Source organism: Cornus florida, unplaced genomic scaffold, assembly GCF_030987335.1.
Source record: "Cornus florida cultivar Cherokee Brave unplaced genomic scaffold, ASM3098733v1 CherokeeBrave_3.0.0_Hap2_Chr11, whole genome shotgun sequence".
Classification (NCBI taxonomy): Eukaryota; Viridiplantae; Streptophyta; class Magnoliopsida; order Cornales; family Cornaceae; genus Cornus; species Cornus florida.
In genome coordinates this window covers 8569135-8641223 of record NW_026775581.1, presented here as the reverse complement: position 1 = coordinate 8641223, position 72089 = coordinate 8569135, and the positions used below count along the sequence as shown (strand labels likewise).

General features: G+C 37.0%; 2 protein-coding genes across 5 annotated transcripts; both read right to left on the bottom strand.

Moving 5' to 3' along the window:
• Positions 1-34288: 34288 nt before the first annotated feature.
• On the bottom strand, positions 34289-59494 carry LOC132286819 (ruBisCO large subunit-binding protein subunit beta, chloroplastic). 4 transcript variants are annotated; one of them, XM_059789213.1, is made up of 15 exons: positions 59375-59494; positions 57528-57772; positions 57296-57421; positions 56682-56819; positions 56402-56497; positions 55934-56176; positions 55571-55805; positions 55299-55468; positions 55128-55205; positions 54959-55030; positions 54748-54852; positions 54539-54631; positions 54342-54434; positions 34825-34948; positions 34289-34697 (listed from the first exon to the last, which is right to left on the bottom strand). In XM_059789213.1, exons 2-15 carry the CDS (start codon positions 57756-57758, stop codon positions 34684-34686), a joined length of 1818 nt encoding a protein of 605 aa, XP_059645196.1. In that variant the 5' UTR covers positions 57759-57772; positions 59375-59494; the 3' UTR covers positions 34289-34683. The 4 variants fall into 4 exon arrangements, with proteins under 4 accessions (XP_059645196.1, XP_059645195.1, XP_059645194.1 ...); XM_059789212.1 differs by having other exon boundaries at positions 57528-57778; positions 59338-59491; XM_059789211.1 differs by having other exon boundaries at positions 57528-57778; positions 59375-59491.
• A 1282-nt stretch (positions 59495-60776) lies between these two features.
• On the bottom strand, positions 60777-62138 carry LOC132286280 (early nodulin-like protein 7). The gene is made up of 2 exons (XM_059788588.1): positions 61952-62138; positions 60777-61258 (listed from the first exon to the last, which is right to left on the bottom strand). Exons 1-2 carry the CDS (start codon positions 62136-62138, stop codon positions 60882-60884), a joined length of 564 nt encoding a protein of 187 aa, XP_059644571.1. The 3' UTR covers positions 60777-60881.
• Positions 62139-72089: the final 9951 nt, after the last annotated feature.

Here is a 72089-nt window from a genome sequence, read left to right as displayed (position 1 = left end):
CTATTTTGATTGGCAGATAGTGTTTTTTCCAAACAGTCTTGCTTTCTTTCATTCGCAGGTCAATTTTCTTCTAAATTCATTTGTTCTTTAGGATGATTAACATCTTTCTTACTCATCATGGCTGAAAATGAATTATTATTGTTAACCATGACTTTCGACTTCTTCTTAAATTCTTGTTGGAAGATAGTAGCCAATATTTTCTGATCAAGTACAACTTAATGGTCCGGCTAATGAACTTGTGGTTGTGGACTAAATTCAGACCAATTTGGTGGATTGGTCATTCCTTACTGCCGTAACAACACATAATGTGGCGTAGGGTTATATTAAGGATTTGGATCGTTCCATCTAACTTGATTGTCTCCCGGGTCAAGAGGTTTCTCCGAAAAAGGAACTTGTGGTACAGATTGAATGATTGGTTGTAGAAGATTTGGTTGTGATGAAGTCTGAATTACTTGCGAAAGAATTTGCTGCGGCGATGAAGGTTATGACATTTCTGGCTGAAAAGTGTCCTACTGGTGATTTTCTTCCCAAATCTATGATTAGTTTGGTAGAAAATTTGGTAAGAACCGATTATGTTGTTGTGCCTGATTTATCACTAACGGTTGATTTGCCACAGGTGGTTGATAATTTTTTGGCTAAGCTTGTGGAAGATTGGCTATCGACTGCCCCCTGAGTATCACAAATTGCGGCGCTTGGGCAAATAGTGGATTATTTTTTCGCCTAACTTGATTGCCCTCTGGGTCAGGAGGTTCCCTCCTAAAGACAGCTTCTGGAAATATACGTGGCCATAGTGGCTGCGCACATGGCTGATACATCAACTATAGAGGTGGCAGTTCCACCAACGGTTGCTGAAACGGTAGAATGGTAGATTGCGGTGGAACTTCAGGCCAAGTTATTGGCAAATTTTGTGAAAAACTTGCTACTGGAAGTGGTTGCAAAGTTACTGCCTGCGGAAGTTACTAGATCGGCTGAATAGTCACTTATAGAATAACCATTAGTGTCTGTACGGTTGATGATTGAACAACTTGCTGAAAAATCAGCTGAGAGACCGATTTTTAGGCTCTGGAAATGACTGTCTGTACCAGCTTACTTTGAACAGTAGAAAATAATTAAGATGCAAATTCTTCCATCCTATCCAAGCTAGCATTCATTCTGTCGATAATCTCCACTAGTAATGACACATGATCACCAGTGGTAGTTGGTCGAAATATCATTGGTTATGGCATTGCAATCTTATTGGAGGTCTAGCCAGGTATGCCAATTAATGTTTCCACAAAAATAGGACACTTGGAATATGCAGGAGTGCCAGAATCTCGGAAGATTCAGAGAGATTGAACAAAAAAGAAGATCCTTTTGGGATAATAAAGCGATTGTAAGGTTTCAAATTTTCCTTCAATGAAAGGACTTTTAGTTAAGACTATAATGCCATCTATTGAATTGAAATGCAATACTAAAAGTAAGTGCATTAATGTAAAGGAATTGAAAAGACTTGTATTGAAATTACTTGAATTGAAATACAAAGTATTGAATGTTGATTGATGTCATAGAGAGAGTTTGAAATATAGTCCTAGGTACACTATTTATAGGCATTACAAGCCTTACAAGAAGGACCCGTGTCCTTTTTAGCAACTTCCTATTTCTTCTTTTCAAGACACTTGTTCCATGTTCAGCTGCTGAATCCTAACTTCCAGACCCACGAACTGTATCCATCTTCCACTGCTGCCATGTGTCCCACATTCTTTAAATTACTCGTCTAAATTATATATATATATATATATATATATATATATAGATATATGCCATGTACTTCAATTGCCGCTGCTTCATTCTTTTTCTGAAATAGATTTTGTCCATTGCAACAAACCACGATCTCTTTATCCCTATTTTTTAGGAACAACTTTCCTTAACCACTCATTGGTTTTAAACCCCTTGAAAATAGAAACTTCTAAACTGAGTTGGGTAATTTATAAAAGTTCTTATGCGTGTCAAACTTGTTAGGCCAATCTCTTACTTGATTATAGGAAACAAACTATCCAAGAATTTCTATTACCAGCATCAAAAGTTCAACTTCAAGACCCATGAACTACAGTCTTCTTCCAGTGATGCCATGTGTCCCACGTCTTTGCCTACTTGTTTGATAATATATAAATACATATAAATAAATAAATAAATAAATAAATATATATATATATATATATATATTTATACCACGTTCTGCAACAACGGCATCATTCCCTTTAAAATAGGACTTCTCTTAGTGCTTATAGTTTACAAATTCTAATTTACTCCTTATTTTTAGGAACCAACTTCTTTAGCAAGTACTTGACCCACTTCCCTTATAAATAGGAACTCCAAATAAACTAAACTAGGTAGTTTGTAAGAGTTTTTCTATATGCAGACTTTATTGGGCCAATTTCCTCCTTAATTATAGGAACTACCTTATCTATTAAGGTATTCATATCCTAGTTTCATTCTGGGCTCAAATAAAGCTTTATTCGTGGTTGAACTAAGATGGCCAACTGTCCCTTTTTATCTGCCATGTGTAATATTTCAATTAGTACAAGTGTAGCTTCCTTTAATTTTGTTCATCATCTATCATTGCCATGTGTCGACCTAAAATTGAACCATGAGTTGGTCTAATTTTTCATTGGCCCATGTTAACGCTGAAGTGGTTGCCACCTAGGCTGCCATTTTTGTGTGTCAATAGTATGTATATGTATATGAATATATATCAAGCTTAATCACTAAGTAATGAATAATAACCTATATTTTCTCACACTAGTTATACTGGACACGTGTCATAAGAATGCTCAGCAATTTGTATTGACCAAATTGCCCTCGTAGTGACATTTGTCAATATACACCGTCTTCTGCAGCTGTGATTGTGAACACTTGCTCAAATTGAGAATAAGATCAAGTCAATACGATGTGCTATCATACACAAGTGTATTATGATATAATATATGTGTGAAAAGACTTAATTGCCCCTGAAATACTCTGTAACCAAATATCAACTTCTGTGCTAGGGCTTGTAACCCTAATTGGCTTGTAGAGAGCCTTCAACATAATGTACCTTACTTAGACCATTTGAATAGTCTTCTTAACACTGTGGAATGACCAACCTGCCATGAGGATCACTATATGCACTATGCATACCAGAATCACTTAAGACTCAATGTAGTGAACATGTGACAGTTGTTTTGATAATTAAAGGGCACACCCTAATTCAAAGGTGGGATCAACAATCTCCCCCTTTTGCCTTTGAATGTCAAAAACAAAAGTATGGTTGAATATCAAAAAGGCACTTAAACAATCAACAATATACCATTAGGACAGTAATGAAGGCATACCAAAGGATATACATATCCATGATTAAGGTCCATTTCTCCCTCTTTTTAACAGTAACTCACAGCTGATAATGAAGCAAGTGTTAGGAGAATACAGCGTAAAGGACAACAGGATGGAAGACTACCGTTCGGCTGTCGAGCGAGAAGTGAAAGGATTCGACCAAGTCAAATTCACACAAATACTAAGGGAAGAGAACCTTGAAGTCAATCGGCTCGCTTATAATGCATCCGGCTCAGGCAAAACATTAACTAGGGTAATATCGATTGATACGATGCACCAGCCATCCTCGTAGAGGTATCCAGCTCTGACCATATGCTGTGTGTAATATCATATGAGCCTAGCTGGATTGACCCGATCATGTCATATATAAGGGATGGCGTATTGCCCGAACAGAGAGATGAGGCAAAGAAAATAAGAACCAACGTAGCTAAATATGTAATCCTTCATCACCACCTTTATCGAAGATCTTTCTCTAGCCCATACTTAAAGTGTGACACCCCATCGAAGCCAGGCAAGTCCTACGCACAAACCATGAAGGGGTGTGCGGCCATCACACAGGGGGCAGATCCTTGGCGTACAAAGCCATGACCCAGGGCTATTTTTGGCCACACATATCTCTGGATACAAAAGAGTACTCTAGAAGATGTGACAAATGCCAAAAGTTTGAGCCACTAATACACCAACCACCTAAGAGCCTGCATGTAATGGCCAACCTATAGCCTTTTGCGCAGTGGGGGATGGATGTGGTGGGGCCACTACCAAAGGCAAGATTACAAAATAAGTATGTCTTACTCATGATGGATTAATGCACCAACTGGGTGGAGGTAGAACCCTAATTTAGCATAAAGCACACAAAGTGAGGCGCTTCATATGGAACAACATAATTTGCCAGTTTGGAATTCCTACGTCGATCGTCATAGACAATGGTACAAATTTGGATAACTGACATATGAGGAAGTTGCTCGACGAGTACGAGATCAATAAAAAATAGTTGCAGTAAGCCACCCACAAGGAAATGGATAGGCAAAGATCACAAATATGACAATTTTTTATTGTATAAAGAGAAAAGCTTGAGGACAAAAAAGGCAAACGGCTAGATGAACTCCCAAATGTCCTATGGGCATACCGAATGACCCCAAGAAGACCAACTAGAGAGAGTTCATTTGCCATGACCTATGGCATAAAAGCCGTAATACCGATTAAATAAGCAATACCAACTGCATGGAGTTTGACATGGAATAGAGAGGTGAACGATGGAATGCTAGAATTAAATCTTAATCTGGTAGAAGAAAAGAGGGATTCAGCAGCAATCAGGCTTGCTTCATACCAACAAACACTCATAAACAGTCATAACAAAAAGGTAAGGCACATAAACTTTGCCCTTGGGGAATTGATACTGAAGAGGGTAATGGGCATCATCCCAAAAATGAAATCCTCATGGAAAGGGTCTTATTGAATCACAAAAGTCGTGGGGAAGGGAGCATAAAGGTTAGAGACATTAGTCAGAAGGCAAATTGATAAACCATATAATGTAACCTATCTAAAGAGGTATTACTAGTAGAGTTGCATTATCTCTTAATTTTATTTACTTTTCCTTATGGTTAGATTTACATAAATGTACGACAATAAAAAGAAAAATTGTTGAAAACTATGAAAAAGAAACATTGTTGAATAAGAGAAGCTTACTGAACCATTTGTGTATAATATCAAAAAGTGAAGTGGCAATGGCAAGAGTTACCCAATCGCCAAACACTTAAGAAATTTTCTCAAAATAAAAGTGAAGTGGCATGTGGCAAGAATGGCCGATCACCAAACACTTTGAAAATTTTCTCAAAATAAAAGTGAAGTGGCAAATGGCAAATGGCAAGAGTGGCCGATCGCCAAACACTTAGAAAATTTTCTCAAAATAAAAGTGAAGTGGCAAGTGGCAAGAGTGGCTGATCGCCAAACACTTTGAAAAATTTCTCAATATAAAAGTGAAGTGGCAAGTGGCAAGAGTGGCCAATCACCAAAAATAAAAGTGAAATGGCAAATGGAAAGAATAGCCGATCACAGAACACTTAGAAAAATTTCTTAAAATAAAAGTGAAGTGGCAAGTGGCAATAGTGGTCGATGGCCAAACACTTAGAAAAATTTATCAAAATAAAAGTGAAGTGGCAAATGGCAAGAGTGGCTAATCGCCAAACACTTTGAAAATTTTTCTCATAATAAAATTGAAGTGGCAAATGGGAAAAGTGGTTGGTCGCCAAACAGTTAGAAAATTTTCTCAAAATTAAAATGAAGTGACCAATGGCAAGAATGGCTAATCACCAAACACTTGGAGATATTTAAAATAAGGAAAGCAAAGCAAGAAAGAAAAGGAATAAAGGTCAAAAAGGAAATTGACAAAAAGATCTAGCATTAATTGTTCAAAAGTATACAAGGCATTTTTCTTTTACATCATTAAAAAAAAAAAAAAAAAAGGAGAAGGTGAAGAAGAAAAAGAGTGAAAAATGGCAATAACCAACTATCTACGCATCATCTCCGACATTCTCCTTATGGGAGAGAGAGTCCAATTCAACTGCTACCTCAGGGCTAAAGCTAGGAGTAATAGGAGCTGGAGTAGACCCACCCTTGCCAGAGGAGGAAGGAGGTAGAGTTAGAGGGCCAGCTACAACCGCAACCACACTCTTGCACTCAGCAAAGACCCCTTCAACCTTATTAGGAGAGGGATCCTTGTAGACGCCAGGAGGATCGATCTTCAGGTCGCTATCACAATCCTCAAGACCATTATACACTCTGCTAGTTTTGGTCGGATTAGTATGATACATAAACCCATCCTTGTAGCTATTGGCATAACCGATGGCCCCAATTCTGGAAAATCTTTCACGTATAGCTTTTTTCTGATTTCCCACTCTGCCAATGAGCTCCAGAAGACAGGCCCTCTCACCAACCAACTCATCATTTTTGTGCTCCATAACGAGCCAAGCCCCTCTTTCAGCCTCTAATTGGCTAACCATCTCAACATGCTCACTTTCGACAGCAGCACACTTCTCTTCAGCTACCTTTGCTCAAGTCACAACGCTCTACAAATCTTCCTCAACATTTTTCACCTTGGAGCAGAGCCTGATAATCCTTATGTTTCCATACTCGATCGTCCTCTGCATGGCAGCTATCCCAAAGAGAGTCTTCAAGACCAACAGAGGCATCTAAGAAGTCAAGTGAATAAGTGATGGGCTAATTTTTTTAAAAAATAATACACGACTGGGAGAGAAGGAAAGAAAATAGAAAAATACCTCCACAGCACCCACTAGAATTCGGGAGAACATCTCTTCCCTACTCAGTCGTGCCTGAGCTTCCACATCCTTGGAAGTCCACATGTTTTTGTAATAGGCTAAGATAGTGGGCCTATTCTTGAACATAATGTCCTCCATAGACACAATAGTCTCGTTCCCTAAGAAACGGAGGCCTCTAAAGGGTAGGAGAGTAACAGAAGGTCCGGAGGCACTGGCATCTGGTGAAGGGTTAATCAGCTGAGGATCCCTTATCACAACCCCCTGATTCCTTCGGACAAGAGTCTCCTAAAACGTCAAAGCATGAGGCTCTTCATTTTCTTCATCCTCTCTATTCGCCGCCCTTTTTTCCCGGGATCTATCCTAGGAAGAGGGAGATGGAAAAGTAGTAAAAATAGGAGATGGGTCTGAACGAACCTGATCATCCCCAGCTCTTGAGCCGCTGCCTGAGCCATCCTCATTATCCTCCCAAAGGTAGGAATCTGAGTATCCTCTACCTCTAAAGATGCAGTGGCAATACTCCTTAAAGCTTCTTCAGTTGAGAAAGAAGGGGCGGAAGGGATATCGTTCCAAACAAATTCTTTTAAGACCCTAAGCCTTGCCCTGCACAACCCGAAGTCAAACTGATCTACAGAAAACCCCAAATGATGAGCAAGAAACCATAGAAAAGAGGAAGGCAAGTGAGACATGTACACTCATATTTGTGACGTTTGTAAAGGGAATAAACAGGTAAAGTACAAATCCCGAACTTCCTAGGGATGTTAAACTGAACAGACTGAGGGGACTTCCAATTATCCCCAACAACGATAAAAATATTTTTTTCAATTTTTGTCCAAGTCAGGATTGTCATTACAGATTTTTCGATCGATAATAGGTTATACCAAATGATGAGCACTGAAAAGTGCGCATTTAAACCCCTTAAGCTTAGGTATTCTAGGACCTCTATCTATCTTACTTTCCCGTTTTAGACTAATTTTGTATTATTGCCCTTTTTAGGTGCTTATTCCAAAAATAAGTCAATTCAGCCAAATAAGAGCATTAAAGAAGCTAACTCAAGCTGGATGGAAGAAAGAAGCAAAGTGGAAGCAGAATGAAGAAAAGTGTGAAAATCAGCAAGTTCGATCGATCTCAACATCACTTCGATCGATTGAAGCAACATCGATCTGGACACTTCAAGATGGATCCAAACCTTTGTTCTTATCTAAAAGATTCCACAATGTTCAATCGATCCAACCATTCTTCGATCGATCGAACATATTTGATCTTATCCACACCTACCACTTTTATCTCTTTCCCAAAATATCCCAAAATATCTCAGAGATCTGTCTTTATTTAAAAAGGCACCGCCAAGGACGATTGATCTCTACAGTATTCGATGGATCTCAGCACAGTTCGATAGATCGAACCTCCTCAAGTCCGAAAAAAAAATAGATTCCAGCTCATTAAAAGTTGGCTCATGGTGCAATCATTAGAGGGACCATAGTGCACGAATCTAAACCATTGGGTGTGACACTTGAGCCTCCTATATAAGGATTTTGAGCCTCTTTTACATGATATACCATCATAATCATAGGAGACAATATCATATCATATCTCATTCTTAGAAAGAAAGAAAAGAAAAAAGGAGAGGCTAGAGACTAGAGAGAGCTTTTACACATCTTTGGGAGTTCTTCCATTCTTCTAGGGTTTCCATCAAGAAGGAGGTCATTTCTACCATGGAGATAGCCCTTGAGGGTTGGATGACTACTTCAATGTGGCTAAACATTTTCTTGGGGCTAGAGTAAGCCCTAAGCATGCCTTATAGACTCTAATGCTTTGTATTTTGAGGGGATTTGTGCGGTAATCTTGTCTTGACATTTATTTTATATATGAATCTTGTTTATTCAATGATTTGTGTGGTTTAATACTTCCAATTGATCATTTCATTCTATCCATATGTCTATGTATGCTAGAATAGATGTTCATGTGTTTATCTCTAGTTTTTGTGTTATTGATGCATGTCTATATGTGTTGATGCTATAGATATGGAGATTGTCAAGGCATAGTGCTTAATAGAATACTATTGTGGTTTATTTTATGGTTCATACTCATGTCTTGATGGGTTGTGCCTCTCCCTTAGTTTCTTTAGTTTAATTTTCATGCCTTTAGCTTAATTGTAGTGTAGTTGCCTTAGTTGTTAGATGGGAGGACAATCCATACTTGTTGTTTGATGTTCCATGCTTATGAATGCAAGTAGTATTATTCTCTAACCATGTGATGTGTTTGAATTGTGAGCCTAAAGGAAGGATTAATAACTTAATTTGATGTATTGTGCTATTCACTAGATTGCTTAGACAATATATGCTTAATTGGTCATCCATACTTGTTGAAACAATTAATCATACACTCTCAAATTGCTACACATGTTCCCCCTCATTAATAATGGATTGAATGTCTAGAATGGTGATGTTCAGTGGGGATCTCTAGACCCCAAGACCTCACTCTCTTGGTTTCTCTAAATTTCATCTAAATTGTTTATGTTACATTGAACTTGTTTAGTTTAGCTTGTAGTTTAATCAACCAAACACACAATCTCTTGATCATTCGACCTACTAACCCTATACATTGTTTCCATAACTAGTGCACCCACAATCCCTTGGGACGATCCCGACTCACCCTAGCTATATTTTTTGTTAGAGGTAGTAATGGCATTTATAAATTTAAAACTTGGCTACATTGCACTCGCATACTCTTAGTGCACATCTTTTAGACGTTGGTGCGACGGCACACCAAGTTTTTGGCGCCTTTGCCTGGGATTGAATTGGCAACGCTGTGTTTTGGAAACAAATAGGAATTATTACTCTTTTGATCGTGTCTTTATTTTCTTTCTTGATACTTATTGTGTTTGTTCATATTTGATTAGGTGAATTGAGCAAAGGAAGTTGAGCAAAGGAGAATTCAAAGCAATGAGCTAAGCTAAGCTAAAAGGAGCTAAAATTTAAAATTTGCAAAGCATAGCAAGGCTTGAAACTTAAAAATGAATTGAAGTTTCTTAAGGACCCTTTGTGAGATCTTTCTAACTCAATCTCTAGTTAAATCGTCGGCCCGCGTGGTGGCAAGTTTTTCAATTCTTAGATAAATCGTGAGCCCGCGTGGAGGTAATTTACTTTTCTTTGCATGTTGTTCAAGCATGGGAGTATGGGATCATTGTATGTGGAGATTTGTTGATTGATTTGTTGCGGGGGCGAAGTGATTGTTTTGATTTTTGTGCGATCTTAACCCACCCTTCAATATCTCAATGGAAAATCTAAAAGGTCATCTTGGTTATTTAGACCCGAATTTCATAAAACACCCGCCTTGCAACCAATTTCCTCCCAGAGTTCAAGCTCCAATTCCTCCAATGGTCCTTCGTGATCATTATAATCTCCATGAATACCATGCACCAACTTGCATCATGCTTCCTAATTTTGGAGCCGATCAATATGAGATTAAGCCCGAGACTATTCAAATGTGTCCACTCTTTTATTGCTTAGATGAATTCCTTGAAATATGTTCTACCGTGAGGTACATAAATGTCCCGGAAGAAGTTCTTACGCTACTTCTGTAGTACCCCTAATTTTAAAAAGGACTTAATTGGAATTTGGTTATTGTATTTTATGTGCTTATGTGGTTATGTGTTTATGTTTATTGCTTAATTGTTTTATTTATGTGGATTGGTTGTTTAATTGACTAATTGTATTTAATAAAATTTTTATTTGTTTAATAGTTTCTTTAATTTCTTTAATTGCATTTTATTTCCTGTAGTTGAATTATTAGTTTTAATTGTTTAAATATTTTATTAGTTTTTTAAATGGAACTAATTAGATTAACGGAGTATTCCTAGTTGTAATGGAAAAATAGGGTTTTAGTCTTTTAATATCTCATGCCGACTAGACTGGGACTTAGCTAAGTTTTCCATCGTGGATTAGAATTAGGTTTAGGGTTTTATGGGTGCCTATATATATATTGTTATATGTCGTCAAAAGCGTTTAGAACCCTATACACGTACAGTATGATAGAGAGAAAACAGAGAGAGGGATTGTGAGGAAAACAGAGGGGTTTTCTGTTAAGGTTTTGGCCAATGGAGTAGGATGGACCAAGGAGGAGGGTTGAGGGTTGTTCGAGGGTCAGAACCAGAGCAGAGGAGTCCTTGACAGCAGTCATGATCGCTGAAAGAATTTAGGAAGACGGCGGCAAGGTTTTGATTCCAAAACCACACAGGTAAGTTCTATTTCTTGCTCTCTCTCTTTGACCTATGTTCTGTGCATGCCTACGTAATCTCCAGGAACTAAACGGATGTTAAATGGATTAACTATGCATGTTAAATCTATTTTTAAGACTGTAAAATACTTGTTGAATGATTAAATTTAATTATCTGAATAACTCGGTTAAATGATGTATTTAATTTTTATTAATGATACATACTGTGTTTTAAATATTTTCTGGCCAACCTGCATCCGAAAATCTGGGGGTATCTCAGTTGGTATCAGAGCACTCCAGGTTCTAGTGTCCTTAGGAGTGTCTTTCGTTATAAGACTTCCGTGTTGCGTCTCTTAAAACCTATAGCCATATTAGGATTCGTTGTACTCTCTTTACGGTTTCATTAGGAGGAGTTGATGTCAATTATATTCCATAGATCTGAAATGGTTGGCACTAGGAGGAGGATGGGGTCTAAAGCGAAAGCAATAAGGACCCAAAGGAGTAAAGGAGTACGTTATCGAGTTCTTTACCAGAAGTAGAACTTGGGATCGAATATTTAAATTCTAGGGTTGGCATTACTTAGAAAATATACGCCAAGGAAGGATTAGGGTGTAGGTGTTAGGTCACCGTATGTTGGGGCCAACACAACTTCAGTTCTTCTCAAATAAGAGACAAGCGAGGAGTAGGGTCTGAAGAGGATCCTATGGGAGGAGATTTTAGCGTATCCAAGAAAAAGGGATACTGAAGCTTGAAGATGAAGGATCGCACGAGGGTGCTCTCATTCACTAGCAGTATAGTGAATGATACTAGTAAAGTTGGTGTGGATGAATCTACAAATGCTTAAATTTTCGTATTATCTCTAATGGAGATAGAGAAAAAGGTACTCTTTAAGAGTTTGGGAATCGGATAGAGTTCTTATAAGAACGATGACATGATTTTATATCAAATTTCGGAGAGTATGGGGATTAGGTTATGACGTTTTAAGTTGCTTGGTAAAGCCGCGATAGATGGTTAACATTCCGCGTATAAGGAGGATAAGGGTTAAGCCTTTGGGTATTTGCTTAGGCAAACGATTGTGCAATTAAGCTATATTTAACAGATAGGTTTCAAGGTTGGATGAATAACCAATGAAACTATAAAATGAACTTTTGTGAAATAATTTGGCAACTTGAGTCAAAGGAGGTTTTCTTCTCTGGAATGGAGGATGTCTTAAGTAGAATTATATTTTAAATCATAATGTGTGTGTTTACGTGTTTTATTTTTGTTACTACGTGTTTCATTTTGTTATTGCGTGTTTTTTTTTTTTTTTTTTTTTTTTTTGTTAATTAGTCCGAACTAGGAATATGGATTGGTTGGGGACACAAGTATGTGATCAGCCAACTATGGTTTTATTAACATGGAGTAATAGCGCTATGTGCACTAGGGTTGTGGGCATAAGGTCATAGGAGTTGGTAGAAATACTTAATTCTAGCCACTCTATTGGACCTAGGCATGCATCAATATTATATGCTATTTAGGACGGGATAGTTAAACTATCACTACGAGTCAAATAATTTAAAATGATTAGTTTGATGTGTTCTATGCTAGGTAGGGATTCATTATTACAATGCTATAAGAATGGTGGTTGTTAATGTTTTGGGGATTCGTGAGGTTGTGGTCGGAAAAGATCACTGTAATACCACTATGGTTCGGACGGAGGATTTTGTGCTAGTACGTACTTATTAGAATGACACCGAGAGAGGATAGTGGGTTGATTAAATCTTCATCAGTCTATTCGTAATCAAGACATGATTTTACGAGGGTGTCACTTGAAGGAGTTGCTAGTATGCACTTGGGAGAGGAACTAAAGTTTCTACACCATATAAAATGTGAATATTTTTTTAAAAGGTTATCTTTCGCAACAATTAGTTGTTGCTCCAACGTTGATGACTATATGGAGGAGGGGAAAAGTTTCATATTCATGTGAAGCGAGACAAGGAGTCAAATTGACATTTACTTATATTAGAGAAGCAAGATGTGTCAAGGACAGGAAGGAGAGACCGAACATCTATATAAGGAAGCAGTGCATAGTGGGTGTGAAAAAGTCATAGTGAGTTGACTTTCCATGAATGGAATTACCGGTTGATTTTATTATCGGTAAGTTTATCACTAACTGGTGATGCATAGCTACAGTTGCAAAGTTAGCTTTTATAGATGCTCCAATTTAAACAATGGGTGCAGACGGAAGCTAGTGGTCCCAGACTAGTTGGTACTTTCAGTAGACAAATGGGAAGGAGGATGTAAGGACTGAGGTTCACAACTCTTGGTTCTTTATTCATCCTGGTGGAAACAAGCTGCTCTATGGTATGGAGCACACGTTTTGGAGGACAGGCAGGAGGAGGAACAAAATGATTTGGTCTTTAATTCTAAAATGTATTAAAGAGGAACCGGTAGAGACCACTAGATCCATATAGATAATTTTCTATACTCAGGTGGAAATGATAGATCATTTTCACGGATTTAGTTGAGGGGTGGCTGATTTTTTTCCAAAAGGGTCAGGATTTTGGTTGGGATGTTGGTTAGTTTCTTTATTAAATCGGCTCAATGGTAGTTTATTTTGAACTGGTGGGACATCAGTTCATATGAAGAGAGTGGATCACGAGACGACTTAGATGCATTAAAGTGGTGATTCACACTTTGCATTAAGTTCTGTCCGGTGGAAGGGAATAGGGAAGTGAACGCTCTCACCAACCGATCGGATATTCATATCTTTCGATTCATTGTTAAGTTCGTAGTTAAAGTTTTAGCTTGTATAATAATGACACTGGCTGTTATCACGGAAATTAAGGACGTCAACTGCAAATATTGGGTTGATCTTCGTGCAAGTGTTACCTTACTTAGCTGGAGCTTAAGGTACTGACGGAGAATTAGTAGTTTCTGTTAAGTGTTGTCAGAATGAATGCAATTTAATATCGGCACTTCTTCTCAATGCACTCGGATGATTATAAGGTACATCAAGACATCGAATGTCTGGTCAAGTGAACCGGATGATGTTAGACATGTTTAATTTGTCTATCTAGATAGGTTGGTTTTAAATTAATGTAATGCGTATGATGTGCATGTTGGGACTATGGGTGATTTAGTTCTTCGTTAAGTTTAAAATCGGTATATGGTTGAATTAAGGCATGGTTGATTTACCAAAGACATGGTTGAATTGTCGGCATGGTTGATTTGCCAAGGTATACCTAAACATACATAAGGAGGCATGGTTGATTTGCCATAGTATAAGTAAATATACTGGATGAGGCATGATTGAGTTGCCAAGATATGAATAAATATATTCATACTGAGAGGGTTGAATTGCTAAATATAAGAACCTTGTTTATTGTGGGAAGTATTGGAATTCGGTGGAGCCTATACCCAAAGGCTTAGTCCACACAAGAACGGAAATGAATATTAAAAGTAAATAATTCAGAGTTTCGTGAATTCTGAGGACGGAATTCCTTTTATTAGGGGGGAAGAATGTAATGCCCCTAATTTTAAAAAGGACTTAATTGGAATTTGGTTATTGTACTTTATGTGCTTTTATGGTTATTTGTTTATGTTTATTGATTAATTGTTTTATTTATGTGGATTGGTTGTTTAATTGACTAACTGTATTTAATTAAATTTTTGTTTGTTTAATAGTTTCTTTAATTTCTTTAATTGCATTTTATTTCCTGTAGTTGAATTATTAGTTTTAATTGTTTAAATGTTTTATTAGTTTTTTAAATGGAATTAATTGGATTAACGAAGTATTCCTAGTTGTAATGGAAAAATAGGGTTTTAGTCTTTTGATATCTCACGCAGACTAGACTGGGACTTAGTCAAGTTTTCCATCGCGGATTAGAATTAGGTTTAGGGTTTTATGGGTGCCTATATATATACTGTTATATGTTGTCAAAAGCGTTTAGAACCCTATACACGTACAGTATGATAGAGAGAAAACAGAGAGAGGGATTATAAGGAAAATAGAGGGGTTTTTTGTTAAGGTTTTGGCCAACGAAGTAGGCTAGACCAAGGAGGAGGGTTGAGGGTTGTTCAAGGGTCAGAACCAGAGCAAAGGAGTCCTTGACAGCAGTCATGATCACCGGAAAAACTTAGGAAGACGGCGGCAAGGTTTTGATTCCAAAACCACACAGGCAAGTTCTATTTCTTACTCTCTCTCTTTGACCTGTGTTCTATGCATGCCTAGGTAATCTCTAGGAACTAAACGGATGTTAAATGGATTAACTATACATGTTAAATCTATTTTTAAAACTGTAAAATACATGCTGAATGATTAAATTTAATTATCTGAATAACTCGGTTAAATTATGTATTTAATTTTTATTAATGATACATACTGTGTTTTAAATATTTTCTGGCTAACCCATATCCGGAAATCTGGGGGTATCACAACTTCTCTTCCCTTTCACTCTTAAAAATAAGGCTAAGCATTGGTTCAACAACTTGGGGGTAAATTCAATAACTTCTTGGTTACAAATGCAAAATAAATTTTTAAAGAAATTTTACCCCATGAGTTTGACCAATGTTATGCGAACTTCTATTCGTGAATTTTCTCAAAGGGAAGGAGAACTATTGCATGAGGCTTAGGAAAGATTGAATGACTTGTTAAGGAAATGCCCACACCATGGCATTCCTAAATGGCAAGTAGTTCAATATTTCTATGAAAGTTTATCCGACATTCACAAGGACATTGTTGATACCTCATGTGGAGGATCATATTTTGGGAAACATGAAGATGATGTTTGGCACCTTTTTGAGAAAATGAGTGAAAATTCATTGCATAAGTGTCACACTTCTCAGTTGAGTCATGATTCTAATAACAAAAAAAAAAAAATTGAAAGTGTGTCAATTGAGAGTCCAATGGAGATTGTTGCCGAAGTCAAAACCCTCACTAAAAAACTTGATCAATTTTTATTGAGTCAAAAACTGGCAAATCAATCATCTCTTCTTCTTAATCATCATCTTCATCATTCTTGTGAGCCATGCATGACTTGTTCAAGTATATTGCATACTACTTCTAATTGTCCCCATAGACATGCGCTTGATGAACACTATGAACAAGTCAATGCCACATTTGCTCACCCTCTTCCAAATGCTTATGTTCCGATGTGGAGTGAGCATTCAAATCCTTTTCAAGCTAAAGATTTTCAAAACCGATACGTTCCTCCTCACCAAAGAAATAGAGGTTCAAAAGGATTTGTCTCACCTTCTTCTTTTCATCAAAGAATGAATCATTTCTCTCATCCTGAAGCTTATAATTCTCAAAGTAGCTCTAATCATTCTCATGCACTTTCTAGCAACCCCACATTTGAAGATAAGGTCTTAGTAGCTTTTGGTAGTTTGGAAATGAACACCAATTTGTTGCATTCGCATTCTCAATCAATATCAAAGCTTAAGTCTCAAATCGGGATGATATCTAATGCATTGAATGTGAGAGAAATTGGTAAATTGCCTAGCCAACCCGAAAGGAACCCAAAAGCCCAACATTATGTGGAAGCAAACTCCATATCGGAGTGTCCCTCCCAAGAGCAAGTGCAAGCAATCACCACTTTGAGAAGTGGTAGGCAAGTTGACAATAAGGTTGAACAACCAAGTGAAGATAGTGAACCGATGCAACCAAAAGTTGACACCCGTCCCTTTTCCAGTCTTACTCCTACTTCCTTGGATGAGAATGTTATCATCAAGAACTCACAACCCTCTTCATCATCTCCTCAAGTTGCAAGGTCTTATTAGCCAAAAGCTCTATTTCCTTATGCTTTAAAAGAAACTTCACCTTTTGAAAGGCAAGAAGGAAAAATCCATGACATATTAGAAGTCTTTAAACAAGTCAACATAAATCTTCCTCTCTTGGATGCAATTAGGTAAAATCCGCCTTATGCAAAATTCCTGAAAGATCTTTGCACACAAAAGAGGAAAAGCAAGGGACAAGGCTCTAAAAAAGTGTTTCTTATAGAGTAAGTGAGCTCCATCATTCAACATAACACTCCACCTAAGTCAAAGATCCCGGTGCTCCGACCATCTCATGTGTAATTGGAACCCATGAAGTTCGTCGAGCTCTTCTGGATTTAGGGGCAAGTGTCAATTTGATTTCTTACTCCGTGTATATCCAACTAGGTTTGAATGAGTTGAAGCCAACCTCGGTGGTGTTTTAATTAGCTGATAGATCTATCAAAACACCTAGGGGCATGATTAAGGACATACTCATCAAGGTTGACAAGTTTTACTTCCCAGTCAATTTTGTGGTTCTTGATACCGAACCGGCTGCTAATCCTACCAACCACATTCCAATCATCTTAGGAAGGCCATTTCTTGCTACCGCAAATGCAACTATCAATTGTAGATCTAAGGTTATGGACCTTTCTTTTGGTAACATGATGGTTAAGCTTAATGTATTCAATGCAAGTCGACATCCCATTAATGAAGACGAGTGTTGCCTCATAGATGTCTTAGATGAGATTGTGGAGGAGTCTATTCCTTCAATGGTTATAAAAAAACCAACCGAGGACAATCTTTCATCTCTTTTAGCCGAGGATCCTTTTACATCTTGTCTCCTTGAAATGTATGAAAGTTGTGGATTTGATAATGAAGGATCAATGAATGAGGTTAATGATCTAATGGAATCCGTTGCAAGTCTGGACTTTCCACCTTGGAAAGCTCGAAAAGAACCTCTTCCTCCACTCTCTAGCACTCTACCGGTCCCATCTCTAGTCTCTCCACCCACTATCGAGCTTAAAACTCTCCCTCTTGATCTTAAATATGCCTTCCTAGGCCCGAAAGAGACTCTTCCGGTCATCATCTCTTCAAATCTTGAAAAAGATCAAGAGAATTCTTTTTTAAATATGCTTAAGGAAAATAAGTAAGCTATTGGGTGGAGTGTCGCGGATCTAAAGGGAATTGACCCTTCCATTTGTATGCACAACATTCTTATGGAAGAGGATGCAAAACCCTTTAGAGATGCCCAAAGGAGATTGAATCCCAACATAAAAGAAGTTGTTAAAAAAGAAGTGGTGAAGCTCTTAGATGCTGGTATTATTTATCCAATCTCTGATAACAAATGGGTGAGCCCAACTCAATTAGTTCCTAAGAAATCGAGGATTACGGTGGTTGAAAATGCAAAAGGTGAGGCAATTTCTAAACGTACCGCCAATTCATAGCGTGTATGCATTGACTACCGAAAATTAAATGCCGCCACTAGGAAAGATCACTTCTCTTTCCCATTTATTAATCAAATCCTAGAGAGATTGGCCGGGCAACAATATTATTGCTTTCTCGATGGCTATTCAGGTTACAATCAAGTAGCCCTTGACCCCCTAGACCAAGAGAAAACCACATTTATTTGTCCTTTTGGCACATTTACTTATAGACGGATGCCTTTCGGTTTGTGCAATGCTCCCGCAACATTCCAAAGGTGTATGATATCAATTTTCTCAGACATAGTGGAAGAGTATCTTGAGGTCTTTATGGATGATTTTTCTATCTTTGGGTCTTCATTTGATGCATGCCTCAAAAATCTAAATTTGGTGCTTAAAAGATGTCATGAAACAAACCTTGTTCTTAGTTAGGAAAAGAGCCATTTCATGGTTCAAGAAGGTATTGTTTTGGGTCACATCATCTCAAAAAGGGGAATTGAGGTGGATAAAGCAATAGTTGAGCTCATTTCTGAATTACGTCCACCTTCTACTGTGAGAGAGGTTCACTCCTTTCTAGGTCATGCCAGTTCTATCGCCGTTTCATCAAAGACTTTAGCAAAATTGCCGGACCCTTATGCAATCTTCTCGCCAAGGAAACTCCTTTTGTCTTTGATCAAACATGCCGTAATGTTTTTCATAAATTACGTGACTTATTATCATCTGCTCCTATTATGCAACCTCCCAATTGGTCATTACCCTTTGAAATTATATATGATGCTTCTGATTATGCCATGGAAGCGGTTTTAGGGCAAAGGGTAGGAAAACTTCCATGCGCTATATATTATGCAAGCAAGACCCTCTCGGGAGCTCAGTTGAATTACTCTACTACCGTGAAGGAATTACTTGCCGTAGTGTATGCTCTTAACAAATTTCGGTCCTACCTCTTAGGGTCAAAAGTCATTGTCTATTCTGATCATCCTGCTTTGAGGCACCTTTTGACTAAGAAGGAAACAAAGCCTCATTTGATAAGATGGATTTTACTTCTTTAAGAATTCGATTTGAAATCAAGGATAAGAAAGGCACCGAAAATGTGGTTGCCGTTCATCTTTCTAGATTAGTGGTAGAATCTTCCTTGAGTCCACCAATTCATAATTCATTTCCGAATAAACAACTATTCCAAGTTTCCAATGGACAAATGCCTTGGTTTGCCGACATTATGAATTTTTTGGTAATTGGCAAACTTCCGACCAATTGGTCAAAACAAGCGAAGAAGCATTTCTTTTCTAACATTCGGAATTACTATTGGGAAGATCCTATTTTGTTTCGATATTGTCCTGATCAAATTGTAAGAAGATGTATTCCAGAGAGTGAAATTCCAAGTCTGTTTGTGTTTTGCCGTACCCTTGCATGTGGTGGGCATTTTAGTGCGAAGAAGACCGCCTTGAAGGTGCTTCAAAGTGGGTTATTTTGGTCCATCATCCATAGAGATGCCTATAATTTTTGCAAGCAATACGAGAGATGTCAAAAAATGGGATCGATGTCAAGAAGGGACATGATGCCCTTAACAAATATCCTTGTGGTTGAAATCTTTGACATTTGGGGCATTGATTTTATGGGTAATTTCCCTTATGTCTTATGGATATCAATACATTTTGCTTGCCATTGACTATGTTTCTAAGTGGGTGGAGGCTTATGCTACCAAAACCAATGACCACTCCAGGGTTATCCAATTCATTAAATCCAACATTTTTACTCGTTTTGGTATGCCAAGAGCCATGATTAGTGATGTAGGAAAGCATTTTTGCAATCAATTCTTAAAGCAATTATTCCTTAAGTACTCCGTCACTCATAAAGTCGCCACTCCCTACCATCCTCAAACAAGTGGGCAAGTAGAAGTGTCCAACCGGGAAATTAAGCATATTCTTGAGAAAACGGTTAACACAACCCGGAAAGATTGGTCACGTAAGTTGAATGATGCTTTGTGGGCTTACTGGACGGCATATAAGACTCCCATTGGCATGTGTCCTTATAGACTTATTTATGGAAAGCCTTGTCATCTTTCGGTTGAGCTAGAACACAAGGCTATATAGGTAATTAAAAAGCTCAATCTCGACCTTGACAAAGCCGGAGAGAACCGATTACTCCAATTGAATGAGTTGGAAGAGTTGAGGCACAATGCTTATGACAATGCTAAACTCTACAAAGAGAGGACAAAAGCTTTTCATGACAAACACATTAGAAAGAAATCTTTTGAGCCCGGTCAAAAAGCTTGGCTTTTCAACTCTAGATTGAAACTCTTCCCCGAAAAGTTGCGGACCAAATAGGGAGGTCCTTATGAAATCATTTTTGTTACGCCTCATGAGGCGGTTGAAATTCTAAGTTTAAAAAATGGCAACACATTCAAGGTAAATGGGTAAAGGTTGAAACCTTATATTGAGGGACAAGTTTTTCAAAGGCATATGGAAGCTGCCCTTTTGGTAGATCCAATCCATGAAGAGATATAGTGATGCATTCATTGTTTCAAGAGAAAGTTCAATTTCCTGCACATTTTCGCCTATTCGATCGATCTTAAAAGAGGTTCGATCGATCGAACTCCATACCTACATCACACCTGTATATTTCACCTCTCTGTCCCAACGTTCAAACTTCATGCTCGATCGATCTGAGAATTCCAAGATCGATCCAGTTTATCTTGGATTTATCAAAGTTATATACTTAGAAAATTTTTGGAACCCTGCATATTTTACCTCTCTGTCCCATTCGTTCGATGATGTCTGCAGGATTTCACCTGTTCGATCGATCAAGATTCAATCAATCTAAGTTCGATCGATCTGATACTTCATGCTACTTAAAAAAATAATAATAAATAATAATAAATTTTAATCTTTCAAAGCAGCATTCCGTCTTGCTAGAGACGTTAAACTTAGCACCCATTTTGTATATTACTTGCATTTTTCATTTTTCTTTGTGTGTTTTCACTTAAAAATAAATAAATAAATAAAAAGAGATAGTTTTTATTTTTCATTTTTCATTATTTTGTTCTTACATCATTTCTCAGTTTTTGTTTTTCATTGCTTGCATTGTACATATTCTTTCACTGCATTTTACCTTCTTTATTTTTCTTTTTGTATTTTATTCATGCATCTTATTCTTTATTTTTCTTGCATTTTGTTTCATTGTACATACTTTCATAAAATGAAAACTACAAAAATTTGTTTCACCATTATGCCCTTATGTGTAGTCATGCTACTTTCATACTTTAGTTAGGGCTTGACCTCATATCTCTCTTGCATCTTGTGTTATATTGCCTTAGAATGCATGATTTGATTGTTCTTATCCCATTTGACACTTGATGCATGATTTGCTAGTGTGGTTATTCAAGTATGTTGTTGATTCTAAGTTTGGGGGAGACGTCTTTCGAATTGGATCATTGTCAGGCTTCATAACTTTGCCACCATGGTATACACTTTCCATCTTTTCCATTGTTCTCATTGCACATTGAGGACAATGTGTGGTTTAAGTTTTGGGGTAAGGTGTCTTTGTCGCATTCTATTTAAGTGAGCTTTAAATGCATGATTAAGATTGGAGATCCATGTTAGCTGTGATTTTGATCTTTTGAGAACTGTATTGCTTAAAATTTAAAAATTGCTTGACTTGAGAGTCCAATACTCCTTATATGCCTTGTAGATGCCATTTAGGAGTAAATTTTTCAAAAAATTGATATCTTGCTTGCATTTGTGGTCCACATCATCTTAATTTTGTGATTGTTTTGAGATTCACTTTAGGATTTTACACTAGCATAGGCGTACACTAGCATTCATTTGTGGGGTACATGCTTTGTTGATTATTGAATTGGTTATATCCCAATTGAGCTAGTAGTGCATTGAAAGCTTTCATTCTTGATAAAGGTGGATAACAAACCCTTTTCATTGAGTAGACAAGATTCTAGCGATTCTAGCCTCATCAAGCACTGAATTTCTCGCACCGAAAGATGGAGGACCCAAACTCTAGGTTAATAATTGAACTTGTTTATTCAAAAAAAAAAAATTGAAAAAGAAAAAAAAAGAAAAAGAAAACGAAAAAGTTGCAAAAGCAATAAAAAGTGAGGACTTCTCCTAACAGGTAAGAAGTGGGAAATGATTAGATGGAGGTTATTTTAATTTGTAGCCTAGTTGATTTGAGCTTGTAAGTCCTTAGGGGTGTTTGAACGCCTAAAGCCCTAAAGCTGTCCGGTTTGGGAGTCATTGACCTAATGCTCGACCTCATGGATCGCTAGAAAGCTTAATAGATCAACACATTGCACTATGCTTCCATATTTGATCCTTAGGATTAAAAAAAAAAAAAGTCGAGTGAAAAGAATAAGTGCACCTAAATCAATAAACCTTTAATAAAAGATCTACTTTTTGTCTTAATGATTGGTACTAGATTTGTGTGTTAGTTTGAGGGTAAGGATGTGATCATTTCTTTAGTTGGCTAAGATAGCAACATATTTGATGCCGGTCCACTCAAAAAGGATTCTAGAGTTGTTTTGATTTGCATAATCATTTTCTTGATGTGTGGAGGACCATACTTGTTTGTTTGATGTTGAAATTTTGGGAGATTGCTTCAAAATGTTTGAGAAATTGCATACTTGAGGTAGTTTTCTCCCAATACTTGTTTGTAAAATTGGTGTCTTTTTAGTGATAATAAGCTTAATGTTTGTGGCTATCATTTCTGGAAACCCTCACGAGACTTCACTCGTCCACTAAGGGTAACCTAGGGGTTTAAAAGGTTTGTTGCATGTGCTAAATGCAATTGTGTTCCCTACGAAAGTGGTATTATCCATTTATTTCTTTTTAGTTCATACTTGTATAGTCATTCATTTCATTCATTTACTTCGTAGTTCATTGCTAGGGACTAACAATATTTAAGTTTGGGGGTGTGATGAGCGCTGAAAAGTGCTTATTTAAACCCCTTAAGCTTAGGTATTCTAGGACCTTTATCTATCTTACTTCCCTGTTTTAGACTAATTTCGTCTTATTGCCCTTTTTAGGTGCTTATTCCAAAAATAAGTCAATTCAACCAAATAAGAGCATTAAAGAAGCTAACTCAAGCTGGATGGAAGAAAGGACCAAAGTGGAAGCAGAATGAAGCAAAGTGTGGAAATCAGCAAGTTCAATCGATCTTAACATCACTTCGATCGATCGCAGCAACATCGATCTGGACACTTTAAGATGGATCCAAGCCTTTGCTCTTATCCAAAAGATTCCATAATGTGCAATCGATCCAACCATTCTTCGATCGATCGAAAATATTTTATAGCGATTGATCTCTGCAGTATTCGATGGATCTCAGCACAGTTCGATCGATCTCACCACAGTTCAATCGATCGAACCTCCTCAAGTCCGAAAAAATAGATTCCAGCTCATTAAAAGTTGGCTCATGGTGCAATCATTGGAGGGACCATAATGCACGAATCCAGACCATTGGGTGTGACACTTGAGCCTCCTATATAGGGATTTTGAGCCTCTTTTACATGATATACCATCATAACTCATAGGAGACAATATCATATCATATCTCATTCTTAGAAAGGAAAAAAAAAAAAGAGGAGGAGAGGCTAGAGACTAGAAACAGCTTTTACACATCTTTGGGAGTTCTTCCATTCTTTTAAGGTTTCCATCAAGAAGGAGGTCATTTCTACCATGGAGATAGCCCTTGAGGGTTGGATGACTACTTCAATGAGTGGCTAAACATCTTCTTGGGGCTAGAGTTAGCCCTAAACATGCCTTCTAGACTCTAATGCTTTGTATTTTAAGGGGATTTGTGTTGTAATTTTGTCTTGACATTTATTTTATATATGAATCTTATTTATTCAATGATTTGTGTGGTTTAATACTTCCAATTGATCATTTCATTCTATCCATATGTCTATGCATGCTAGAATAGATGTTCATGTGTTTATCTCTAGTTTTTGTGTTATTAATGCATGTCTATGTGTGTTGATGCTATAGATCTAGAGATTGTCAAGGCATAGTGCTTAATAGAATACTATTGTGGTTTATTTGATGGTTCATACTCATGCCTTGATGGGTTGTGCCTCTCCCTTAGTTTCTTTAGTTTAATTTTCATGCCTTTAGCTTAGATGTAGTGTAGTTGCCTTAGTTGTTAGATGGGAGGACAATCCATACTTGTTGTTTGATGTTCTATGCTTATGAATGCAAGTAGTATTATTCTTTAACCATGTGATGTGTTTGGATTGTGAGCTTAAAGGAAGGATTAATGGCTTAATTTGATGTATTGTGCTATTCACCAGATTGCTTAGACAATATATGCTTAATTGGTCATCCGTACTTGTTGAAACAATCAATCACACACTCTCAAATTGCTACACATGTTCCCCCTCATTAATTATGCATTGAATGTCTAGAATGGTGATGTTTAGTGGTGATCTCTAGACCCCAAGACCTCACTCTCTTGGTTTCTGTAAATTTCATCTAAATTGCTTATGTTACATTAAACTTGTTTAGTTTAGCTTGTAGTTTAATCAACCAAACACACCATCTCTTGATCATTCGACCTACTAACCCTATATATTGTTTCTATAACTAGTGCACCCATAATCCCTTGGGACGATCCCTAGTCACCCTAGCTATATTTTTAGTTAGAGGTAGTAGTGGCATTTATAAATTTAAAACTTGGCCACATTGCCCTCACACACTCTTAGTGCACATCTTTTAGACGTTGGTGCGATGGCACACCACCAAACTCCAGTCTTACTAATCCTAACGGCCTTGTAACAAAAGAGAAGATCAAACACACCTAGCTGTAATTCCCTAGCTTGATTCAGAAAGATCAAAGTAAACACTATCCTATAAAAAAATTGGGTGGAGAGGAAACCTAAGTACACACAGTTGGGACGCGATGAATAAGATCTCATAGTCGGCAAGGCCGATACAAGCACTAGCACCCTCCTCATCTAAGTATAGCCGAGTGATAACATCGTCGTGAATATTGCAACGTACGCGAAAAGCATCAAAATTGAGCACCATGTTTTTTTTTTATATAAAAAAAATAAAAATAATAATAATAAAAAAAAAAAAAAAAGAAAGGAAGAAAAAACTCAACAGTGGGTAGAAAAAGCAGAGACTAGGAGGAAGTGCCAACAAAAAAAGAAGAAGAAAGAGAAAGAGAGAAAACTTCAGTGGAAAAAAAGATAGAAAAAGAGGAGCACGAAACAGAAGAAATTGCCACCGAGAAGACAGTAAGCCGAAAATCCTAAACCCTCACGGGTAAGAAGCTTGTTGACTAAACACCAAAAAAGGGGTAAGTGCAAAAAAACACCCCTGTTCTTTTAGAAAAGTGCAAATAACACACCTGTTGTTCAAAATTGACCCCTCTAGTTTCAAAAAGTTGCAAATAAGGGTTTCTGACCAACTTTTTTGACATGTGCTGTGCATGTGAGCAAATGTTAGCTTATCGCCCAAAGGGGGATATTTGCACACTTTTGACAGCACTGGGGTTTTTTTTTTTTGCAAATAATGAAAATAAATTTGAAATTCTCCTCTCTAATGGCTCTCTCTCTAAATAATTAATTTAATTTTCTCTCTCCTATCTAAAAGCTCTATCTCTTTCTATATAATTTTTACTCTCTCACACACACACCCACACACTCTCTCTCTCTCTAACTTCTCTCTTTCTCTCTCTCTAACTTCTCTCCCACCATTATATTTCCATTTTGTATTTCTTTCTCCCATTATATTTTGCATTTTGTATTTCTTTCTCTGTGTATCTTTCACTCTTTTTGCAAGTTGATGGAAAATGGTTTCATCTTCAAGCTCATGTAGCAAGAAGTCAAGAATGCAAGCATCAAGTCCAACAAAAAATTTATATTGTGATTGTGGAGTTTTGACTCCATTGAAGACTTCTTGGACTGAAAGAAATCCAGGCAAAAGATTCTATGGCTGTCCAAATTACAAAAGGTGGGAGGATGAAGAATTTTCAGAATATTACAAAAGGTTTGTGTTTGATCACATGTGTGAAGTGAGGAAGTTGAGAAATGAGAGAAATAAAAACTACTATGAGGGTCTGAGGCACATAAATGGTGGCAATAGTTGTAATGGTGTTTGTGTAGGTTTTCTGCTCGGTTTTTTTACTTCTATTGCAGTTACTGTAGCAATATTTGCAGTTGTAAAATGAATCATGCAAAATTTATGAATCTGTGAACCTGTGATGCAAAACAATGTTTGTTTACTTTTATTGAATTGTGAACCTGTGATTGAAAATAAGGCATGCAAAGCTGTGATTGAAAGTAATTAAGTCATTCAAAATAACCATATACCATCCACACACCATCCACATCACAAAGAGTATTAAAGTCTTACAACCACTAACAGTAAAATTTTACTACTCATATACCAATGTGAACCTATGCAAAGTGTGGAGCTGTGCATACACATCACAACAAATACTTTCATTTAAGTCAGTACAACCATAAAAAGTAATTGATTAGAACACTGCATGCACAAGTACTAGACACTGCATCACAACTACTAGCAGTAAAGTTTCATATACCAATGTGAACCTATGCATACACATCACAAAAAATACTATCAGGAGTACAACCACAAAAAGTCATTGAATTGATTAGAACACTACATGCATATGAAGCAATTAAACAGGCCACCCATAAGTCCCAAAGCAGCTTTAAGCAAAAGTACACCAAAAGAGTTGCATCCAAAGTCAGTTCAGCCACTATCCATTGTCCTACAAGTAAAAAATGAATGTATTAGATGTGCAGACATTTATTACAAATAAATGAATGGAATCAAACTTCTTTTTGGGATTGTCCATAGACCATAGATTCCTGGGTAGCAAGTGTAGGGTCAATTCCAAGTGTTTCAGATTGGGGCACATAAGTAACCTTCATATGCAATAAAAGTAGACAAACATAAGTATAACATGCATAAGTATTACACTCATAAATTACACAGTTAAAACAAATAAGAATATATATTACCTCTTGTTGCACAGTTGCATGTCCTTTAGCTCTAACTGATCTTGCAGTTCCCCCACTGCTACTTTCTCCCACAAACAGCCCAATTCTCTTCAAAGGAGGCCTTCCACCTTTGCCTCTTGGTGGTTTAGGAGGTGCTGCATCATTCTTGCAGCTTCTGACATTGTGCCCTTCCATCTTACACTTTCTACACCTCACTTGAAAGTTCAATCTCCCAGAAACAGCCTTTTTAGCTTTGATATCTTTCAGTTCTTCAGCGCTCTTTATTCTTTGCTTTGTTGGCCTTCCCATTTTTAGTTTTTCTATCAATGGTGGGAGTATTGGAGGATATCCTTCAATGTTCAGAATTTTTCTCAAACAAAGTGGCTCACAATGTGTGCATATATGTTAAGGTGTGTCTCCCTGTGGTAGTAATGACTCACATAGTCTTCAATATTGGCTCTCCTAAAATTGATAACAGCTACTACATGTATGCAAGGTATACCAGTGACCTCCCAAACCCTGCAACTGCATTTTTTGTTTGCCATATCAACTGCATCATTCTCCCCATTACTGTCAACCTCATATAATTGTGGTCCTGCAGGCTGCACATGACATTTTCCAGCTTTCAGGCTCAATTTATCCACTTCATCCTGCACTTTTGGACATAAAGACCATGTTGGCCTTCCATGTATTCTCTCTTATTATTGCACCTCTTTAATAAGTACCTCCAAATCATTTCAAAAATGTAAATCAATAGTTTGCTCTTGGCCTCTAGAATCTGCCTATTCCAAGACTCACACATGTTATTGCTATTTAAATCACACTTTGAGTACACTGTAAAGCCACACTTGGACCATAAATGGTGAGGGATTCTGTTAAGCCACTCAAAAGTATCATTGTTCATCTTCTTAATGTTTGTCATGTGTTTCTTAAACACCTCAAGTGTAAATGCATTAGAAGCATTCAAGAATTCAGTTTTCAATCTGAGACATGGAAATTTTTTCTTAAAATTTTCATACATATGTCTAGCACAAAACCTATGGTCAGTATTCTCACACAACCTGTCCAACACATCAACCAATCCCTTTTGTTTGTCAGAGATAAAAGTTAACTGATAAGGGGGACCAATGATTGCCATCAACTCATTAATAAACCACTGCCAAGTGGCTTTTGATTCAACCTCCACCACTGCAAAAGCAATTGGGTAATAACTATCATTTGGGTCCCTACCAACAACACTTAACAACTGTCCTCCATATGGCCCTTTCAAAAAACAACCATCTAGCCCTACAAATGGCCTGCAGCCTGCTTTGAAGCCTCTCCACATTGTTTCTAGATAATAAAAAACCCTCAGAAACCTTTCTTTACCCTTCTTGTCAATTTCAGTTTTCACTTTGCATACACTGTCAGGATTTGTCTGCATAACAAGCTCACAGTACTCTCTGATTTTCATAAACTGCTCTTCAGAATTACCTTCAATCATTTCCAAGGCTTTTGCCTTAGCTCTGCTTACCTTGAATCTAGAAATGTAATGACCCGGACTTTTTCCTCCTTTTTCATTTTTGGTGATTTTCTTTTTTTTCGTCTTTTACTCGTTTATCGTTTTTCCTCACTTACCCTCACTTCGGGTGTTCGGATTTGATTCCGGTTTTGCATGCATTCATGATACTTGATTTTCATGACATTGGTATTTTCACTTTTATTGAAAAGCATACTAGTTGCTTTTATTTTTCATAAAGGGCATGAATGCTTACTTTAGTGTAATTATACATAACTTTTGGGATTTTAGTGTAATTATGTAAAATTATTATTTTTCGTTTGAGGGACCTTTTTGTAATTTATTTTAGAAGATATTTTGAAAAAGGACCATTTTGCAATTTTTGGAAGGTGTGGCAAGTGTCACACTCTCATGGAGCCATTTGTTGGCATTTAGGTGAAGGGACTTGGCACCATGATCTTTTGACATTTGGTGGGTGGAGATTCATCCATGTGTTGCCCTTAGATTGGTGCACATGTAACCATTGGATTGTTGACAAGTGTAAGCTTAGGATTAAGTCTTGGAAGAGGCATTAGATTAGTGACAAGTGTAAGGCCATGATCTAGTCTTGCATTGTGTGTGTGTGAGAGGTAGTGTAAGAGCACATAGTGAGTGGAGGATCTCTAGCCCTTCCACTCACCATTTTTCACTTATCCTCTTCATTTTCCTTAGTTCTTCAAAGGTCTAACCTAGCCACCATTGAAGAAAAGCTTGGTTAATAGCTTTCTTCTTCAATTTTGGTGCCCTTCCATTCATCTCAAACTAAGAACCTTAAGTAGTAAAAGTTTCCTCTCATTCTCCTCTTCATTAACCCTAAGCTTGTTTTCCATTTAGTGCTTGGTTACTTGGATTATAGAGATACAATTCTCAATTGAGGTAGGGGTGGTAGTATGTTTATTTTCTAAGTGTTTTGAAATCCTTTGGGGTTTAATATATATTGTATACATGCTTTTAGAATTGTAGTATTGCATATTATAGGAAATCCTTATGTTTGACTTAGGATTTCATTGATCAAGCATGTATGTTGTGTATATATCTTGAGTAGGATTCTTGAAGTTGTATAGAATTCTTAATGATTTGAATTACTATGTTATTGTGATGGAAATCCTACATTCTAGTGTATTACTATTGATAATCATGGTTGTTTTAGAAGCTATTTGCTAAAATGCAAACATTTACTATATATGGCTTATTGTTGAGGCATGCTTAAATTGATAAGTTAATGATATTGTTTTGTGCATAATATCATGTTAAGAACTTGTCATCTATCATGTCATTCTAGACTTGGAACCCTAAGACATGGTTTGTATGGTTTCAAAGTACTTGTGCATGGAAGGTGGTTTATATGCCTTGTTATCTATATATAAGTTTTGAACTTGATATATACACTTTGGATTCTCTTGGGACATGGTTACTAGTAACATGGCTAGAGTTTGGCTCTAGTGCGGGAGGTATGAGTTCTCCCCAATCGAGATAGTGCACACTTAGGGTGGTCTTCCCTGCGGGTTAATGCCCGGAATAACCGTTGAGGTCTCGGCAGAATTCCGAGCTTAGGTGTCCAAGGATTCTACTTTTTTTGATTTCGCATTCATTTTCAAGTTGACAATCTATGCTATTTGTAACTTGTAAATTTTGTTATATGCGGTTGATGTTGCTAAGTACATCCATTTTGATATTGTGTTGCTAATAAACATTTAAGTTAGCTTAAGATGATCCCTTAGAACACCTTGAACATAGACGTTAAGTGGAATGCTCCCTTGTATTCGTCTATATTAATCTTGCAATGATATTGAAACTTTAGAGTATACGCATATGCTTCTCCTACGAGTAACTTGATTACTCACCCTAGTGGTTTGGGTTATTTTTTAGGTAAAGCGACCATGTTCGTGGATGCTCATCATCCTTAGAAGATTTTGAGTTATTTGAAGCATTTTTGTATATTGACATGCACTTGTTTAGCATGCCTTCCTTTTTTGATGTTAATTTTGTATACCATGGATGTATGGTATTGTAAAAGCTAAAATGGCTTCCTTGATGTGTAATGTATATCTAAGAACACTTGAAGATGTCTATTTTGTATGCATAACATGAGGCCAAGTGCCATGTACATTTATATCACATGTATGCTAGTTTAATCCCATAGTTGTCTTATGAAATGATGAGAATTCGAGGTTTGACAGGTTGTATTTTGTATATGACATGTTATGTGACCATGAGCTATTGGAACACATGCATTTTCTCATTTTACATATGTGTGCATGTTCACTTTGGCACACAACACCATTCTTGAAGAAATGAACACTTAGAGTAACATTCATTTATATATTTTTGCTAAATGAGACCTCAAGGGCATTTTTGGTATTTCACTTGAAAAATAAATGTTGGTCTTGACATGGTTGACCAGAAAACATGATTTTAAGGGGGGTTAGTTCACAATTTTTTTCCAAAAAAAGTCCTAAAAAGTCCTCAAAATGGCATTTCAAGGTTGCATTTCGGGTGCAGCTATAGGAGTTCGAGCGCTCTAAATGGGAGTTCGAGCGCTCGAAGTTTGGGCAGAAAGTTTTGGCCTCAGGCAGGTACTGTTCAAGCGCTTGAAGTCCTAAGTTCGAGCACTCGAAGTACTGTTCACAGAGTGTTTTTGTGTCTTGGTTCAGCACTGCACCTCCAACTTCAAATTGCCATATCTTCCTCATTTTAACTCCAAATTGGTCCGTTATTGAGTCTAAATTGACCACATCGAAATAAAATTTCCAATGATACCAATTAGAGTTTCAGATTCCTTTGGTAGCTCAAGTTATTCAAGTTTTAGTGGAGGGGTGTCAGTTTTTGGCTCAAACCGGGATAGGGTTTTTCTTCCTTCGACTTTAAGATTTGATATCTTTGCCGTCCGGACTCCGAATCAAGTGATTCTTGAGTCTAAATTCATTTATTTTTCGTTGTCTTTCCAACAGTGTGCTTGGTAGTACTCACTTTTAGGATGGAAATGACCATTTTACCCTTGGGTTCCTTTTGTCCATTTTTGAGATCTTGTTTCCGCATTTGTTTTCTTTGGGTTCCATGATCTCATTGAGGGTCTCTTTGGTGTCCTAGAAACATGTTGTGTGCCTAGGGATTTTGTTTCATCTTTTGCTTCCACAATTCGGATCCGTTATCGGGTCATCTTTCTGTTCATCACTGACGTACCGGGTTGAAAAACCTTGGGCCGTCACAAGAAACTTGTATCTCAAAATCCTTTTCAATCAAGCCATTTAAACCACAATTCTTTCAAGTTGGGTCCACTCTGAATTGGTTTATGTAGTGCTTGGCTATGTACCTAGATGTTGCTTGTCTATTTGTTTCAAGTGGAATACAGTGGTGTGTACTTCTATATGTCTTGATTTGAAAGCTATTATCACTGCTATTCTTTAAGACATGAATCCTCCAACCACATTTACTAATGCACACAGCAGTAATCCTATTTTTCTTATTTTTCTTAAGCCTGAAATCACACTTGTGTTTTATAGCATGGTCCCTCAATGCTACCCTAAAATCATCTGCACATGCAAACTTCATCCCAATTTCTAAGGGTTTAATGCCCAAATCTCTCTCAACAACATATTTAGTAGCCCTAATGTTGCTATCAACTTCCTCATCTGATGAGTTATGAACACTCCACAACTCATCACTTGGTGCATATACAGAATCTCCATCTAAGTCTTCTACTTGACCCCATAAAGCTTCAATATGACCATTGTTATCCTCACTCTCAACTGCAGCTGAATGGGAAAAGGATTGGAAAGAGGCATGGGAAGATGAGTGGGAAGGAGAATGAGGTGCAGTTGTAGTTTTAGGTACAGGTACAGGTGCAGGTGCAGTTTTAGGTGCATGTGCAGCTACTAGTACCTTCACCAATGAAAAATTCTTGTACATTGCAAACATATTCAACAGACCATTATCAGAGACTATTAACACAGAATTTCCATTACTAAGGTCTCTATAATAGACTTCACTTTTGGGATCTAAGTTCAGTAGTGTCAACATATCTTCAATTTCAAAATATGACATGCGATCAGGATCACAATTATCAAATTCATCAACTTTCGCCCCAATATAGTAATAGTGGTCCTTGTCAAATTTTTCATCATAATGCATCTCAATTGTATACTTTTTAGACATTATGAATAACACCTACAAAAATTTAAACAAACAATACTAATTAACATCAAATTACATGCATGTGCAGACAAATTATTTACATTCATGTACAAACAAATTATTTACATGCACTGTAAGGACAAGAAGATACCCAATATATTACTTGCATGTGTAGACTAATATCAGTTTAAAGACATTAACAAAACCAACCTCAAAAAAATATATATAAAAAATAAAAAATTACATAAGTTCAAAGCAGTTTAACACTTTGCTAGACATGTGGAGTCCAAAACAAGGGAAAAAAAAAAAAAAAAAAAAAAAAGCCCTCATTTTTTCTCAAACCGTAACCCTATTTTTTATAAAAACAACTATACAATACACTGCAATAAACATGAAAAAGACAACGTGGGAGTTATTTAACTGTAATCGAAGCAAATAGAGACATGTGGAACCTAAATTCGTTGACAATCGACACAAAACACTAAAGGGGACCACACAAATTCGAATAAAACCCTTTATCGAACACAAAAATAACAATAACATTACAGAAACTATTGAATCACACAAATAAAGATGCTATAACATGAATACCCTAACTTTTACCATCATTAAAGAAATCAGAAACGCGAAAACATAAAAACCTAAACCTTAGAAACGCATTTTTTCCTTTCAATGGCAGCACTTTGTCTTTGATCTCAAACCCTAATAGCCAGAAATTACGGATCGTCCACAATCAGGCCACGAAAATGACTGTGTTTGCTTCGTCTTTGGTGTCTGTGTTTGTGAGGGGCTGTGTGTGTGTGATCGACAATAGAGATGACTGATGGTGTGGCTTGGGTTGTATAACCCTAACCGTATTTAGGGTTTTTAGTGTATTTAGCCCAAACGACATAGTTTTGAGTATGTTATGTTTCATTATCCAAAACAACGTCGTTTTGTTCAATGTCTATTTAGGTCATTTCAACTTTTTTATTTTTTATTTTTTATTTTTCCTAGTTATTCAATATTTTTTTTATTATTATTGAATAAATATTATTGGGGGGTATTTTTGTATTTTTACCTACCCCTCTAACAAAAAATTATTATTTATAACTTTTTTAAACTAGAAGGATAGCGTTTGAACAACATGAGTATTATTTGTAACTTTTTAAAAGTAGAGGAACCCACCAACAAAAAAAAAAAAAAAAAAAAGGATACAAAGCTGAAAGTGACAGAAGAGGAAAGACACAGGGAGTCACGTCAAAGCTTATAAAGGGATTCACGCAGAACACAAGACCCGAAGCACAGAGTGCACCAGCCGTCCACGCTCATCCATGCCGTCGCATCCAACCTCTAGTTTCACCATCATCATTACATCATTACTCATTAATTTCGCCATAAATAATAGAGCAAAATTGGGGGCAGGTAAAAGGACCAAAAGCCCAATGGGCCATTTTAGCCCAACAAGTTTAAATTGGACCAAACTCGGCCCAATCATATCCCGTAAGGTAACAGATCCTCAAACAAAAAAGCCCAGAAAGAGGAGTCAGGCCCATCGAGGCCCAATCTGGAAGTCAAACAAATAGCTTAGGGTAAAATGTAAACAACTATAAATAGAAGGAGAGAAGCGTAGAAGAGGTAGAGTTGTTTGGAGTGTAAAAATAACTTTCTAAGAATACAAAAGAAAATTTATTGCATCTTCAATTATGTATCCAGTAAGTCAACAGGAATTAAAAGAATCAGCACAAGTACCGTTTGAATCAAAACTGATTATACTCAGATTTATCAGTTGGACCTCATACCGAATTCCAACTAATTATTCTGGCTGGAATTAAATTGATAGTGCAACCTTTTGGCAGCAAACTTACGAGAGAGAGAAAAAAAAAAAAAAAAAATCATTGATATCTCTACCCGTCGACTGAGCATTCTCTCCCGGAATTCAAGCGGATTAAAGAGGACTCCACCCATCAATCTCTACTGCATTTGTGATCTTGATCCAATTACAAACTTATTGGAGCCGCAATTGTCCATTGCTCATGACGTATACTTACATGCTGCAACTCAGTAACCATAACCTAATCATAACAAAGTGATAAATAAAATTATTAGTAAATAATTTTTTAAATAAAAACAGAAATCTCAGTGGTTCATATATAAGAATCATTAAATCAATTAGCTGAGGCCATAGTCAATAGCAAAAACCTGAATTATCCATCGGGTTTCCAGCAACCATAGGTTCAGGCTCCTTGATGTCAACAACCACAGCATCTGATGTGAGGAAGGTTCTCGCAACTGAAGCTGCATGCTCCAAGCAACATCTCACCACCTGGTTTCCGCATTACGCAAGTTTCACGAATAACACGCATAAAAACAATGTTCAAACATGAAATATTAGTTAAACTCAGCAGGACGTACATAAAAAATATAGAATGCAGAAGACAATTCAAACATTAATTTTATTTATTCAAATTAAATATAAGAACCCAACATTATATTCACTACTTGTGTGGATGACATGACATTTTTGTTTCTTTTGGGATTTCAAATTTGTACAATGCAATGGACAAATTGCGAAGTCATGAATTTTAAAACTAATATGACAGTGTGAAAAAGTATGAACCAAGTGGCAATATTTAACAAACTCGATTAAGAATGTTAGTTAATGCTTCTAAATAATAATAATAATAATAATAATTCAAGGTTAAAACTGTAATTTTAAGTAGGGGAAGCAATGCAAATCAAAATTGAAAAAAATATATCCTGTAGTCTAGAATTATAAAGATTAGATAGGGTGATTCCCTAAAATTGTAAATGGATTTGACTCAACTGAGTTGCTCATAAATTCAGAACAAATTTTAAAACCAAAATATGGGTTCTCAAAATTATATGTTATATGTTTAATACATCTCAAGCAACCTCAGAAGTTACTAAGAAAAAAAAAACGATCTTTCAGGCGTGGGCAGCACCAAACATACCACAAACTCCATTTTTCTCGTTTATCTTATTATGTGTTGTGTATGGTACGCTCTAAGAAAAAGTTGAAATAAGTTTGTTTGTATTGGAAGAAAATATAGGGATTTGATCTGTATTGGGAGTATTGGATTTGATCTGATCAAAATTTGATTTTATATGATATTATTTTCATCATGTGCCTATTAGAGGCCCTATCAGTGATTTGATTTACTTTCTACTTATGTAATATTCAGTCTGTAATATAAATTTGGAGTATGGCTAATGAGAATTTGGGGCATACAAGAGCCTTTTACATTCAACTTGGTATCAGAGCCAAGAACATGTCACACACTCCACTGCTTGATCTCTACTTCATCTTCTCTTAGTGTTCTTTAAATTTTTTTAGTCACCAACCACTAAACCACACCCAACCAAACCAAACCCCTTCGGGGGAATTTCTTTTTCCCTCCATCGCTTCATGTGGTGGAGGAAGCCTGAACATGCTGTGTGGATAAAATATCTGTGGGGCGTAGAAGATAGGTGTGAAGCAGTAGAAGAAGGTGGTCGAGCAAGTTCTGTTCCGCTCCACTGCTTGATCTCTACTTCATTGGCTCGGTCATTATGTGTTGTTGACGAATTGTCCAGCCTCTTTTCATACTCTGTCGAATTTGGCAAGCTTCTTGTTGACAAATTGTCCGGCCGAGTTTCACTCTTGCAGACAGAGCTGCTCACTTGGAAGACTTCTCCAGCCCCCGTGACTTGCAGACAGGAGTTTTACAAATCTGCAATTCGGTAAGAATCTGCGATTTGATTCTATATCATCACAATCTGAGAAATGGAATCTGTTTAGACTGAGGATAACACATCCTATGGACATAGTTCCCAAGCCTAAAGGATTGCTACAGTTTTATTAAATGGGTATAGTTTTTTGTCTTGGTCGAGATCACTGAGACTTTAGTTAGGAAGTCGGGGTAAAACTGGATATTTATTAGGCACTATTAAAAAACCAGCACATACTGAACCCACATTTACACAATGGGACATCGATAATTGTACCATTCTTGGGCGGTTATTCAATTCTTTAAAGCAGTGTATTTATAATATGTTTATGTATCATGAAACTGTGTACACCTAATGGACTGCTCTCACTAAGAATTATGCTCATGCTCATAATGAAGCCCGGATCTATAAGTTGCATCGAGACATCTCACAAGCTACCTAAGACGATATGAAAGTCCATTAGGGATATCTCAGCAGAGGCTGCAGGGATTATTAAGGCCAGACACAATTTATCAGTTTCGCATGGGACTTCGCCTAGAATTTAAGGCCCTTAGCGCTCAAATTCTGAATACTACACCTCTACCCTCTCTTTTCAAGGCTTATGCTATTATTGATGGGGATGATCATCGACGTCAAGTTACACCTTCGATGGCTCATGCTACACTTCCTACACCTGACACTGATCAGATGGCATTAGTCGCTTCTTCTAGACCATCTAGTACTCGCAGCAATAGTCGTGGCAATAACCGTGGAGGGGGGAGTTCTACCATATATGCACACTTTGGAAAAACTGATCACGCTAAGGATAGGTGCTTCCAGCTCTACCAACACCTCAGATCCAACAGTACTACAACTTATTCTACAGTTGCTATTCCCGAGTCCTCCGGTGCCCATGAGCCACGTACCCTATCTACATTCCATGCCTCTCAGTCTGGTATTGTTCCTCTAACTTGGGACATAGATACTGGTGCTTCCGATCACATGACTGGTGAGTCTCGATATTTTTCGGATATGGAAGCAGCCTCAGGGCAGGTTTGCCTTGCTGATGATTCTTTTACACCGATAATTAGTAAGGGTACTGTCCCTTTTTCTTTTCTTTTTTTTCCTTTTTTTGATAAGTAAAGTAAGGGCACTGTCCCTTTATCTCACGATTTATCTTTACAGTCTGTTCTTCATACACCTAACCTTTTTTTTAACTTATTATCTATAAGCCGCTCAACTCATTCCTTGGCATGCTCAATGACTTTATTTCCTGATCACTGTGTTTTTCAGGACCTAGCTACGAAGAGGATTTTTGGCAGGGGGTATGAGAGGGACGGGGTGTACATCTTTGGGACGTCTCCAATTCTTACAGATGCTTTCGTATTACCAGATTATGGAAGGCGTTCTTTTACGAACCAAACTCTTGATTTGTGGCATGCACGTCTAGGACACTAATTTTCAGCATTTGTTATTTTTGTTTCCTACATTACGAACAACTTGTAGAACCCATCAGTTTCGGTGCGTTATGTGTGAGCTTTCTAAACATACGCACCTCTTCTATTTCACATATGCGTCGTAGTCCTTGTTTATTTGATCTTATTCATTCTAATGTATGGGGACCTTCCCCTGTTACTTCTTACTCTAGTCATAAATAATATGTGACGTTTATTGATGATTGCTCTCATTGTACTTGGGCTTATTTACTTGAATCACATTCTAAAGTATTGTCTACATTTATTTCCTTGTTACAAATGATTAAAACCCAGTTTAATACTATTGTTAATGCCATCTGGTCAAACAAAGGGAGGGAGTATATCTCTAATGATTTTCGGTCTCATCTTAATCAATTGGGAATTCTTCATCAGTTGACATGCCCTTATACACCGGAACAGAATATACTGGCGGAACGTAAAAACCATCATCTCATGAGTGTTGTTCGATGTCTTTTACGTTGTATGCAGGTTCGTCAATCTTATTGAAATATGGCAGTTCTCACTATAACTTTTTTTATTAATCGAACCCCTAGTCGAACTTTAAGGGGTAAGGTTCCATTACATATTTTGCGACCAAACAACACCCTTTTCCCTAGTACTCGTGTTTTTGGATGTACATGTTTTGTTCAGGACCGACGACCTACACGCACGAAGCTTGATGATAAAGCTATTCATTGTGTTTATTTGGCTTATTCAACTATGTCAAAAGGGTATTGTTGTTATAACCCTAGCAGTCGTCGGATATTTCATTCTCTTGATGTCACTTTTTTCGAAGATTTTCCCTTCTTTGTCACATCTTTTTTGTAGGTTCCATCTTCTTCTCCATACCCTTGGCTCGGCCTGCACCAGTTCTATCCTCAACATCTCCTCCTGTGGCTTAGCCCGAGATTCACGTATACACTCGTCAACTTCTGATTCCGATTTGCCTATTGCTCTCCGTAAAGGTAAAAGGACTCGTTTAACTAATCATCATATAGCCCAGTTTGTTTCTTATCAGGGATTTTCACACAATTATCGGGCCTACCTTACTGCCACCTCGGCTATTTCCATCCCTCAAACTGTATATGAGGCTTTGTAAGACCAAAGTTGGACAACGGTCATGACTGCTGAGATGGATGCCTGGTAGAAAAATAAGACATGGGAGCTTGTTGCTTTACCACAAGGAAAGAGGATTGTGGGCTATAAATGGGTATTTACAGTCAAATATAAACCAAATGGTACTGTTGATCGCTATAAAGCTAAGCTGGTTGCGAAAGGCTTTACATAAACTCCAAGGAAGGACTTTAATGCCACTTTTGCTCTGGTCACCAAGCTGACTGTTGTCCACCTTCTTATTTCCTTAGCTGCTTACTACTCTTGGTCTCTTCACTAGTTATATGTGAAGAACACCTTTCTTCATGTGGATTTGACAGAAGAAACTTACATTGATCCTCCTCTTGTTTTCGACTTCAGGGGGAGTATTCTGGGAAAGTATGTCACTATCTACAATCCTTATATAAACTGAAGCAGTCACCTCGGGCATGGTTTCACCGATTCAGTGATGTAGTTATTTCTATATGTTTCACTCGATCTCACTCAGATCACACCTGCTTCTTCCATCGTAGTCCAGAAAATCGTTGTGCCATTATCTTAGTATATGATGTGACATAATTGTCATAGGAAATGATGCATCATTCATTGACAAGGTAAAAATAGACCTTGGGCAGGCTTTTGAGGTTAAAGACTTAGGTCCTCTTCGATATTTTCTTGGTATTGAGGTTGTACGCTCTAGGCATGGCATTTCACTATCTCTACGAAAGTATGCATTAGACCTCCAACAGGACACTGGAATGTTTGGGTGTCATCCTGCTTCCTTTCTTGTGGATTCGATGAATCGGCTTCATGCCGAGTCTAGAGACCTTCAAGATCCGTCTGCTTATCAGCGCCTTGTTGGCCGCTTAGTTTATCTAATGAACACTAGACCTGATCTCACATTTGCGGTTAGTGTTGTGAGTCAATTCATGCATGCTCCTCAGACCTCACACTTAGATGCAGTTTACCGAATTCTTCAATACCTCAAGTCTCGCCCATGACTTGGTCTATTCTACAAATCCACACCACGACCTCTTATCTCGTGCTACACCGATGCTAACTATGCTGGATCTCTGACTAACTGTCGCTCTCCTTCAGGTTTCTGTACTTTTCACTGGGGCAATTTAATTTCTTGGAAAAGTAAGAAACAAAGCGTTGTGCCTCGTTCTTCTGCAAAGACAGAGTACCGTGCCATGGCTCAGGGAACTTGTGAGATCCTCTGGCTTCATTACCTATTGACTGAGCTAGGATTCCCTATATTTAGTTCATCAACACTCTTCTATGATAACTGGTCTACTATTATGCGCTCATTTGACTCGGTTCTTCATGAGAGGACAAAGCATATTAAGGTTGTTGGTCCTAGTTAGTACCAATTGGTGTTTGCCATTTTAATGTCAAAACCTAGTGTAATAGAGCTGTTAAGGGCTTATATGATCACCATTGCTGTGCACAATGGCTTATATCATCACACAGGGGTAGTATAGTCTTTTACCATCTTGTGACACAATTTCACAATGGTTTAAGATAGAATATTGCAGTTATTTAGCCTATTCAGGTTATTTTCTGTGTTAACTGAGGTTCAATATATGAAAATTAGCTATAGGGGTTTTCAAGGGTACTATGGTCATTTCACAGTTGTACTATATGTTTATACATATGTTCAGATAGCTGCATTGCATTGAACAACTGTGATTTAGCCTACATTGTGAATTATACAATCTCAGCAACAGATTTGGGCTGAGAATGACAAGTGGTTATTACAAGGGTATTTTGGTCTTTCTACTTGAAGCCCAGGTGTGTGACACATTGTTGTGGTCCTAAAGTGAGGTGTATATACCTCATTGCATTTCTTAATCACTAAGTCTTGGATAAAAATGCAATTACAGCCTTGATATTGTGAGCTGTAATTTCTGGTATGCTAGAGGACAAAACAGCTGAGTTGCCAAGGATATATTAGTCTATTCACATGAAGAATGTCGGAACATTGTCTGGACATTGGCTATAGGTGCCATGTGTATATCCTTCTTGTAGTAGAACTTAAATTGTATAGTTGAGTATATACATGTTGCCATAGCACTTCAACTGAATTAAGCCCCTTGAGAAACCCTAATAGTGACCTGCATTGAACCTTACTCGAGAGCTTCATATGCACCAACATTTCTAAGGTCCTTAATGATGATCAGAACCTGAAATCTTCATAGAAATGTCACTGAATTGATCCTTGTTGCTGTGTTCATCATGGAGATCATTTGCTTTCAAGTTTTGCTAGTGCAAGGGCCGGTTTGAAGGTTCACTTTGAACTTGAGGTTGTTGTGGTGCTAAGTCAGGGTTGACATAGGTATATATTGGCTATTTTCATTTGCAGAGCACTTGTTCTTGAGTTTTACTATGTTGCAAATGATTTTTGCATCTCAAACCTGTTATTTAAGTTGTCTTCTGGTTTAGCCTTGTGATTCATATATATATTGTTTATATCTTGCTATACAATGTCTAATCTACATGCTAACAAGTTTGTATTGATGAATCAAGGTTGTTGAAGTTGGGTTTTGGACAGAACTTTGGTCACTTGTGGTTTTGACCTACCAAAGCCCTAGTTCTTCATTGTGTAACTGTTGTCAAGGCCTTGTTGAGGTTATATTGTGATTCACATGCTATACTTATCTTATTTATCATCTGAGCATGTCTATAATGGTGATATAAGGTTGTGCGAGTGATCTCAAAATTTTGAAACACAAATTTCCAGATTTACCCCTCAAACCCTAGTTTCAGCAGAAAGGATTCTAAAGGCTACAGATTGTTGCTTTGAACTGCACAACCACTTTTATCTTTTGTGTAAGCTCGAATATTTTTTATAATCATTATTTTATATTATTTTTTATGTATTTAGTGAGCTGTGAAAGGTTGCAGGATCCAAGAAAGGGTACTTAGGACATGGGGAGTGTTTGTGAGAACTGTGTTGAGCTAGTGTGTGTAGAGGCTATGAAAGCTAGTGTTTCAACTTGTACAAGGGTGTGTGCAAACTGTGAGCCAGCTGAGTGTGTAACTACTTGCATACAATTAGCGGAGCTTATATTGGCTAAGGCCAAGAACCAAGGTTCTTCCCTATTAAAAGGGTTTTCCTTGTATACCTTGTGTTCATTGTATACCTTGTGTCAGTAACATGAAGGCTCTTGGTGAAGACATCAAAGATACTAAAGTGTGTAAGAAGATTCTGAGGTCTCCAACCTCTAGATTCAATGCTAAAGTCACCATTCTTGAAGATAAAGATTTGTCACTAATGAAGATTGATGATCTTCAAACCTCTCTCACAGCCTATGAGATGAGAATTGGTGCCCCTACTCAATACAAAAGAGAAGCTGCTCTTAAGGCCAAAGAAGTGATTGAAGAAGCTGAACCAAAGTCTGAAGAAGATGATCTTGAGGATGATGAAGTAGCTTACTTAGCTAAGAAGTTCAGAAAATTTAGGTTCAAGAAGAGGACACAACCACAAAACCTAACCTGTTATGGTTGTGGTAAGTCTGGCAACTATGTAGGCAATTGTCCTAATTCAACGGGAAAATATCAGAAAAAGAATGAAGGGTTCAACAACAAAGGAAGATTTGGAAGAAAGGCTCTTATCTCTGATTGGGATGTTGCACCTGAAGAAGACAAACCAGAAGAAGGCCAAGAAGAAGAATATCTGTTCATGGCCATTCTTGAAACCTCTCAAGTTCAAGGTGAAGTGGAAGAAGATAGTGATTCTGAAGTTGAGGAAATCCTTGAAAAATGTGAAAGACTTGCTGTAAAGTGTGATCAACAAAAGTCTCAAATCAAGAAGCCTAACTCAGAGCTTCTGAGGTCCAAACAATTGCTTACAAAGCACTTCAGGCTAAAATTGTCAACATCATATTCAATCTCTTTGACTATGTTTAATCTTTTGAAGCCTCAATCTAACAAGGTGTGGGCTACTAAAACGTGTAGAGAAGAGCTTTCGCAGGCTCTTGAAGAGAGATCACTGAAAATGGTAGAGATTTGGAAGCATACCACAAAGCAAATTGGTAAAAGAAGCATTGGATACATCTGTGATACTGCAGCCAAGACGAAACAAACTCACTCTGTGTTTGTAAAGGCCAAAACTGGTGAAGTGTATGCAAGGTTTCCCATTATCAAACCAACAAGGTGTATGACTAACTTGACAACACATATCACACTCTGAGGTTCAAGAGCAGTGACTTTGTTACTACAACGATGAGAAACTTCAAGGTTACTAAGATGTAAATGAAGAAAGCAGACTTACTTCAATCTCAAAAAGTCAGAAACAAGGGCTCCTTTATGAAGACTAAGATGATGTGGTTACCTAAGAAGTTGAATTCAGTTAGTATGTTGGTTTACACAGCCTTTAAGGCTTGTAATGTTACTGATAGATGGTATGTTAACAATGGTTGTTCAAGGCACACAGGTGATGGCTCAAAGTTTCTATCTCTGAAGAAATTTAATGGTGGTAATGTAGTCTTTAGAAACAATCAAGAGGCTAAGATTGTAGGCATTGGTACTGTGAACAAGTCGGAAAAACTACCTGAGATCGAAGTTTTATTTATTGAAGGACTCAAACAAAATATACTTAGTGTGAGTCAATTATGTGACAGTGGAAAGGTGTGTATAAGGATAAGTGCAATGCGGTTGATCTTAATTCAGAGAAAGTTCTATCCTCAGCCCTAAGATCCTCTGGAAATGTCTATACAATCACTAAAGAAGCTCAAACAACTCAATACAACTTGACAACCTTTGATGAAGCTATTCTATGGCACAAGAGATTAGAGCATGTTCATTCAAGAAACATCTCAAGGATATTGAAGTTAAAGGCTGTAAAAGGCTTACCTGAACTAAAATTCAAGGAATATCACACCTGCAGAGCCTGCCAACAAGGGAAGCAAACCAAGGTTTCACTCCCCTCCAAAGAAATCAACATCTCAAGACCACTTGATTTGATTCATATGGATCTTTGTAGCCCTACCAAAACTACAAATATTGGTGGAAACAAGTACTTCATGCTTCTCATTGATGATTTCAATAGAATGGTATGTATTTACTCCTTGAAAGAGAAATCTGAGGCTATTACACACTTCATCAAGTTTGTGAATCTTGTTGAAAATGAAAGAGGGTGCACTATGAAGAAACTTATGTCAGATTTTGGCACTGAATTCACTTTGAGGGAGTTTGAAAGCTTTTGTGATGTCAAGGGTATCAAGAATGAATTCTCAACTGTGGCTGCACCTCAACAAAATGGTGTTGTGGAAAGAAATAATAGAACAGTTCAAGAAATGGGGAGAACAATGCTACTTGAAAAGGGACTTGCAAAGGGTTTTGGGGCTGAAGCTGTGAACACAGCTATCAACATTATCAATAGGGTCCTTCTTAGACTTAATTCAACCAAAACCCCCTTTAAACTTTAGTATGGAAGACCTGCAACAATCTATTACTTCAAAGTATTTGGCAACAAGTGTTACATTCTAAATCACATTGACAGCCTTGGAAAGTTTGATTCAAAGGCAAATGAAGATATTCTTGGGATATTCAACCAAGAGCAAGGCTTACAGGTGTTATAATCTAAGATCCTCAAAGGTGGTCGAGTTAATTCATGTGAGGTTTGACGAAAATCCTCAAGCAAATGCCTCTGAAGAAGCATATTCTATACCAAGATCAAGTGAAGCTAGTTCCTCAATTTCAAAGTCTGTTATTCAGAAGAAACCACTTATCCAACTCTGTAGAAGCAAGTTCAAGTTGAAAACATCATTGGCTCACCAAAAACTGGAGTTCAAACAAGGGTTAAGAAGAAGCTAAGTGAGTTTGGGGGCTGGAGATGCTGAAGAATACAGTCAATTTGCAATGTTGTCCTCTATTGAACCTAAATCCTAATGTGAAGCCAAGAATGATAAAGATTGGATAGTAGCTATGCAGGAAGAGCTTAATCAAATCCACAAAAATGACACTTGGAAGCTTGTTCCAAGACCTGCAGACAAGAATGTTATTGGTTCTAAGTGGATTTTCATAAACAAGATGAATGAAAAGGGCTTTGTTATCATAAACAAGGCAAGGTTGGTGTGCAAAGGGTATACTCAACAAGCTAGTATTGACTATAATCAAACATTTGCTCCTGTGACAAGAATGGAATCCATCAGAATGCTCCTATAATTTGCTTGTCACAAACAAGTCAAAGTTTATCAAATGGAGTAAAGTCTGCCTTCTTAAATGGTGAACATAATGAAGAAGTTTACTTAGAACAACCTGAAGGTTTTGAAGATCCACAGCTCTCCTCTCGTGTGTTAAAACTAAGCAAGACCTTGTATGGTCTTAAACAAGCCCCTAAAGCTTGGTATGAAAAGCTATATAGCTTCTTGGTTGAGCAAGGTTTTCACATAGGCAAGGTGGATAGCACTTTATATGTCAGAATTCATCAAGATCAATTCCTCATTCTTCAAATTTATGTTGATGATATCATGTTCTATGGCTCAGACACTTTATTAACCTCAAAATTTGCCAATCTCATGAAGGCAAGGTTTGAAATGTCCCTTCTAGGGACTCTCAGATACTTCTTTAGGCTTCAAATTCATCAAACATCCACATAAATCTTCATTTATCAAGAGAAGTATGCTATTGAGCTACTCAAGAAATTCCACATAGCTGAAAATAAGGTTGTTTCTACACTTTTCTGCCCTAATACCAAACTCACCCTTGAGTGTATAATAGAAGATGTCCCTTCAACCCTTTACAAGTTTATCATTGGGAGTTTGTTGTATCTCACAGCTTATAGGCCTAATATCATGTATTCTGTGGGCTTAGTTGCAAGGTTTCAAAGCAATCCAAGAGCTTCTCACCGTCAAGCTGGCAAGAGAATCCTCATATATGTCAAAGGAACTCTTTCCTATGGCCTTCACTACTTAGTTTCTCTCGTATTGCCTATTGAAGCCTATTCAGATGTTGATTGGGGTGGTTCTTTGCCTGACAGAAAGAGTACTTCAGGCTGTTGTTATCTCCTTGGCTCCAATATAGTATCTTGGCTGAGCAAAAAGCAAGATACAGTGTCCTTTTCAACCTCTGAAGCTGAGTACATTGCTACTTCTCAAGCTGCATCTCAACTACTTTGGATGAGGACAACACTTACAGACCTTGGTCTTCAATTCTCAGGACCTCCTAAGCTGTAATGTGACAACCAAAGTGCCATTGCTATCAGTAAAAATCCAACTCTCCATTGGAAGAACAAGCACATTGACATCAAGTATCATTTTCTCACAGACAAAGTTCAAAAAGGTCTCATTGATATCACTTATTTGCCCACTGAAGATCAACTTGCAGATATTATGACCAAACTCTTCTTCCTCAGAGATTTACAACCCTTAGAGATCTTCTCAGGGTTGTTCTGAAGATTTTTCTAGAAATAAAGGAATATGAATAATTCTCTGTGTTTATTTTTCTCCTTGTGAAGGATTTAAATAGCACACAAATAATTACAAAGAATGAAGTAAATAATTACAAAGAAGGAAATAAATTGAAGACTAAAAAATAACTCCTATAACTATGCTAATCAGCACCTAATCAACACATGTACAGCTAATTATCTATATATGTTAACAGTTATATAGTCAACAATCACTCCCCCTCAAGCTGGAGAATAGATGTCCCGGATTCTCAGCTTGGCAAGAGTAGAATTGAACACTTTGCTAGAGACTCCTTTAGTCAAAATATCTTGGTCATCACATAGGGAGTGCAAATCACACCTTTTGTTAACTTCTCTTTGATAAAATGCATGTCAATCTCAACATGTTTAGTCTGATCATGTTGCACAGGATTATGAGCAATGCTGATGGCTGCCTTATTATCACAATATAGCTTCATGGGACTTTAACAAGCAATCCTCAATTCTCCTAATAAGATCTTCAACCTTAATAATTCACACACACCGTGGGCCATAGTTTTGAATTCAGCCTCGACACTAGACCTGGCCACAACCGATTGCTTCTTACTCCGCCAAGTAACTAGATTGCCACCCACAAATGTGCAATATCCCGTAGTTGATCTTCGATACGAAATAGAACCTACCCAATCAGCATCTGTATAGGCCTCTACTGCAGAGTGATCATGTTTTGAAAACAAAAGACCCTTACCAGGTGATGATTTCAAGTATTTAAGTATCATCTCTACTGCCTGCATATGAACTTCATGTGGCACGTGCATGATCTGACTGACAACACTCACTGCATAGGCTATATCAGGTTGTGTATGAGGCAAATATATTAGTTTTCCAACCAACCTCTGATATCTCTCTTTGTCTCTATTCACCCAATCTATGATTATGTTCGATAGGAGTATCCACAGGCTTGCAAGCTAGCATCCATGTCTCAGTTAAAAGATCAAGTACATACTTTCTTTGTGAAACAAAGATTCCCAGATTTGAACGATCCACTTCAATACCTAGAAATTACAGCAGGACACCCAAGTCTTTAATTTCAAATTCCTTAGCCAAATGTACCTTTAGTCTCCTAATCTCCTCGGCATCATCCCCGATGATGATGGCATCATCCCCGAGAGTGTCCAAGGAATAACGTATGATCTACTTGACTAGGATGATATCAGTACTTCTACATAGCTTGTGCAAATCTACCAAACCATGCTCTAGGAGACTGTTTCAGGCCATATAATGATTTTCTTAGTCTACATACTTTCCCCTTATTGGTACTTTCATCACTACATGGAGGAAGGACCATGTGCGCTTCCTCCTCTAGATTGCCATGGAGGAAAGCATTATTAACATCAAACTGTTGGAGAGTCCACTCTAGGTTAGCTACTAAAGATAACAGAACCTGAATAGTATTCATTTTTGCAACTGGAGCAAACGTCTCTTGATAGTCAATGCCATATGTCCAAGTATAGCCCTTTGCCACCAATCTTGCCTTGTATCGGTCAATCGACCCATCTGCCTTATGCTTTATGGTAAACACCCATTTGCAGCCAACAATTTTCTTCCCTTTCAGCAACTCCACTAACTCCCATGTAGAGCTTTTTCTGAGAGCTCTCAATTCTTCAACCATCGCCTCTTTCCACCTTGGATTGTCAAGTACATCATGAAATCTTTTAGGAATAGATATAGAAGACAACTGATGGGCAAAAGCCTTAAAGGATGGTGAGAGACGATGAGAAGACATAAAAATTGAAATAGGATATTTATATTTTGACTTACATGTACAATGTGATTTACTCAAGGCAATAGGCAATTCTAAGTCATTAACAACATTAGAATCATCTGAAGCATTCTACAAAACTATTATCAACAAAAGAGAATGGAGATTCAACAGACTCTACCTCAGGTTTACCTGTTGTCGGGGCAGACTGATCATTTTGCTCGAGAGGTACCTTTTCTCTTCTTAGATATACCAGCTTAAATGAAAACATATGATGACCTTTTGGAGGGAGAGTCAAAGAACCGCCTTCATTTTTTTTTTCCATTTTTTACTACCTTTTTTTTTTTTTTTTTAAAGCAAGAAGTATTGAAGACTTGAAGTGGAGTTTGGTATTGAAGAACTCTGGAAGGCATCCGATTGATCAAATAGGCTGATGTGAGGACAGCCTCCCCCCAATATGACTTTGTTACTGTCATGGATAGAAGCTGAGAACGGGATACTTCGAGAAGATGACGATTTTTTCGTTCGGCTACTCCATTCTGTTGAGGGGTACCGGTGCAAGAAGTTTGATGGATAATGCCATGGTCAGAAAAATAGGATTGGAGATCAGAATAAATGTACTCACCCCCACCTAAGTAACTCGGGAGTAGTCATCAATGAATGTGACAAACTATTTAGCACCTGACAAATTAGTCACATGAGAAGGGCCCCAAACATCACTATGAACCAAAGCAAAAGGAAATGCACTTTTATTAATACTTAATGGAAAAGGTACCCAATGATGTTTAGAAAGTTCAGAAGTTTCACATTGAAATTGAGAAACATCAACAGCAGAAAATAAAGGAGGAAACAATTTTTTAAAATAATAAAATGACGGATGTCCTAAACGCTTGTGCCATAACCAAATGTCACGGGATGAACCAGTAGTGGACTGCACAGCATGAACTGAGGTTGAAGTAGTTGGTACATCCAAGAGATAGAGGCCATATCATTCACTACCATGACCAATCCTCACCCCGTCCGGAGATCCTAAAATATACAATGAGTGTCAAAAAAATGTGACAGAACAGTTTAAGGTTTTAGTAAGTTGACTTATAGACAGCATATTATTAGACATCTAGGGACGTAAAGAAGATTGGAAAGGGACAAAGAATTAGAAAGAGTGACTGAACCTTCACCAGTCACAAAGGTTGGTGAACCATCAACAGTTGTGACACAAGTTTTAATAGGTGAGGAATAACATGAGAAAAAATGAGATGTAGAGGTCATGTGATCAATTGCCCCTGTATCTATAACCTAAGATTCTGAAGAAGACTTATCGGATACACTAAAACAATGACCAAGATTACCTGAGGACATGGCTAAAGAACTGGACTTGGTAGAGAGTAAACGAGCACACTCCTGAATCATTTGTTCCATCTGACCAGAAGAGAACTTATCAGCAAATTGGTCACCATTTTGATTACTAGAAGAGGTATAATGAGCCTTGGAGCTAGAATGACTCCCTTTTCCACCCTTACTGCCTTCACCTTTGTCACCCTTTTTTCCCGGCCACCAAGACGGATAACCATTGAGTTTAAAGCATTGTTCTCTCACATGTCTAGTCTGGTTACAATAATCACAAACCAAACAATCTTTGTCATCAGATTTAGTAGTTTTAGCAACATTACCAGATGCTGCAGTTGGTAAAGGATCGGGCTTGATGTGCTAATGATACCCGAGGCGATTGACTTATGGTATAAACCAAAGCAAATCCTTCTGGGGAAGGTGGCATGAGCATAGCAGATCGTCGGAGGGCCTAGGTACGCACATAAGCATAGGCCTCATGTAAAGAAGGAAACGGATCTTTTCCAAGCACCTGAGTCCTTATTTGGTCCAGGTATAGGTTAAGACCAGCAACAAACTCAAAAACGCGTTCTTTTTCAATCCGCTTATTCAACAGAGCAGTATCAACAACACATTCCATTTCACAAGGTTGATAATAGTTGAGTTCTTGCCACAAAGCTGGGAGGGCGTTGTAATATGCCCCCAATGTCCTTCCCTGCTAGCAGCCTGAATACTACGCTTCAACTCATAAATATGTGTCTCATTTCCTCCCACAGAATAAGTCTGTATCCCAAAAATCTTTAGCAGACTTGAGCCGCATATACCCAAGACTAAAATCAAAGGTCATAGTTTGGAGGAGCCAAGAGTAGAACATTGCATCTTCTGCAACCCAAGTCGTGAAAGTTGGGTTATTGATCGCAGGTCGGGATTTTTCCCCAGTCAAATACCCTAACCGGCCTTTGCCAGTAATATACAACTTCACAAAGTGTGACCAAGCCAGATAATTGGTGCCATCAAATTTATGAGGCATCAACTGGACATTCATTAGATCTTGATGCTGGTTAGATGTGGTTGGAGGAATCATTAGAGTTTGAGAATCAATCTCAGAAGTCACTGAGGTTTCAATCTTGTTTGCCATGAAATCAAATAAGGATACCTAGTCTATGGTGGTGGTCAGGGTTGTCGGTAGGTTTTGGGGTGATGGAAAAAAACTGGTGTTTGGGTAATAAGATGTATTTGCAAAAAAACCATAAAAGAAAAATAGGGTTTTAAAATTCCTTTCTAGATGGCTCTGATACCATGAAGATTTTTCTAGATATGAAGGAATTGGAATAATTCTCCGTGTTTATTCTTCTCCTTGTGGAGGATTTAAATAGTACACAAATAATTACAAAGAAGGAAATAAATTAAAGACTAAAAAACAGCTCATATAACTATGTTAATCAGCACATGTACAGCTAAATATTTATATATGTTAACAGTTATATACTCAACAGTACAACTAATTATCTATACATGTCAACATGTTCCACCACCCTCTTGAGCTTATAATTATTGGTCCTTATCACCTTCTGACCTTCAATGTTAAAAGAGAGGAGAAAATGACTGAAATAAGGATACTTTTTATCCTTTAATAAGGTTTTGGTGCTTATATTTAACTGTCTGTGACTGTGGTATTCATATACTTGCGTTGCTGAATCTTCACTTTTTAGTTCTTATTTCATTTTGAGGTTTTCATCGTTAATGGCAAAAAGGGGAGATTGTTGGTCCTAGTTAGTACCAATTGGTGTTTGCCTTTTTAATGTCAAAACCTGGTGTAAAAGAGCTATTAAAGGCTTATATGATCACCATTGATGTGCACAGTGGCTTATATCATCACATAGGTAGTATAGTCTTTTACCATCTTGTGACACAATTTCACAATGGTTTAAGATAATACATTGCAGCTATTCAGCCTGTTCAGGCTATTTTCTATGTTAACTAAGGTTTAGTATATGGAAATTAGCTACAGGGATTTTCAGGGGTACTATGGTCATTTCACAGTTGTATTATATGTTTATACATATGTTTAGATAGCTGCATTGCATTGAACAGCTGTGATTTAGCCTGCATTGTGAATTATACAGTCTCAGCAACAGATTTGGGCTAACAATGACACGTGGTTGTTACAAGGGTATTTTGGTCTTTCTACTTGAAGCTCGGGTGTGTGACACGTTGATGTGGTCCTAGAGTGAGAGTGTATATACCTCATTGCATTTCTTAACCACCAAGTCTGGGATAAGAATGCAGTTACAGCCTTTATATTGTGAGCTATAATTTCTGGTATACTAGAAGACAAAACAGCTGAGTTGGCAAGGGTATAATGGTCTATTCAAATTAAGAATGTCAGAACATTATCTAGCCAATTATTAGCTACAGGTGCCATGTGTATATCCTTCTTGTAGTGGGACTTGAATTGTATGCTTGAGTTTATATATGTTATTATAGCATTTCAGCTGAATTGAGCCTCTTGAGAAACCCTAATAGTGACCTGCATTGAACCTTACTTGAGAGCTTCACATGAACCAACATTTCTAAGGTCCTTAATGATGATCTAAACATGAAATCTTCATAGAAATGTCAATGAATTGATCCTTGTTGTTGTGTTCATCATGGAGTTCATTTGCTGTCAAGTTTTGCTGGTGCAAGGGCTGGTTTGAAGGTTCACTTTGAGCTTGAGATATACATTGGCTATTTACATTTGCAAAGCACTTGTTCTTGAGGTTTACTATGCTGCAAATGATTTTTGTATCTCAGACCTGTGATTCAAGCTGTTTTCTGGTTTAGCCTTGTGATTCATATATAAATTGTCTAATCTACATGTTAGCAAGTTTGTATTGATGAATCAAGGCTGTTGAAGTTGGTTTTTAGACAGAACTTTGGTCACTTGTGGCTTTGACCTACCAAAACCCTAGTTCTTCATTGTGTAACTACTGTCAAGGCCTTGCTGAGGTTATATTGTGATTCACATGCTATACTTATCTTGTTTATCATCTGAGTATGTCTGTAATGGTGATATAAGGCTGTGAGAGTGATCTCATAATTTTGGGACACAAATTTCCAGATTTACCCCTCAACCCTTAGTTTCTGCAGAAAGGGTTCTAGAGGCTACAGATTATTGTTTCAAGCAACGCAACTACTCTTATCTTTTGTGTAAGCTTGAATATTGTTGATATTCATTCTTTTATATGTATTTGGTGAGCTATGAGAGCTTCTAGGGTCCAAGCAAGGGTACTTAGGACAAGGGTAGTGCTTGAGAGCACTGGGTTGAGCTAATGTGTGTGTAGAGGCTGTGAAAGCTAGTGTTTCAACTTATACAAGGGTGTGTGCAGAGTATGAGACAGCTGAGTCTGTAACTACTTGCATACAACTAGTGGAGCTTATACTGGCTGAGGCCAAGAACCAAGGTTTTTCCTTATTGAGAGGGTTTTCTTTGTATACCTTGTGTTCATTGTATTTGCTTATCAACATTGATCTTACTGAGAAGAACGTTTTAAAATTGAACCCCCCACCCCCCCCCCCCCCCCCCCCCCCAAAAAAAAAAAAGCTCGGTCCAGCAAAGGTTGATATTCACTTTCTCAGGGAGAAAGTGTGACGTGGAGTTATCCATACTTCCTTCGTTTCTTCTACTAATCAGTTTGCCGATATGTTCACAAAGTCAATAGGACAATCTGCCCTTCACTCTGGTATTGGCAAGCTAGGCTTAGTTGATATCTTCGCTCCAGCTTGAGGGGGAGTATTGGGAGAAAATATAGGGATTTGATCTGTATTGGGAGTATCTTTACTCTTTAGGGATTGGATTTGATCTAATCTTAATTTGATTTTATATGATATTATTTTCATCATATGCCTATTAGAGGCATAGGATCAATGATTTGATTTACTTTCCACTTACGTAATATTCAGTTAGCAATACACATTAGGAGTAAGGCTAATGAGAATTTGTGGCTTACAAGAGCCATTACATTCAACTGTATGTATTGTCACATAATATATAGAGTACTTACATATTCACATATTTTTCATATTTTACCCAATATTTGCACACTATCATGCCAACATACTCTCATCACACTCTTATAACTAGTTGATTACAAAAGAGACTTCTACCTTTATATAAGTAATCCTTAAGTATCCTCCTCTCATGATGCAATAAAATCAAGGACTAACATCTACTTGAACTTTTCATCTAACTAGTTAGTTTTTCACCATTTCTACAAAACTCCCTATCCTCTAAGAATGTATATACTTTTTAGAACTTTCCATCTATCTACCTACATATTTACAATCTCTTTATAACTCTCTACCCTCCTAGAATATTCTCTAAACTACGAACTCTCTAATGTACTAGAATTCAGAATATGCTCTAATATACAAACTCTTTACTGTTCTAGAATCCTCAATCACGCTACAACCCTCCACAATCCTATATACAAGTGTGGAAGACCGACTTTAGAACCGAACTGTCATATAGACGTCATGCACAGTCCTCCTTAGTACTCGCATGTTGCCTATCTGACACAACCTCCCTGCATATTGGCATAGAGTGACAGCGTGGCATAGACTTCACATAAGCACATTAAAATAACAATAAGAAAGTGAATTTTAAAGGTTTCAAAATTCCTTAATGTTTGTGTTTGTATTCTAGAAATAATGAGTTTAAATTTCTTTTTAATTTGATCTATTAGAAACAATCTTTGCATTCTGGACATGAAAAATACTACAAAGGCTAGATCATCTAGTCATTGGTGTCCAAACAATCTTTATATTCTCGACAGGAAATATACTACCCTCGGCATCATGTTATACTTTAATAATTCTTCTTGTAATATTTGTCTATATTCTATTGCGATATACTTTCCATATGTTTAACATATCACCCTCATCTACAAAAATATCTCAAAACGCAAAAGATACTTGCCTTTGTGGGATCAATTATACCGGCAGCCATTAGATCCTCGTATTTTCCAGTTGCAGCATTGTAACCATACTTAGGATTGTCACTAGACAACACCTAATCAAATAATGCAACTTAATCAATCCATCTGGCTAGCATATGAAATAAAACCTTTTAATTAATGCGTAGAATATAAACATGGACTCATCTTAAGCACAAACCTTCTCGATCACAACGCTTCCATTGACCCCTGCATTCTTGGCAATTAACTTCATGGGGTACCTCAATGCCCTTTTAACAATATCAGCTCCAACCTGTCAACAATTCACAGTGTACCAGATTACAAATCACATGACATTTACAAATCCCTTTAATTACTTCTATATTCCTTACATAGTATAAATGCCACTGACATTTACACACATATCACCTTTTGTTCATCATTGTCTAGAGTATCTTTAATGGCATCAACTTTTGCCACAAGCCGTAACAGTGTGCATCCACCACCAACTACAATGCCTTCCTCAACAGCTGCCTGTAAAGAGCAAAAAGTTTATGTCACTTAACGCATTAATGTAAAATGAAAATAACAGTATGACAACATATCAAGAAAGTATTCCATAATCGAGTCCCAAATGTACCTTTGTTGCATTAAGGGCATCCTCTACTCTCAATTTCTTTTCTTTAAGCTCAGTTTCTGTCTGTGCTCCTACCTAAATATACATCACTAGATTTAGAATAGAAGGATGGATACTCTCAATTATTAGTCACTCAAACAAAACAATATTCAATTGGGACATCGAAAGATACCTGAATGACAGCGACACCGCCTGAGAGTTTTGCAATTCTTTCATTTAGCTTTTCTTTTTCATAGTCCTGCTCTGCAGTCTGCATAATGATTCAACATCACTAGAAAATGGAGACAAGGTACCATATTGAATATGGACAATAGAATATATATATATATATATATATTTGCACCTCAATAAGGTTTCTTATCTGCACAACTCGTTTATTTACTGCATCTTGCGTACTGCCATCACCAACAATTGTAGAAGTATCCTTGGTGAGTACCACTTTTGCAGCATGCCCTAAGACCTCCTTTTCAGCTTTATCCAGAGATAACCCAACCTCCTCTCTAATCACAGTTCCTGAATATATCATGAAGAACAGAATTATCGAGATAAAAAAGAAAAAGAAAATACAAACTTAATATATAACATAAAGCAAACATTACTAAAAAATAGACTGACCTCCAGTAAGGATAGCAATATCATCAAGATACTGGCTTTTACGCTCACCAAATCCAGGGGCCTTCAGTGCAGCAATCTTTAGAGCTCCTCTGAGCTTGTTCACAACAAGAGTAGCAAGAGCTTCCTGCTCAATGTCTTCTGCAATAATTACTATTGGGTATCCTCCCCTAATAGCATCTTCCAATACATTAATTAGATCCCTTGCATTTGTTATCTTTTTGTCAACCAAAAGCAACTGCATAGACAACATCCAACTGTCAGTAAATTCATAAGAAAATATCACAATCAGCGAAGGCAGTGCAAGAGAGTGGAATATTGCCTTTGAGATGAAAAAGGAATGATACGATCATGGCAACAGCTTACCTTGCAATTTTCAAATTCGACAGCCATTTTCTCACTGTCCGTAACGAAATAAGGGGAAATATAGCCACGGTCAAATTGCATGCCTTCTACAACATACAAGCTGTTCTCAGCACTTTTTCCTTCTTCAAGAGTCACCACACCCTTCCGACCCACTCTACCCATGGCTTCAGCTATCATATTTCCTATTTCATAGTTGTTTCCAGCACTAACTGCAGCCACATCTGCTAGTTCACTGTCTTCAACCTGTAAATCCATATTCAGTCTGAAATCTGTATAGTAAATTTAACAGAGAATCTTAAAAAGTTTAGAAACTAAAATATATACTACATAAATACATATATTCTCTCTATGATAGAAAATAAAATACAACATAACCTAAAAAAGAATTTATAATTCTTTTTGAAAAAAAAAAAAATCCCATTTACACTTAAAATTAACATAAGCAAATTGAAAAGCACCATATTTTACCTCTTTTGACATTAACTTAAGCTCCGCCACGAGGGCTTTAGTAGTTTTCTCGATACCCCTTGTAATTTGAATAGGATTTGCACCAGCTGCCACAACCTGAGTGAATCTTAAGAAGTCAAAGATACTGCAACAATTCTTTTATTTTTTAAACCAATGATAAATATCAAACCCATATCCCCATATCCCTCCCTCTTAACCTCCCATGTACTATGACAATGGATTTGGCACAAGTACTACTCCCACCACAAATACTAACAAAGTAATATTAGTTCTTACAAACCTTAACACCTTCTGCAATCAAACCTTGTGCCAAAACAACAGATGTTGTTGTTCCATCACCAGCCAAATCATTTGTCTTTGAAGCAGCTTGTCTAACCAACTTAGCACCAATGTTCTCAACAGGGTCCTCCAACTCAACCTGTTAAAAGAAGTCCAGATTTGTGTTTCTTTAAAAAATGTCTTTTTTCGGAAAGTATTTTAACAAAATGACATCAAAACTAAATGAACATTTCACTATATTGTAAACAAAATAGTGTACATCCCAGGAAAAACATAAATTAGTGAACCAAGACAACTTAAGTCACATAATTCAAACATCCTGTAGGAAATTCACCAAATTAGAACCAATAAGAACTGAAATATTCAACTTAACACAGAATTCACTAACAAAAGCATTTCATTTATAAGTGATCAAATAAGATGAACTAAATAGTACCAAAAGAAAGGGATTTAAAAAAAAAAAAATCATTTCAACATGCAGAAGCCAAAAATAAAAAAATAAAAGCACATAAAACTTAAAAGTAAAACAAATTATCACGGCCTAAATTTTTATTGCAAGCCTGGAAGGAGAAAATTCCAGAATTGAAAGTGCTCATTGCTGAGAGGAAGGTATACCTCTTTAGCCACAGTTACACCATCATTGACAATTTTAGGGGAGCCGTACTTGCTCTCCAGAACTACATTTCTTCCTTTGGGGCCAAGAGTAACTCCAACTAGATCCGCAAGCTTGTCAACACCGGTCTGAAATTGGATAATAGAAGAAAAAGAAATCAATGCATCAACGTCAAATGAAAAAAAAAAAAAAAAAAAAATGAAACCAAATGAGAACATTTATTTGCAAACTCACCTGTAGCTTCTTAATAGCAGAACCATCTTTGTTGAAATGCAACTCCTTGGCCATTGCCATAACCTTTGAAGAACAACTTCTCTGCTGAACTACATTCTGTCTCCCGTTTCTGAAATCTATTGAAGATATGAAAGCCAATGAAGACAAATTCATAAATTTCTTATCCGTTGTATGGCTGCTGGGAGACACAAGGGAGCCTATAGAAGACATGCTGGTGAAGGTTGATGCCATCTTCTACCGAGAACCTGAAACTTTAAACACCATAGTGCCACAAAAAGCCCATTGAAAAATATAATTAATACCTCATAAAAGACAATAGATGCAAGACACTAAAGAAATATATTGTTGCCCGCTCATTGGCAGAGTTCTATATTTTGAGTCTTCATGACCAACTATCAGCTTGACTATATCAGAGTTGATCCTGCCAATGGACAAACAGAAAAATGTAGCTACACATGCATACTAAACCCAACACACCCTAGAGTGTCCAACTGGACATTCGATATGAACAGGGGGTTCAAGGGGGATAACCCCTGAACTTCTTAGGGTTGGGAACATGAATCCTTCTCTAAATAACTCCATTCTGAGCCATATATATGTAGAACACTCCTCTATATATGTGCCTGTTAAAAGTATATAGATTTATTTTTTTAGGCTGTCTTTGCATGTATAAAAACCAAAGAATAGAAAATACACAAACATCAAATTCCTTGAGCAAATTTCATAACACTTGTGCACATTTTTTAATGTAAATGAAGGTCCATTATTTTTTAACTGTCCGAAAGAGTTCGAACAAGAGCGGAAACGGATGATTCCGTCCATGAGGCATGCTAATTTGTAAAAGAGCATATCCTAGATTACAAGATTACCCATACACCTTATTCCGCTAATTTCCATGTAGGGTCTGGTGAAGAATTTAAATATTAAAGTTACACCCTCTCCAACAACTTAAGCTTTTAGAGTAGATGGAGTGTTAATATGGTATCAATGCTAAAGGTCTTGAGTTCAAACCTCACAGTCATCCTAATAATTAAAATTGAAACACGTGAGGGAGCGTGTTGAAGGATTTAAGGTTAAGCTTTTGGAGTAGTTGGTTGTTAATAGAATCTCATTGTGTATTCATTAAGTGTTATTCAGCTAATTTCCATGTTTTTTTTTTTTCATGAATTCCCATGCATTCATAATATGTGTGCAACAAGCTAATATTGAAGGATTCATCAACACTTTTCTTTTGCCAATTAGTCAAATAAAGAAGGGAGTAGCAGAAAATTCCCAATAATTTAAAATAAAAACAGGTCATTTGATCATTTCACTTGACCAAGTACCGAAATCTTCACTACAAGGTAATCTACATCACAGTTGTAGAATCAATGCAACTAACAAATACATTAATCCTGTATCTAACAAACTGGAATCCATGCTTTGAAATCAGAACTGCAGAAATTCTAGTTTGTACTCTAAACGTATTCCATACTACCTACCGTGGCGTAAATTGTTTTTTAAATAAGGTGAATACATAAAACGCTAAGGAATTTGAACTCAAAAACTACAATCACATAATAAATGGCATATACCCAACACAATTAGATTCCAAACACGGCCATACAAAACAGCATTATTATATCTAATACGCAGAACACCTAAAGATGTAAAATTGTTATCCAACAATAATAAATCCTTATCTAGAACAACCTCAAACAACACACATATATATACACACACATTTTGAATAGCGACATTTGTGTTGAAACACAGTAAAAAAGATGATTGTAAAGAATTGATTTGTAGAAAAAAAGAAAGTGGGAATTACAAGGTTATTGCAGGAATCGAACAACGATGAGAAGTACCTCAGAAGAGCTCGAAGTGGAGATTAGGGTTTTAGTAGTCGAAGATAAGGGCTTTCGGGATTGTGGAATGTTCTAGAATATATTCATGTTGGGAAGATGGTTCTCTATGTGAAATGCCTACTGTTGTTTCCGTGTACCCTCTGCATATAGTGATATTATTAATAATTACTAATAAAAATAATCGAACTACCCTTTAGCTTATTTATAATCATTGGTAAAATTCTTTATCAACATTTTTAATTCAATCATGATACACTTGTTATTAATATTTGAATTACTTTTCTATTTTTTTTTTGAAAGTTAAAACAATTAGGCACACATCTTATTTTCATCGAGTTCGAATTCCCGGGAATTCCGACCTCCTCTTTGAGGGAAGGGGGTGATACCACTGAACCAATTAGTCCTTTGATTACTTTTCTAATATTTCAGAAGATAATATTATGTCAACCGAAAAGCAATAAGATGAATTTAAATGCCAGTGGTTGATTATTTAAGAAGTTATGCTCTAATTTAAATTTGAGATGCGTAATTTTTTTGTGAGCTTGATTTTAAAGAATCACACTGACACTTTAACTCAATAACCAAGCCATAAAAATTGAGTTAAGAACAATTCAAAAAACATTCAAATATGAGAGATTTGTAATTTTTTTTTTATGAACTCGATTTTAAACAATCACAATGAGTTCAACTCTATTATTAAGCCTTAAAAATTTTGAGTTAAGAACCGCTCAAATTTAAGTCACTTAATAAAAAAATCAAATACAAATGTTTTTCAGATTCGTCTTAATTAAGAATTAAACAAATATGTGTTCAACCCAAGAAAAAAGAAATTTATATACTAATAATATTAATCTATTAGAGTAAATGAGAGAGAGACAAATACACTTATGTGGCTGCTTCAAGTGGACCTCTTGGCTAATTTTTTCATCCCAATTAACACATATTAACTACTTATCCAATTTTAAGATATAACCTACCAGCAAGACTTTTATTTCACAATTTAAAGGTGGGGAGTCTATATTCTTTAGGATCATCCTTAAAGAATTTTTTTAATAATTATCTACTGCATGTAGAACGGGAGACTGGGTGCTGAATTATGAAATGTTTTAAAAGACCGACATTATCATTGTCAACTAAAAAAACTAATTAGCAGATTCAACTTTACAAAAATTACAAGAAAAAACAACTTGCGTGCTTAATGACTAAAGGTATGGTAAAAAAGCACACATTCAACTCATATGTTCACACACTAAGCAATATGAAATTAAATCAATGTATACATTGAGCATCAACTGATCAAATGCAATATGAAATTAAATCAATAAGCCCAAAAAAGAAACAGCAATCACTAACAAGAAAAACATCCTAAAATAATCATCAAACATATAGTAGTCTCCCCAACAATGTTTACAAAATAATATTGAAGAAATTGAAACCACATAAGTCCATAATCTGACACAATGTTTAACCTACATAACTAAATGTCATATCATAAAAAATAAAAACACTATGGTGCACACCACACCAATGCCACAATATGGGCAACGAGAGCCAGCAAGACTGAAATGGGTGGCACTGAAACTGATACTCCTGCACTTGAAAGCGGAGACGGTGAAGGAGATGTTGCCGGAAAAGGTTGAGGAGGACTGGCAATGGATGGAGGAGTGTGTGAGATTGGGTGAAGGGTCATCACGTCGACGAGCAATCGCTGGCCATTCTTGCAGTGATCAGGATCCCCACTGATGAAATACATGGGTCCAGGATTGTGAAGATTGACAATGCTATTATTACCATCATTGAAGGCAGAGATGGGATTGCTCGTGTTGCAGTGATAGTAACCCCATTTGTCCACCACCAGGACTGAGTCGTTCTTGTACTCAAACCCTATTCAAACAAGTTGTGGAACAAACATAAATTTCAGTAATATATTATGTGTGTGTGTGTGTGTGTGTGTGTGTGTGTGTGTAAGAATACAAGTGTAACAGTTAAATTGCTAACTTTATTTCTATGAAAAATGCTAGACATTTATGACTATATTCCAATTGAGTTGGGCGCCACTAAAGTTGATGAACATGTGACTATTTTATTATTGCTAGCACAAATCTATTGCTAAATTACAACATTTTCCCAAATTCTTGTTTTCATTAGTTCCTTCTATTTGACACAATTTTGGACTAGAAAAAGTGTATTATCGCACCATTTTTTTTTCTCTAACAAGAGAGAACTGCAAGTTACTCGAAAAAAAAGAAAAAGAAAAAAAAGAAAAAGATAGATAGATAAACACTAATATATAATGTAAATTTCTCTTAAGTAATTTGTGTATCTCATATCTTAACAAGGCAACACATCATAAAAAATAAAAAATAAACATATACTTTTTTCAAATCATACACTTTTTTTTTCCCTAAAGATAAAAATCATATAAACTTATTTTCTCAAACTTCTAGAGTGACCAAATTAGACTACTTCCATGAATCAAGAATAGCATGATTAATCTTTTCAAAAATAAATATACCAACATACCATAAAATTTAAGAAAATTAATAAAAGAAAAAAAAAATTAGAAAATGAACTCACGAAGTGAATCTCCAACATGAAATCTGTTTTTGGCAGCCCACTGAGTATACATTGAAGATTCATTGGCGGCAGGCTGCCGCCAACCGTCAACATCGCCAACTTTGAATTCCTCGGAGGCTCCCACCGGAGCGTTCATGGAGGCCAAGATGATCATGAATAGGCAGAGGAGGCCTAAGAGAGAAACCATGTTTGTGTTCTTCATTTTTTTCTTATGAGGTTGAATCAATTAATTAAGATTGTGGAAGTTATGGTATTGCAATAGGTAGTTCAACAAATGGGGTGTATTGTATTTGTGTGTGCGTCTGTGTGCGTAAATATAGAGTGAGTGTGGAATTAAAAGAGAATTTGAGATTTTGGAGGGAAAATGGCTATAGACGTGGCGGTTATGGTCGTTATGGAACTATGATTGTGGATGGTCGTGAGGGGTTGAAGCCGTAACGGTTGGGATTCAAAAATTGGTGCTTTGTTTGGAGGACGAAAATCTCACTGACTTTTTTATTTTTTTTAAAAAAGGTAAATATTTACAAGTGGGCAATCAAAGCCGAAACAGAACAATAGATGTTTGAACGAAAACATACAAGTGAAAAATTAGATTCAGGGGGTTTTGTGTGGAAACCCAAAAATACTTCTGAGATTTGAAATTAGAATTGAAAAAGGAATTAATATAAAATTTTATTTTACCGTTTGGATTAAAATGGGATTTGTAAAAAGAAATTTGAAAAGAAATAAATTTTGGACTACTTAAATTTTATAGTTTGTAGGATGAGAGATCTAAAAATGGTTTGTAAAAGAGTTAAATGCCCTGACACCCAAGGCTTGCTTTTATTACTCACATATTAAACTAGTGAAAAAAAAAAAAAAAAAGCCGCCTAAACAACCCCTAAGATTTGGTTTACTTTGCCCTTACACCTCTTTCCTTAATGCACCATTAAAATGTCAAAAGTCAACTAATTAAAAAAATATAACGTCAATACTACCATTGACTAGTGAAGATGAGATATATGAGGCCATAAATGAGTTTGAGACCAACTAGACCATAGATAACGTCGACCTTTACTTTTTTAGTTTCATTTTCCATTGAGTTGAATGTTTAATTGAGGTATATAGTAAACATATATTAAACAAGGATAGAGCTCTTAGACCTGACGGATACAACTCCCATTTCTTCCAAGCATCTTGGTCTGTGATTGGTTATAATGTCACAAAGGCTATATCAAAGTTCTTCTCTAATGGGAAATTCCTAAAACAGATTAACAGCTAATACATATCTCTTGTACCTAAATGCCCTAACTCATCATCTCTCAATGACTATATGCCCATATCTGCTGCAATGTTATTTACAAGTGCATAACAAAGCTACTAGCAAACAAGCTAAAACCTATCCTACCTCACCTCACAAGCACCACTCAGACATCATTTGTTCAAGGCAGAAATATAGGTGATTCTATTTTATTAGCTCAAGAACTCATGAAAGGCTACCACTTATAATCAAATTCCCCAAGATGCACATTCAAGATCGACCTCAGAAAAGCCTTTGATCCTGTTGGATGAGAGTTATTACCTGATGCTTTATCTCTGTTTGGCTTCCTATCCCAATACGTAGCCCTTGTTGAGGCATGCATTACATCTTCATCCTTTACTATAGCACTTAATGGAGAATTTCAGGGTTACTTCAATGGGCTTAAGGGATTGAAACAAGGAGACCCCCTCTCACCATTTTTTTTTGTCATTGTTATGGAGGTCCTCACCCTAATCCTTAATCAGATGATCTCAGCTTCCTCTACCTTCAATTTCATTGGAGATGCAAGAATTTACAACTAAGTCACCTAACATTTGATGGTGACCTCCTACTTTCCTGTTATGGGAACCTCAACTCAGTCAAAGTTATTAAGCAAGCCCTTGATACATTCTCATCCCTTTCTAGCTTGATAGTGAATGCTTCAAAAAGTTCCATCTTTCTGTCAGGAATGGATCCTCTTACAGAGATGACAATTAAATTAGAATTGGGGTATGCCATGGGAACATTACCCATCAGATATTTGGGGGTTCTGTTGACATCTGCAAGGTTGAAAACCAATAATTGTAGGTCACTCACTGAGAGGACCACCAAATTAATTTCCCACTGGTCTAGTTGATAGTTATCTATTGCTTCAGCTTATACAATCCATCCTTGTCTCTTCCATCAATTATTGGGCCATCATGTTCATCTTACCCAAGAGCACTCTTGAAGACTTAAACAACATTATAAGGAATTTCTTATAGTCTGGGGTGGAACTCAAGAAGTCTAATGCTAAAGTGGCTTGGGCAAAGGTTTGCACCCCTAAATGCAATGGGGGTCTTAGTTTCCCCTACATTGAAGCATCAAATTATAATGGAGCAATAAAGCATATGGGATCGCTACTCTCTAAAAACCGACAAAGCATTTGGGTTACATATATGGTGATGGTCTTACCTGATCAAGACAGACAGTTTTTAGTAGGTCAAAATCCTGCAACAATGTTCCTAGGGTTGGAGGAAACTCATGCAACTTAGACCTATGGCACGGCCATTTATCTTCCACAAGATTGGCAATAGGGAATCCTCCACATTTTGGCATGACACTGGATAGGACAAAGTTCTCTACTTCAAATGATTCGAACTATTACAGTCCAGAACCTGAACATTCCTCTAAACACTATGGTGCCATCCTTTGTCTAGGATAACACATGGAACTTCCCTTCAGTGACGTTTCTCAATTTTGCCATTTTTGGGCATTTTTCAAAATTTCGGATTATTTTATTTTATTGTCTCGTTTTGCATGCCACGCACTGGTTAGCATGTCACAAAGGTTCTAAGTGAGGTTTGGAGCATTTCTTAGAGTTTAGAACTCTTAGGAGTGCATTTTGAGCCATTTAGGCAATTTCGGGTTTTCGGGCCGGGTGAGTCCCGCACCCGGATTTCTCGTACTAAGGATCATTTTTTTGGGTCATTGAATTTCATATTTTGTTATTTAGAGTATAATTATATGGCTATGTGTTTAATTACATCATTGTAGGATCTATAATATAGTATAGTATATGTATATATATATATATATGCATCAGAGGGCATATTGGACATTTCTTAGGTCAAAGCGGACCCCACATTTGACCAAGGTTATACATATGGGTTAAATGACCAAATTTTGGTCATTCTTACTCTTCCACTTTAGTCGAACCAAACCTCTCTCTCTCTAAACTCACACATTTAAGGCTAGATTTCATCATTTTCCCCTTAATGGCAAAGTTTACGAGCACGACGAGGGCTACGATTTGATCGGAACCGATTTTCAATTGGACACAATGCCCTTGGAACTCATAGTTGCATTCCTTACATTGCATACATCAAATTTTCCCTATGTTGGTTTTGCGAACGTGCTATCTCGGTATGTTTCATGAGAGCCCGAGATTGGTAGTAGATTTCTTTGCCTATGCGTGAAGTTTTTACGGGATTTTGGGTCAGTTTGTGAAGTCATAAATTTGATGCCAGTTTCACTTTGTCATGCATGAAGCATGTAGAATCTCATATTGGGCTATTTTATTGGGTTTTTTGTAGGGGAGATTATCACCTTTGTGATTTAGAGGTAGTGTGTGTCCTTTTTATTGTTCAGGGTTTTGGTGGTAATGTAAATGAGTTTTGTCGACCTACTTCCATGTAGGAAGTGAAGTTTTTGGTCTCGACAGCGTTATCTATGAGATAGTGGTTGGGATGTGAGCTTTGTGAGGGAGGGTGTTTGTCCTTCCAGAGTTCTTCTTTTACGAGTCTGGCTGTAATTGCCACGGGATTGATGTGATTTATCTGTATAGGTTAATGGTTGTGGTTCATTATAATGTTATTCTTGGGGACATGAGTCCTTTGTTATTGAGGATCCATTTTGAATTCAGTGAATGAGTAGGATGTTTACTTGAAATCATTTATGATGATTGATTTGAGTTTTGGGAGTCTTAGGGTCAAGTGAGATTTGATGGAATGTTTAGGAAGTATTGAATTTTGATTGGTTTTATTTGCAAAATTTCTTATTATAGCTTATAGTTAGGTGTGTATTGATAGTAGTTGCAATCATTATGCGACGGAATGATTTGAGGAAATTGGATTTGATCATGAAGGTATCATGAGTTTTCTCTCTCCAGCTCGATGTGCTGGTGGTGGTCTTATCATATTACAATTGTAACTGTAGCCCAGTCGGTGATTTGTGCAGTAGTCATGATATGAGCTTTATCATGTAACGATGGTTGTGTTGTTGAGATTCGTACCAAAATAATGTTATTTGGGACTTTTCTTTGAGATTTTCATTTGATGGTGAAGCTTGATGTATCCATTGAGGTATCTTGTTTCGGATTGATATGTTAAATAGGACCTTGAGAGGTTAGAGTACCATGGCTATTAAAGGAATGATTGTATTTTTTAAGCGATTTTTGATGGAAATTTTCTCGATTTTCTTGGTTGGTGATTAAGTACGAATTACTTGTTGAGGTCCTTGATGTGACTCTTGTTTGGTAAGGCACCCTTTGAGGTCGCATGGCGGTTTTTGAGGTTTGACATTCTGTTAATGAGTTTATGAGAATGATAGTTGAAGTTCCAACTTGAGGACAAGAACGACATGGCTGTAAGAGTCGAATTGACAAAAGGACATAGCTTAATCAACCATTTTCCTTGAATTAATTCTACTTAGACAAAATGTCGGGTCAAAGGTCTTTATTTTCACTTCAGTAGTGACTTTGAGAGTAGGAGGTTGGATATTGTAATGATTTGATACGAAAAAGTTCTTTTAGAGTTGGACGTACTCTTCTAAATTGGTAAGAGGTGTCATTGAGGATAGGGTGTGTATTGATAGTCGAGTTGGGATTAATGACATTGTGATCCGAATAGTTTCATGTGGCTAGTCCGATGGATATGTGGACCTTAATTTTTTAAACTTGTGTTTCAGGAGCTTGTCAGCTCGCTAGATGATGTAGATGATCCTCTTGATTGTGATCCTAGATAGGATTGATTTCTAGTCATTATCTTAGAGTAAAGAGATTGGATAAGTGGGTTGATCTTGTCGTTGATAATTAGTTAAGTAGTAATGGTGGTGGGACTTAGCTTTCGCAGGTGTTATTGAAAGACCACGTTATCTAGGGATTAGTTATGATAAGTGACAGTATATGGTTAGAGACTTGTGAAATATGCACCCTGTGTCGAGTTTGGTATTTTCTATGGTGAGGTATCATATGGTCAGGTGGCCACTTATCATTCGAGGATACGTTGTGTTATGGCCATGGAGTCGTAAAGGAGATCGGGATGTAAGGTTCTTTGTATTAGGATATGTGGTATAGCGTGTTGTGTGGGATACTTAGAGACGTACTCTATTTACGATGTCCTGGTTGTATTTCTTGTGTGAGGTGACTTGATTTCGGGGACGAAATCTCTTTAGGTTGGGGAGATTGTGACGTGTTTCAATTTTTTCATTTTTGGGCATTTTTTGAATTTTTGGATTATTTTATTTTCTCGACTCGTTTTGCATGCCACACATCACTTAGCGTACCACAAAGGTTCCGAGTGAGGTTTGGGGCATTTTATAGAGTTTAGAACTCTTTAGAATGCATTTTGAGCCATTTAGGCTTTTTTTAGGTTTTCTGGCCGGGAGGTCCCGAGTGCCTCACTTGGATTTTTCGTACTCGGGATTATTTTTCGGGGTCATCGCACTTCATATTATGTGATTTGGAGTATAATTATGTGGCTATATGTTTAATTACATCATTGTAGCATGTATAGTATATATATATGCATAAGAGGGCATATTGGACATTTCTTGGGTCAAAATGGACCCCACATTTGACCAAGGTTATACATATGGGTTAAATGACCAAAATTTGGTCATTCTTACTCCTCCACTTCATCTAAACCGAACTTATCTCTCTCTTTCTCTCTAAACTCACACATTCAAGGCTAGATTTCATCTTTTTTCCCTTGGATTTAGACTTTGCCATTGAAGGCAAAATTTACAAGCACGGCGAGGGCTACGATTTGATTAGAGCCAATTTTCAATTGGACAACCTTAGATTTTTTAAAATTGGGGGAAAGTTAGGGATTTGGCTTGATTTTGAGGTAGGAATTTCTAAAACTCAAATCATTTGATTCTTGTGAATTAATTCTCTTATATGTGTCATGATTATGTGTAAAATATGAACATAAAGCTTGTTGGTTAGGGTTATTGTTGCAAGTGCATGAAGCTTGTTGGTTATGGTTATTATTGAAAGTGATGATATGCATGCTTTAAGTGTTATATATGTGTTAAATTATATGCCTATGTGAACTATTGTGAAATGATATGCTTGATGGATATTGTTGCATGAATTACTTGTCTAAATGCCATGAATGTGAAGTTAATTATATAAAAATTGATGTATTTATTTATCTCCCAAATGTACAAGCTTGATTATGTTTTAATGTATGAAATTGCATGTTGGCATAATGATGGCGTTATTGAGACATTCATGCATTGGCATTAAGTGAGAAAAAAGGGAAATTGACTTTTGAAGTGAAAAATTGACTCTGGAAAAGGTTTTGAAAAGATGTTTGCGAAAATCGGACGACAAGGAATCGCCTTGTGTCCGTGGCATTAATGGAACCTAGAGGGCACGTAGGGAAACTGCTCTATGCGTGGTTGAGCTACCTAGCCCCAAATGACACTAAGGAGTTGCCTTAGGTTAGGGATAGTTAACCAATCCTTCTCTTGTGGCGTTGGGGAGTTGCTTTGGGCCGGGTTACATTAACGGTTTAACGATTGTTATGATTGGCAAAGGTTTTGGAAATGAGGAGTGATATGGTATAGCATTGACATTGCATGGCATTGCAATTATTGCGCTTGGATTGTATGGTGATGAGTATATGATTATTTTCCCCAAATTGAGCATGATCTCCTTCTCTATATTCTATGATTTGTATTAACGGGATCATTAAAGAGTGTGTTTTAGGCACCTCCTACTAAGCCATTGTGTTCACCCCTTTATTACCATTTTCAAGTTATGGCATGGAAGTAATTGAAGAAGGACCCTATCATAAGCTTAGCTAGGGTCAATGATTTTTTTTTTTTTTTTTGAAAATTTTGTACCCAATGCTTGGGCTTAGCTAATATTTTTGTAAGCATTGTATTTTGAAGCATTGAGGGCCTAGCTTGTAATCCTATTCCTTTGGGAACTATTTTAGATGTATATTATATCATGCAATGTCAATTGAAGGAAATATTAGCAATGTTGTTATTTTGTAATGAATTGAATATTTAATGATTCATATAATGCCCATATTGATGTTTAGTGCAAATGAATGGTCATTTATACTTGTCGTGAGTTAGGACAGGGTGTTGAAGGTCAAAATGACCTAAAGGCACGACGAAAATAGGTTCTGGGGGCAAAAGGGGCAAGGAGCCCCATTTTCTGGGCAGGGTCGAGTGCTCGTCAGGCATGGGGGCATGCCGCATGGCATGGCATGCCCCATGAGGGCTCGTGAGGGGCGGATGAGCGCTTGTTAATTGGAGTGAACCCACTATTTTTTTTTCTTTTTTTTTTTTTTTCTTTTTCTAATCCTTCTGAGCCTCTTCATGTGGGTCCTACATGACCTTTAGGATGTATGAGACCTAACGGTCACGCTCGGTTACGAGTTGAATGACCCAAAATGTCATTTTTACCCTTTTAAGCCCTAAAACAGGCAACTTTGAACCAAATTATTTTCTTTCAATTTCAAGGGGTTCCAAATGATCACTTATGACTTAGAAGGCAATTATAAGGTTCCTAACGCGTGCACGGTCCAAAATGACCAAAATTATCCTATAACCCTAATTTGACTTGTTTAAGGATTTAGTTGATTCTTTCAACCATAAGTGAACCAAATCAATTAGTAATGATCGTTATGACATTATTACGGCCTTTAGTACGTGGTATTGATTAAATAAACCATTTTACCCTTAGGGGGGTTCGGGTCGGGTTATGACCCGGTTAAGGTTTCGGGTTCCGAGTTTGGGTCGTTATACCTCCCTCCCTCACCAGCACATTTCCCATCTTGCTTTCCTCACATAACCCAAACCCCTTAGCCAATGACCAAATCCGCTGGCACTCAAACCCCACTGGGATCTTTCTCTATGATCAATCGTACATGATATACACCCAATCAATATCCCAAATGTCTTTTGGTACCACCTCACATGGTTTCAAGCCTCCATTCCCAGACAAAGAGTAATCCTGTGGATGACCTGCCACAAAAGGCTACCAACTCTTGACAAACACAACCTCTCCAAGTACCACTATCAAAATTTATGTAGACTCTGCTTATCTCATGGGGAATCGCACTCTCATTTGTTCTTTAATTGCCCATTTTTTTTTGTCCAATTTGGAGTTTCATACAACATAGATGTAGATCATTTACAAGTCTTACCTCTTGGAGACGACTCATTGAGTGGGCCAGTCACCACTGGAAGCAAAACAAGCCACAATTCATCATATGGAGGATGGCATTCACAGCTACAGTGTACTACATCTAGGTGGAGCGCAATGCTCGGCTTTTCTTAAGATAGGTTTCCTCCCAAAACATGGTGCTTTATAGAATACTCTCCTCTATCTCCTACAAGTTATCGATATGTCTGCTGAAAGATTGCGCAAACTCTCGTAGTCTGCTGATCGATTGGGGAGTGTCGCTGGATTGCACATGTCCCCTTCTAAAGCCATTGAACATTCCTCTCTTCAGTGATTTCACTGGCTTCCTCTTTGTTGTAATGACCCGGTCATTTCCTTCCTTTCCTTTTTCTTCAGAATTTTACGGATGAATTTTTTTTTGTTGAAATTTCTTTTTTAAGTTCAGTTTCTCATCGCTTAGTGTCGTCTCGAGTGCTCGGAAATGGTTTCTGAGATTCTTTCCTTTGGATTGACAACTTCCTTCGTGGACCGAGTCATTTCCACATTTTTCGTTTTTCGACACTATTCACTTTTTCGTACTTTTCCCTATTTTGTCTTTTCCCTGTTTGTCACTTAGTTGGCAAAACCTCAATCTTTGTGTTCAAAGTTGGTTTTTGATTTCACATATCTTCATCTTAAGTGGTTTCTATAAAATACGTATCTTTACTTTTGCAGAAAAGTACTCTGGTTGCTCATGGTGTCTATAGGGGTATGGATGCACAGTTTTTTAGAATCTTTTTCTTTTCTTGAGGTGTTTTTCATAAATATCTTTTAAAGATATTTTATTTCAAGGGTATTTAAGAAAATATCTTTTGGAAGATATTTTCATTCTGAGGAAGTTTTGCAGTTAACCCTTTTTTATAGGGGCCATTGTGCAATTAACGAAAGTTATTGCAAAACACCTTGTTTTAAGTTTGGTTCCTCATATGGGATTCATTTTCACATTTTTTTTAAGTCGTGTACTCATAGAATTTCCTTCTGGTCATTTTTCTCTAGTTTTAGGGTTTCTGGACCTAGTTGCCGCTGAACTTGTTTGGGGCATATCTCTTTGCTCGGGACTTAATTTTTGACGTTGTTTCTTCCATTATTCATATTTTCTCATTTTAAATCTTTTTCGTTCATAGAGTTTTGCCATTTGAGCGCGTCTACTCAAATTCCACTTTACCAGACCCAGCGGGACTTTTTCGGGGCACTTTTTGAGATTTTCTATAAATAGAGGGTCTTAAGTCAAAAAGTCAGATTTCCATTATCTTCTTCACCCTCTTGGCCGGTAGCCATGGGAGCCCAAGGTGATGCCTTCATTCTTTCTTTTTCTCCACTTGATTTCCTTAGTGAAAAGTCTTCGACCTTAACGTTTATCGTAGGCCTCGTCATGCTCTACCTTTCCCCCTTATTAGAACCCATTTCTGATCATTTTGTGAGTTCGGGTTTGAAGTCAAGTTATGATTTTCATAGGGCTTCCTTGGGATTCATGTTCGTTGTGTTGTCCTCGACAAAACCTAGGAGTTTCGTCGGATTCAGAGCAGTTTCAATTCGGTGGGGATTTGAGATTTCATCTCAAAATGAGGTAGGGGATGTCTTAGGTTTATATTAATGTTGTATTGATTGTTATATAAGCATATACAACTTGTAAGCATGCCTTTGTCCATGTTTTAGAATTTAATTTAATTATTTTCTATGATTAAGATTTAATT

Coding starts and splice junctions, on each gene's coding strand:
- LOC132286819 (XM_059789213.1), bottom strand. CDS start 57,758: ATGGCATCAACCTTCACCAGCATGTCTTCTATAGGCTCCCTTGTGTCT. Junction 55,806..55,933: donor TCGAATTTGAAAATTGCAAG/GTAAGCTGTTGC, acceptor TTGTCTATGCAG/TTGCTTTTGGTTGACAAAAA. Junction 55,206..55,298: donor AGATAAGAAACCTTATTGAG/GTGCAAATATAT, acceptor ATCATTATGCAG/ACTGCAGAGCAGGACTATGA.
- LOC132286280 (XM_059788588.1), bottom strand. CDS start 62,138: ATGGTTTCTCTCTTAGGCCTCCTCTGCCTATTCATGATCATCTTGGCC. Junction 61,259..61,951: donor TCATGTTGGAGATTCACTTC/GTGAGTTCATTT, acceptor TTGTTTGAATAG/GGTTTGAGTACAAGAACGAC.